Consider the following 72089-nt stretch of genomic DNA (forward strand, 5'->3'; position numbering starts at 1 on the left):
GCCAAATGCCTGAAAAAATGGACCACAATCAAATTATGCAAAGGGAGTCTCAAACAGGCGCTAAGCCCCTTATTTGCATATGTAAAGGGCATGAGCAGTGGACACTGTGGTGATTATTCTTGTTTTATAAGAAGCATTGTAATTGGTTGCCTGTTTTCCTGCCTTGAGATATATGCTGTAAACTTATTGGTTAGTTGATTCCATGTGACCTGTGGTGGCCATCTTAAATTCAGTTCTCTACAGTTTGGTTGAGACTGGGTGCTCAACATGTACTGCTGGTTTTTTAAGGTTAATAAAGCCTAGCTTTTGAAAGGCAATCTATCCTTTATTTCAGACACCTATGGAGAAGCCATTACCAATATGGTGGGCATCGCATATTCAGCACGGATTTATGGTGCGCACACTGCCCACCACATTGGATTGTTCGGCGCCTGTTTTACGCCTGTAAAAATGGACCCAGCATGATCCAATTTCTAGACCATTGTGTCCTTGTGTACATGAATACAATTATGTTCAGTGAATATGTAAATATTTTTTCATACTCAGAATATCGTTACACCTGTCTCTATGTGAACTAATTGATTGTGTCTCAATCTGCTGTGCTCAAGATGAGAGATGACTGGCTGCTTGAATGGATATTGGGAGATCATTATAATGACATTAAGTCATGATTGATAGCTTGTCAACATAATCTGCAAATCTTGCAGAGCACAGATAAAATATAAGGAGTAGCTGCATCAGTCTCCCCGGGGCGGGGCTGAACTGAAGCAGTTGGATAACACAATGCCGCTGACTGATGCCCCATCCTCTGAAACACTTAGATCTCACAGGATGGCATAATGGTTTGATTGATATGTGATATGTGGCTTTGTTTTGACACCAATTTTGTCACAACACTAACTATGGAGCCATATTTTGCCTGAGTTTTTCAAAGCCTGCCCAATCCATGGTTTGAACATGGCTGGGACCAGCCTGGATGTCATCCTGAGTGTCTGCTAATTTAACAATTTACATAGACTACAGGGTATTCTACCATGTTGGATTAGCCAGTGCAACATGTCAGAGATTGTGGAAGAGTGCACCAACAACTTGCCTGGGGTTCTGGTGCATGGGAACTACACTCTGCACTGAACCATGGAGAGTGTGGTCACCTCAATGGTCTTTGGGCCCAGTAATAGCATCTCTTAGGGATGCTCATTCTGGGGCCATGCAGACCCTGGGCTCTACCATTTCCCACGTCTTGGATAGGCTGAGAGACCGAATGGATAGGAGATTTGGTCGCATCATAGATGGCCTACAGTCTGCTCTCCCGCACATCAGTGGGAGGTGCTGAGCTGCAGCCCGATAGCAGAGGCCGTCCTGCAATAGGAATGGAACGTGTTGCTCTTTCTCAAGATGACAGCAGATCTGCATCTTTGCCACCGCCTTAACCAAAGCCCACGCTGGTGTCAGATAACCAGCTGAAGCAGACTGTCCCAGCAGCCGTGCGTGAAGTCATCGAGGTCACCAACCAGGAGCATCTAAGCCACAGCAGCCTTCCATGCAGAAGCTACTGGGGCAGCACCTCGTACGACACCCAGAGTTGGTAAGAGAGCAGTTACGACAGGCACTTAGGGCTCACATCTGTGTTGATTATTTTATAGGCATTTGTAAGAGCTAGTAAAATGATAACTCTTTTAGAAATCTTTGTGAGCAGTGTTCCTGCACTAACTGTTGACACTGCAATGTCAAGTGACATGAATATCAGTGTTGATCTTTAGGAAGATGCAGTTTATTTGAGTGTGGGAGGACTGGGAGAGATGTTGAACCTCACTGTTAATGGAGGGGAGCAAAGATTGTTCAGCTGAAACACTCTTCAATAAGCTGCTGCCAAAGACCTCTGGCTACAGGTAGGTGTTGAAGCCTTTGTCATCTTCTGTGTCATCCATGTCATCTCCCTTGTCATCCAATGGTTGCTGTTCCTTTTGCAGAGCATGGCTATGCAGCACACAGTTAACTATCAGATGGGACACTCTTCATGGGCTGTATTTCAGGAAGCCACCAGATTCGTCCAGACAGCGGAATTGTTGCTTGAGGACACCAATGGTCTGCTCGATGACTGCCATGGATTGTAGCACAATTCAGCAGCCAAGTGTGGAGTCATGAGTCAAGTGAGTAGGGAATAGCCCTTGCCTCAAAGCAGCCAGCCTCTCAATTGCAGTGTAGGGGCAAAAAGTTGGGGAGGGGGTGGGTGGAAGATTGGTACAAGGTAAAACATCATGACAGCTGCCTGGAAAGTGGGCACCCAGCTGTATGATGAGCTGCTGGTAATCTCGCCCCAGTTGCATATTAATGTAGTCAAAGCCCTTGCGATTTGTGAAGGCAGTGGAATTGTGTGAAGGAGCCGCAGGGTGACATGGGTGCTGTCAATGGTATTCTGGACTTGGAAGGAGCCTGCTATCTGGGTGAAGCCCAGATCCTGATCCTGCTGCTTACAGTTGTCCATGGGGAAAGTGATGAAAGAACATGGTGTTGATTACCTGCGAGCTTAAACTTCAGACTGGCTGATTTTACAGATATTCCCTGAGGTAGCCTGAAAGAAGCCAATGGCAAAGCAGTTGAGGGTTGCAGTGGCCTTGACTGCAATAGGCAATGATGTACTACCTGTGGCAGTGGCTTGTAAATCATACTGCAAGAGGTGACACAACTCTGAGACAGCTTACCTAGAAAAGCTCAGCCTCCTTATGGACTGATCCTCAGAGAACTGCAGGTATGTTGTCCTGGGCCTATACACTCCAGGTGATTGGTGGAACTTAAAAAAAAAATTGTCCTGTTACTTCTTCATTTACTGTTGTGAACAGGGCAGTAGTAAGATGAGAATCAGCCCCCACATGTCTCTCTAATACTTCTGTATCCTGCTTAAAGCCTTATCTGAAAGCAAAGACAAGCAGATTGGTGGCAATGTGTTATCTATGCCTTCAGTCACATTTGGATTCTAAAAGATGCAGCTGCATGTGCTCTCTCCATGATATACGGAACATCAGCAGGTAACGGGAGATGCTTTTTGAGCAACCTCCAGTGAGCCCTTTAAAGGCTGCTAGCTAGGCCACGCAATGCCTGGTACAAATGGACGCAACATGTATGGCGCAAGCTCTGCCCATTTGTACCTGAAAATGAATCGGCGTTGGACGCTGATTTGCACATTTAAGCTGCCTCCCACCAGATACAGTCGGGTGTGCTGCTCGCCCATTTACAGGCCCGCCTGAAAATTGCATCAGGCATGCCTTGGGCATCAATGGGGCGGCCGAGGTGCCTCCCCGATTTTCAACTGTTATTTTCAGCTTGTTTCAACAAGGGCAGCTGGTGGTTGAAAATCATCTGTTTAGCCAGGGTTGATTTTGGAAATTAACTGCGTGGAATTGCGGACATGAATCTCTTTCTACCGCACTGTGGAGCACTGTTTTGGACATTGATGCAATACTCCACTGCCATCCTGGTGAAGAGCCGCAACAGAATATGAGGAAATGATGTTATTTCTTACAACCTCAATTTAATGAATACATATTTTTTTGATTAATGCTTTTGTTGCAGGGAAATAAACCAAAGTCAGCAAATAACACAAACAGGTCCAAGATAAAGAAACTAAAATGGGCCCCATTCCTGATGCACATTATTCTTGGAAGATAGCTTCCCTATCTATCCGTTCTCATTCTAGTTGGAGTGTCCGTATTCCTTCACGATCAAGCCAGGTAAGTTATTGTACCAGTTTTATTCTCCACCATTTCACAGAAAATAATTGAAGCGCTGTTGCTGAACAATCTGTTAAAAACAACGCACTCGATTTTGGGAAAGGATGCTCGAATTACAAATGTATTTTACATTTGTAGTTTGCGTGTGTACGTGTTGCACACACATGCAATGTTTTCATTTACAGCTAAATGTAACTGTAGTCAGTATCTCCAGCATGTTAGATGGCTGCCAAAAACTGCTGAGGATTTTGGTTACTAATGAAGTGAGGGACTTTGTTCACTAGTGTGGAACTGCAGTGTTTGCTGGTCTAAGCCATTTTGATTTTGATGTTCTCTGTTAAAAGAATAATTTCAGAAAACAGAACTTGAACAAAAGAAGTTTTTATTTCAAGGAGAAATCTGGCAAATTAAAAATTAAGTTCTATAATTTCTCCATAAACAGATTTGTCGACCAGCCTTTTCAACAATGTGTTGCTGTATTATGGAGAAATGCAACTTCTAATAATTCTATTCTATACCACAAGAGAGGCATTTTTCATATATTAATGTATCCTTGGTAGAATAAAATCATAGTGGACAGTTTATGCCCTGTGGTTTTGTTTTAAGTGGAATTGGGAACAGAAAAGTTAAAAGTTGCAAAACATTATGGCCTAGAAATTCACTTTGGGCCCGCCAGCTGGCGTGCGCCCAAAAGTTAGCACTGAGCGCGGAGCCAGTTGCGCCCGTCAGATATTCAGTTTTTGCGCCCCAAGTCGGAACCGGGCGCTATTCCAGGGTGTGCCCGCCCCCACTTGGGGCGCTGAAACTGAATTTCAGCGCTCTAGGCGCCGCTGCGCCACCCGCTGCGGAGCGGCAGGCTGCGGTACTGCAGGCCTCCTCCTTCTCTTAAGGGGGAGGTGCCTGCAACGGGGAGATCACCGCTGGATAGTGCCGGCAAATGAGCCCGGCACTACGGAGAAGTGCCGGGTTCGCGGAAAGCAGCCGGCAATGCCGCGGGGGGTGGTGGAGGAGGCCGGGGAAGGAGGTGCGGGCAGGCGGCCGCCGAAAAAGCGGCCGGCCGCACCTCCACCTTAAAGCGCCCCACTAAGGCTACAGGACGGCCCCGTTTTCTGATCGCTGTTTGCGGCCGCTGCGGAAGAGGCGGCCGCAACTAAATATGGCAGTCGGGCCGGTAGCGGGGCGGTAGCGGGGCACTGCGCACACCGATGACGTCATCGGTGGCGGTGCAGCGCTACTGGCTAACGCCGCCATTACCGCAGCGCTGAATATCGGCGAAAGCTCAGCAAGTGGCGCAAAAGCCCTCTTTGGGCGAAAACTGGGCGCAAAGCCTACTGAATTTCTAGCCCTATGTACCTTTGAATGGGAATAATAGTGAGGAACCTAATTGCTAGCTGCTACAGCCCAATCATAACAATGAAAGTAAAATATTTTTGAAAAGGATAAACATATCCAAATTGAGTCAATTTTTGGTATTCACAGATAAACCCAGAAGGCCCAATCTGGATTGCTTTATACTTTCAGTAACATTCAGCCAGGACATCAACGTGACCCTACCTACTCATAACAACCAGGCTCATTTATCATAATTTACTTCACAAATGATATTGCTGACATCATCAGTTTTTGAAGGGCACTTACTGTCATGCCAAACTGGCACATGACCCGATTGCAGTTACTGAGAAATTCTGTAATTCAGTCTGTTCGATGATTTTGTTACTAGTCTTTAGAATCCCTACGCATTTCTTTTGACAGTGTCAATGAAAGACTTCAAGGCTTTATTGTCACATGCTGCTAACTGAAGACGATAACTGTCTTCTTAAACCCCTCGCCCCAGCTCCTCCACCCTCACCTCTGACAACAAGTGTGAGGAGCCCATGGAATTCTTTGTCTCTAAGATTGAGACCATCCCTTCAGCTGCCTCTGCCACTTCCCTTCCTTCCCCTAGCCCATTGGGCCAAACTTCCTCTAAGGTTCCCCCCTGCCCTAGCCCGGAACTCACATCTTTCTCCAGTTTCTCTCCGATCTCCCCTCATGACCTCTCCGCGCTCATCTTGTCCATGAGACCCACTTCCTGCTCCCTTGACCCTATTCCCACCAAACTGCTGACCACCCAACTTCCTTTTCTGACATTGCTAACAGTTCTCTCTCCTCAGGTAGTGGCGCCCTCTCCCTCAAATCTGCCATCATCACCCCTCTGCTCAAAAAACCAATGCTTGACCCCTCTGTGCTTGCAAACATCTCCAACCTCCCTTTTCTCTCCAAAGTCCTTCAACGTGTTGTCACCTCCCAAATCTGTGCCCATCTTTCCCACAACTTCATGTTTGAATTCCTCCAATCAGGTTTCCATCCCTGCCACAGTACTGAAACGGCTCTCATCAAAGTCACAAAAGACATCCTTTATGACTGTGACAAAGGTAAACTATCCCTCCTCGTCCTTCTTGACTTGTCTGCAGCCTTTGACACGATTGACAACTCCATCCTTTTCCATCGCCTCTCCACTGTCATCCAGCTGGGTGGGACTGCACTCGCCTGGTTCCATTCTTATCTATCTAATCGTAGCCAGAGAATAACCTGCAACGGCTTCTCTTCCTGCTCCCGCATCATTACCTCTGGTGTCCCCTAAGGATCTATCCTTGGCCCCCTCCTATTTCTGATCTACATGCTGCCCCTTGGCGACATCATCCGAAAACAGAGTCAATTTCCACATGTATGCTGATGACACCAGCTCTACCTCACTACCACTTCTCTCAACCTCTCCACGGTCTCTAAATTATCAGACTGCTTGTCCGACATTCAGTTCTGGATGAACAGAAATTTTCTCCAATGAAATATTGGGAAGACTGAAGGCATTGTTTTCGGCCCCCGCCACTAACTCCGTTCCCTAGGCACTGACTCCAACCCTCTCCCTAACATCTGTCTGAGGCTGAACCACACTGTTTGCAATCTTTGTGTCATATTTGACTCTGAAATGAGTTTCCGACCACATATCCACAGCATAACTAAGACCGCCTATTTCCACCTCTGTAACATTGCCTGTCTCTGCCCTTGCCTCAACTCATCCGCTGCTGAAACCCTCATCCATGCCTTTGTTACCTCTAGACTTGACTATTCCAACGCACTCCTGGCTGGCCTCCCACATTCTACCCTACATAAACTTGAGGTGATCCAAAACTCGCCTGCCCATGTTCTAACTCGCACCAAGTCCCGTTCACCCATCACCCCTGTGCTTGCTGACCGACATTGGCTCGTGGTTAGGCAACGCCTATATTTCAAAATTTTCATCCTTGTTTTCAAATCCCTCCATGGCCTCGCCCCTCCCTATCTCTGTAATCTCCTTCAGCCCCACAACCCCCTGAGATATCTGCGCTCCTCTAATTCTGCCCTCTTGAGCATCCCTGATTATAATCGCTCAACCATTGGTGGCCGTGCCTTCTGTTGCCTCGGCCCTAAGCTCTGGAATTCCCTGCCTAAACCTCTCTGCCTCTCTAGACACTCCTTAAAACCTACCTCTTTGACCAAGCTTTTTGTCACCTGCCCTAATTTATCCTTATGTGGCTCGGTGTCAAATTTTTTGTCTTATAATACTCCTGTGAAGCACCTTGGGACGTTTTACTACGTTAAAGGCGCTATATAAATACAAGTTGTTGTTGTTGTTGACAATGTGGATGTGAAGTGGGCAATTAACAGTGAGAAAATCAAAACAAAACAATAAAAAACAAAAACTTATTAAAATGATTCCTAACTGCAAAACAAATAACATTTATCATTGTTAATTTGAATAATTTGCCAATCATATTTGAAGTATATTAACACCATAGAAAACAACATATGCAGAATTAGAATGTGATACGTCTAGAGGACAGATGTTGCAAATATCTTCCATACATGAGAAATATTGTTTCAATGTATCAGGTGTGCAGTTCCCAATAGATGCCAGCTAAAAATAGTGCCCTCCTGCCCCCTTGGGATAGCTTTAATACATAAACAAAGACACAGAACGGGCAAAAGCCAGTAAGAAATACAAAGCCCCAGAATAACCACCTGATCCAATTGACTAAAAATGTTGAATTACTTAAAGTGGTTAAAAATGGTTTCTAAGCAACTTCATACTGAGGTGGTGAGACTTGAATAGGATAATTATAGTGGATTTTTAAAAAAAGCAAATGTCTTTCATTGTCATTTGAACTCTACGGCTTACCAAAGATATCTCTGTAGGGCAGACCATTTAGCAGTTGAGAATCCCAATAGGCTGTGCATAGACTTTGCAAAAACACTGTAAAAAGTCAAACAATTTGTGCCTGAGTAATTTCTGATGAATCGCAATTAAATGATCTTTCTGTAAGGTTGCCATTTTACAGCATTTTCATATGAATGAAAAGCAGTTTTAGGTGCACATTGACATGAAAGGAGCAGCATAAGCCAGCATTCAGATTGGAGATCTGACCCCTTTCGTGCACTAAATCACAAGTATGAGACCATCTCCAAGAAGTGGTCTTAGATAGCAGATAGCTTGGATCAATATGCCTCCAGCATTAGGACATTTCTGGGTATAGCATAAATCCAGGTTGATGTCTAAACTACATTTTAAAAGTCCGAGCATCTTATTTAGCCTTCTGGAAGCTTAGTGAACTTATTGTAGATTTTTTCTACTCTTGTTGGCTTTCTCATAACGTTAAAAATGACCTGCCCTGGTAACAGAGCTTGCCTGTGTGACCAAGAATGCGCAGGGTGGCCTGTGAACTGTGGGTCTGCCCGCAGCAGATTTTACAGATACCAATCTGTTGCCTGGTAGTTGTAGTTTTATGGCAACCAATAATCCTTCGAGACTCTTAGAAAATCCTGTCAGTGTGCTACAAGACTATGCAAAAAATTCGAATCAATTTTACTCGCTGGTAACTGCGCCGGAATGGAAGAAGCAGGTAGAACATTTGCTTCCGCAAAAAACTTACCTGTTTTCTTCTTGGCAGATGTTTGGTTGTGCAAATCATTTTGATACATCAAAAACACTGAAAGCACAGAGGAGAACTGAATAAGGAAATAAGTGGGGCAAAGAGTGTGGATGAGAATTGATTAGTGGGTAACATAAAAGTGTTTTATAAACATATAAATAGTAAAAAGGTAGTCAAAGAAAGGGTGGGGCCGATTAGGGATGAGATCTTCATATGGAGGCAGAGGACATGTCTGAGGTACTAAATGAGCGTCAACCATGGCTCAGTGGGTAGCACCCTTGCCTCTGAGTCCAAAGGTCGTGGGTTCAAGTTCCACTCCAGAGGCTTGAGCACAAAAATCTAAGCTGCCACTCCAGTGCAGTGCCGAAGGAGTGCTGCACTGTCAGAGGTGCCGTCTTTCAGATGAGACGTTAAACCATGATCCTATGACACTATTTTGAGAAGAGCAGGGGTGTTATCCCCGGTGTCCTGGCCAATATTTATCCCTCAATCAACATCACTAAAACAGATTATCTGGTCATTATCGCATTGCTGTTTGTGGGAGCTTGCTTTGCACAAATTGGATGCCACGTTTCCTCGATTACAACAGTGACTACACTTCATAATGTACTTAATTGGCTGTAAAGTGCTTTGGGATGTCTGGTGGTCATGAAAGGCGATATATAAATACAAGTCTTTCTTTTACTTTGCATCTGTCTTCACTAAAAAAGAGGATCACAGTAAAAGAGGAGGTAGTAGAGAAATTAGATAGGATAAAAATAGATAGAGGAGGGACTTAAAAGGTTGGCAGCGATCAAAGTAGAGAAAAGTCACCCGGTCCGGATGGGATGCATCCTAGGTTGCTGAGGAAAATAAGGGTGGAGGTATAGGCCATAATTTCAAGGTTTGCAGATGACACGAAACTCGGAAATGCAGAAAACAGTGAGGAGGATAGTAACAGACTTCCGGAGGACAGAGGCAGACTGGTGAAATAGGAAGACACGTAGCAGATGCAATTTAACGCAGAGAAGTGAGAAGTGATCCATTTTGTTAGGAAGAATGGGGACAAACTAAATGGTACAATTTTACAGGAATAGAGAGACCTGGGGGTGTATGTACGCAATTCTTTGAAGGTGGCAGGACAAGGTGATGAGGCTATTAAAAAGCAGAAGCATAGACATCAGAGGCAAGGAAGTTATGCTAAACTTTATAAATCACTGGGTAGACCCCAGCTGGAGTATTGTGTACAATTCTGGGTATCACACTTTAGGAAGGATGTCAAGGCCTTGGAGAGGGTGCAGAGGAGACTTACTAGAATGGTCCCAGGGATGAAGCACTTCAGTTACGTACAGAGACTGGAGAAGCTGGGGTTCTTCTTCTCAGAGCAGAGAAGGTTAAGGGGAGTTTTGATAGAGGTGTTCAAAATCATGAATGGTTTTGATAGAGTGTTTCCAGTAGCAGAAGGTTCGGTAACCAAAGGACACAGATTTAAGGTAATTGGCAAAAGATCCAGATTCTTTCTATGCAGCGAGTTGTTATGATCTGGAATACACTGCCTGAAAGGACGGTGGAAGCAGATTCAAAAATAAAGTTCAAAATGGAATTGGTTAAACACTTGAAGGGGAAAAATGTGCAGGGCTGTGGTGAAAGGGCAGGGGAGTGGGACTAATTGGATAGCTCTTTCAAAGAGCTGGCACAGGCACGATGGGCCGAATGTTCTCTTTATGTGTGGTATCATTCTATGATTCTATAACTGAAAGCTTGTACCACATGCTATTCTGTGTCCTCTTGAGTGGCAACTCTTCTCAAGTGATGTGTGACTCACTCACCACCTCCTTTTCTGTTCCTTGCCATCTAACTACACTATCTAAAAGAGACTGATTTAAGAAAAAGAAACTAAAAATTGACATTATTCCATGGAAAGATATAATACAAGCGACATTTCAAAAATAAAAGCATCACAAGTTCTTTTCCTGACATGCCCCACTGTAGCTCACCCAAGCATTGAAACAGAATGATGCTGTCAACAATAAGAGCTTACAGTCCCCAATGGCAAAATGTGATGATAGTAGAATAAATTAAGCTGAGCAGAAGGATGTACATATTATATTAAAAAAACAAGCGTCTTTAATAGGAGATTAGTAAAGATGTAATACAACTTCAGATTTCACATTATTTTATAGCTGCCATCCGAACCTCTTGAATCTATTGCAACGTTGCCAAGCCAACTCATCTAATTATAATTGGCATAAGTGGGTACAGTAACAATTAGGTATTACTTTAAAATGGCGTGATAACCTTCTCATTGTGCTCTATAATCTTTGATGTTTGGGTTACCTATATTGGCCAGTTGCACCTTTTGAGTCCAGCAGTGTGCAAAGTGATTGCCACACGCAGTACAGGAAGAGAGCTCAAGTACTGCGGCATGGAGAGGAAGAGGGAAAGTAAAGTATAGAAATGTGCTAATGGTGGATGAGTACTGAACAGAGAGTAGATAAGATTAAACTCAACTGGACTTGTCCAAAAAACACTCAGCTAACCCTGAGAACTGATAGTAGAAATAAAGTCCAGCGTGTCGATTAACAAAGAAAGACTTGCATTTCTATAGCGCCTTTCGCGAACACCGGACGTCTCAAAGCGCTTTACAGTCAATTAAGTACTTTTTGAAGTGAAGTCACTGTTGTAATGTGGGAAACGCGGCAGCCAATTTGCGCACAGCAAGGTCCCACAAACAGCAATGTGATAATGACCAGATAATCTATGTTTGTTATGTTGGTTGAGGGATAAATATTGGCCAGGACACTAGGGATAATGCCCCTGCTCTTCTTCGAAATAGTGCCATGGGATCTTTTACATCCACCTGAGAGAGCAGACGGGGCCTCGGTTTAACGTCTCATCCGAAAGACGGCACCTCCGACAGTGCAGCACTCCCTCAGCACTGCACTGGAGTGTCAGCCTAGCTTTATGTGCTCAAGTCCCTGGAGTGGGACTTGTGGGAATTGACACCACTGTGTCAGCCAATGAGTTGGAGGAGGGGTGGAACTTACGGCAGGACCTACGGCAAACAGTCTACTTTACAGCAAACAACGTCTATTTGCTCAGAAAACAGCAAAGCAGAGTCTGTTTAAAAAGAGTCTCTTGAACAGAACTCATGACCGAAACTACAGCAAAGTCTCCCGATAAAAGCAGGGTGATTTCTCCAGCAAAATGCAGTGAGTGGAGGATAGTTATAAAATACATTATGTGGGTAAAATCAATCCCAGTCACTTACAGCAGTGTGGTGTCTAGGCATGATTGACAGGGGAATTAACCAATCATCTCCAATCTGGCTGGGAATAGTGATGTCACTCGTGGCATAGTGGTTAGCACTGTTGCCTCACAGCGCCAGGGACCCGGGTTCAAATCCGGCCTCGGGTGACTGTCTGTGTGGAGTTTGCACATTCTCCCCGTGTTTGCGTGGGTTTCCTCCGGGTGCTCCGGTTTCCTCCCACAGTCCAAAGATGTGTGGGTTAGGTTGATTGGCCATGATAAAAATTGGCCCTTAGTGTTAGGGGGGATTAAATATGTGGGGTTACGGGGATAGGGCTTGGGTGGGATGGCTGTCGGTGTAGGGACCGGGTGCTAGGGTTTGGATGATCAGCCATGATCTCGTTGAATGGCGGAGCAGGCTCGAAGGGCCGAATGGCCTACTCCTGCTCCTAGTTTCTATGTTTCTATGCAGCCAATAAAGTCTGCACAAATACTTTACTGAGAAAAGCAACGAAGGGGAACATGGCTCATTTACTTAGAATCTTAATACATATCTCGATATATGTAATATTGATATATCAATGTCTCTTTTAGATATTTTTGATGGAATTTTGAATTTCCATCCACATTTTTAGACCATAATGTAATTAATATAATCTGAAAACAAAAGTTGCTAATTATGAAATATCAGATAGTTATCTATGAGAGGGGGATTCCATTTTTCAGAACTCCAAGATGTGGTATTTGTTTTAAGCAGCACAAACACATTTGCTTTAATGTGGTCGTTTCACTAAAGTAAGATGTCTTCTACGGCACTTTATCAAGCTTCTGTACAGTGGTGGGTGCCATAATAAGATTAGTGGCATAATGTTATCATTGCTTCACGGATCATGCCCAGAGATACAAATTTACAATTTCTATTTAAAATTGCCTTAAAGCAGTTCACATGACAATGGATTAAATTTTTGTCGGAGTGCAAACTCTCCTCGGTGAGACAGAGCAGATCTTTCAGTGTGTCAGGGGGAATTTTCAGAGCAGGCTGTCCCTGGCTTTTCCAGAATCTAATCCTAGCCAAGAAAGGTGCATGATGGTGGCACCGGCCATTCAAAGTTCTCCCATTATCCTGTTAAGACTACAGTCACAGTGCACTCATGGCAAACTCAAACCGATGTGAGATGACTTCCTCAAAGAGGTTGCACATCTCACTGTTTTAGTACCCTCAGTGGTCTCCTGAGTTATACTGCCACTTTTGTGTTCATACACACCCAAACTCACTTCCCATCAATGTGAAAGCAGGAGTATGAATGCAACCTAAAGGACAGATTTTCTGAGTGTGTGTTGCTGGCCATGTCTATCAGGAAGCTGGCGGGCACAGTTCTCCGCAGAAGCAACAACACAGAACATTGCCCTAGAAGTTCTAAATAAAGATCAAAATAAATACGTCAAGTAGACTTTGTGCAAATACCTGTACACTATTATCGACTCATTATCTCATTGCTGTTTCTGAAACCCCACTGTGCGCAAATTGGCTGCGTGTTTTCTACATTACAACAGCGACTACACTTCAAAAGTACTTCATTGGCTATAAAGTGCTTTGGGATGTCCTGAGGTTGTAAAAGACACTATGTAAATGCAAATTTTTCTTAGTAACATAAAATATGCACTTGTTTCATAGCGGGTACGGTAGCATAGTGGTTATGTTAATGGACTAGTAATCCAGGAGCCTGGATTACTAGTCCAGTAACTAGTCCAGAAGCCTGGATTACTAATCTGTGAGACGTGAGTTCAAATCCCACCACAGGCAGCTGGGGCATTTAAATTCAATTAAATAAATCTGGAATTAAAAAGTTAGTAACAGTAATGGTGACCATGAAACTACTGGATTATCGTAAAAACCGATTTGGTTCACTAATGTCCTTTAGGGAAGGAAATCTGCTGTCCTTACCCGGTCTGGCCTATATGTAACTCCAGACCCACAGCAATGTGGTTGACTCTTAAATGCCCTCTGCTATTCAAGAAGACGGCTCCCCACCACCTTCTCAAGGGCAATTAGGGATGGGTAATAAATGCTGGTCTTGCCAGAGATGCCCACATCCCATGAACGAATACAAAAAAATATACAAGGCAAACTATAAAAATGGTTCCAAGATTGCTCAGTAGATAAATGTACCATGTCTTCTTCTTCTTAGGCGGTCCCTTGGAACCGAGGATGACTTGCTTCCACACGAGAAATGAGTTCTCAGGTAACTGATGAGTCCAATGTGGGACCTGCAGATGGTGGTTGAAGGGGTGTGTGGGTGGGTTGATGTGCGTTGCTTCTGCTTGCTCCTGGCGAAGAGACTCGAGGTGTTCGGCACCTTCCCGGATGCTTCTCCTCCACTTTGTGCGGTCTTGGGATTCCCAGGTGTCGGTGGGGATGTTACACTTTTTCAAAGAGGCTTTGAGGGTGTCCTTGAAGTGTTTCCTCTGCCCACCTGGGGCTCTCTTGCCATGTCGGAGCTCCGAGTAGAGCGCTTGTTTTGGGAGTCTCGTATCGGGCATGCGGACGATGTGGCCAGTCCATTGCAGCTGATCGAGCGTGGTCAAAGCTTCAATGCTGGGGATGTTGGCCTGAGCAAGAACACGGACGTTGGTGCGCCTATCCTGCCAATAGTTTTGCAGGATCTTGCGGAGGCAGCGTTGGTGGTACCCCTCCAGTGCTTTGAGCTGCCTGCTGTACATGGTCCATGTCTCTGAAGCATACAGGAGGGCGGGTATCACTACTGCTCTGTAGATCATGAGCTTGGTGCTGGGTTTGAGGTCCTGGTCTTCAAACACTCTCTTCCTCAGGTTACCGAAGGCTGCACTGGCACACTGAAGGCAGTGTTGGACTTTGTCATCGATGTCTGCTCTTGTTGACAGTGGGCTCCCGAGGTATGGAAAGTGGTCCACGTTGTCCAAGGCCTCGTCATGGATTTTGATAATCGGGGAGCTGTACTATGTGGCGGGAGCAGGTTGGTAGAGGACCTTTGTCTTACGGATGTTTAGTGTAAGGCCCATGCTCTCATACGTTTCGGTGAAGGTGTTGACGATGGTTTGGAGTTTGGCCTTAGAGTGTGCGCAGACGCAAGCGTCGTCTGCATACTGTAATTTGATGACAGAGGGTGGGACGACCTTGGATCTGGACTGGAGGCGACGGAGGTTGAACAGTTTCCCATTTGTTCTGTAGATTAGCTCCACTCCAGCGGGGAGCTTACTGAGGGTGAGGTGGAGCATTGCAGCCAGGAAGATCGAGAAGAGCGTTGGTGTGATGACACAGCCTTGTTTAACACTTTGTATGTGAATTGGGTCTGTGGTGGATCCGTTGGTCAGGATTACGGCTTGCATGTCGTGAAGCAGGCGGAGGATCGTGACAAACTTTTGAGGGGAGCCAAATTTGAGGAGGACACCATATAATCCCTCACGGTTGACGGTGTCAAAGGCCTTTATGAGGTCAAAGAAGGCCATGCACAGCGGTTGGTGCTGTTCCCTGCATTTCTCTTGGAGTTGACGCACATTGTGCCTCTTAGTGGGCGGAATCTGCATTGCGACTCTGGGAGGAGCTCTTCAGCCACTGGGAGAAGGCGATTGAGGAGGATTCTGTGATGACTTTCCCTGTGGCAGACAGCAGGGAGACTCCTCCATAATTACTGCAATCGGACTTGTCACTTTTCTTGAAGATGGTCACGATTACGGCGACTCTGAGATCCCCTGGCAGGCTCTCCTCCTTCCAAATAAGAGAAATTAGTTCATGTATTCATGCCAATAGTGTTTCTCTGCCATGTTTTAGCGCCTCGGTGGGGGATTCCATCTGCTCCTGAGGCCTTGTTGTTCTTCAGTTGTCGGATGGCCTTTTCAACCTCATGCCAGGCTGGGGTTGTGCTGAGGTGGTGGCGGGTAGCAGGCTGCAGGATGGAGTTGAATTCACTCGCGTCGAAGACAGAGTCTCGATTAAGGAGATATTCGAAGTGCTCCTTCCAGCGGGCACTGACTGCCTCCCTGTCCTTGATGAGTACCTCTCCATTCCTGGCCCGCAGTGGGGTAGGACCTTGGGTGCTTGGGCCGTAGCTGGTCTTGACTGCGCTAAAGAATCCACAGAGAATTGCTCAGTAGATAAATGTACCATGTGTTGCAGCACTGAGCCACAAAAAACAGGAAAGGTACCTGGTTTCAGCAACGCTGAACAATCTGAGCTGGAATGGTGATGGTGTGGAGCATTAGGGAAGAGAAAAACTTGACTGGTGTTCCCAGCCCTGATCACAATCCAGTAACGCTTTCTGGTAGTCAACATGTGTGGGTGCTGGGTGAAGACTGAGTGAGTAAAAGAGAAAATCATTCCTCCCACATATCTGAGCTCACATATGAAGAATGGCCATTAAGGTGAGGTGGTGAACTGCTGCTAGTCTGTGGAATTTCGCCCCAGCACAAGTCATCCCCTTGGGAAAGGAGGGGGTCATGGGGAATATAAATTAGTAACTCAAAAACCCACGTGGAAAAACATGCGGCCCATCCCAGAGGCGAGCAGCACTCATAGGGAGTGCCTCGCAGGAAGTCAGGGGAATGTGTGCCCTTGTTTTCCCACAGCAGTATCCCTGGGAGCACTGAGTCCTGCTGGAAGTGTGGGATTAGCTCTTGTATCAGTCGATAATTTCAGAACCACAAGTTCTATTAAGAAATTGAAAAAGTAATTAAAGGCAACTAAAACTCATTAGTTTGTTCTACTTTAGTACAAAATGTCCACAGTGAGTAAATATAATCCTCTGCCAGGGAAATTGAAATACCTTGGTTTAGTAAAGCAATTTAACTGAATTGCTTTCTATAGATATAAATTTTAACTATTGCATTATTGTTTGGAAATATGTTTAAAATTGGTCATAAACCCCAAAAAATGAGCAATGCTTTTAATGAGCACATGAATAATTGAATGTTTAATGAATAAATCAATGAAAATTCTCTGGTGTGGAAGCAACAAAAAGATTAATATTTTCATCCATGATGACACTGCTGCAGACCTTTGATAGTATCCTATTAATATTCTAAAAATGCAGAGAACTGATGGCTGAAAAGGACCCAACCTCACTAATCCTCAAAAGAACAATGGAGAGCCGTTGTGTGGGGGTGTGGCAGTAAAGATAAGGATTTTAGCAACAAAATACGTCTGTTTAGTCTGCTGTATTAGTGCCGCTTGCTTTGATGTGTGCTGTGGCAGTGCTTGTGTGAGAAAGAAACAGTGAGGAAAGACAAAAAAGGAGGGGCGAAGAAGGAAAGAAAAGGCAGCATGAGAGATTCCTGTTTATATTACAGCTACATATTTCAGGGTGTTCTGGAGTGTTAGTGTGGAGTAAGTTGTCTATTTGGTAAGGTCCTGGTCTCAGTTAAGTGGCCACAGAAATGTGTAGCAGGTAAAGGAAACGTTCCCATAGCGAGGCACGGAGAATGAAAGGGCGAGTCAATTAAGAACACTTGAGCACCTTCTCAGCAACCAACTGCTCAGCTATGTTGGCAGAGGTCTGTGGATAATGTAAAGGAGCAAGAATAAGTCACTAAAATGGAGGGAAACTAGGTCATTTTACAGTAAATCAAGCTTAAATGCACTCAAAGATGTTGGATTTATTCTGGATGTAAAGCAGGATTAAGCCAACGTAAATGCTTTGTACTTGGGGGTTGTTGATAAAATGCAGATTGTAACCGGAGTCAAGTTTAATGTGCAAAACAATTTGGTAATTAAAATCAATTGAGTTAATTCTGATAGAGCTGGTAGAACTCCAGAATATTTCTCAAGTGTAGATGGAACTCAAGGTGTACAAAACAATGCTCTTAAAGGGTAACAGGAATATAGTTGTAAAGTCATTTCTTTTACTATGATACACCACTCACTCATTTGTCTTTATTTAATTCCTGGGAATTATTGTTTCTTGTTCCTTCAGTCAGAATACGGTGCACATACCAATTTAGATCTCCATGATTACCATCTTATATCTTTTTTAAATAAATTATGTAATTAAGAACTCGTGACCTACAAAAGTCCACTCCAATGACATGAGCTTTACAATGAGGCTTTTGGAATGGGGGCAGGGATTTGCCACCACTACTGTGAGCCTGTAGTGACAACACTTGTGGGGAAAGATGTTCTGACAATTTAGATAAGTGAAATAAGTGAGAACACAATGTTACAATCATAAGATTATAAAACAAGGCAGGAAATGAGAGAAGTCAAAGAGGAGATAGCAGAGGCTCTGATCACACTCCTTCGATGTGAACGTTGTGCCAGAAGATGGGAAGATTCCCAATTTAACACATTTGATCAAAAAAGGAGAAAGGGATAAACCGGACAACTATAGATCAGTCAACCTAACACCAGTTGTGTGTAAGATTACAGAGGCCGTAATACTGGATAAAATTAATACTCACTTGGAAATACGTGCGTTAATTATGGATTTGTAAAAGGCAATTCATGGAATCATAGAATCGTTACAGCACAGTAGGAGGCCATTCGACCTGCCGAGCCTGTGCCAGCTCTCTGCAAGAGTGCTTCAGCTAGTCCCAATTCCCCGCCCTTTCTCCGTAATCCTGCAAATTCACAAATGTAATAGAAGTCTTTCAGGAAGGAATAGAGTACAGTCTCCACTGTTTATAGCCAAGAAATGAACAATCAATTTTCTGTTATTCTTTGATAAGGCCACTGATGAGGAATGCCTTTACAGCCAGAACATATCTAGCGCACACATGAAATCTGTCCTTCACGGAGGGAATCTTCATCCTCCGTGTCTTTACTTCTCTTGCAATTATTAAAAATAGGTTTGTGTCAAACAGTTTTAGTCTCTAAATAGGATTGAGTTGAGCAGTTAGACAAACCAGAGTGGTATCGGCAGATTCTATGTTCAATATGAAGCAGCTGATGTTACACCTTGGATTATCAAACTGTCACTGAAAGCAAGTTAGCCTTTGAGATGCAAGTTCATGTTGAATCAAACAAGTGTTCAGTCCAACCATTCTTTATGAGAGTTTGTACTCACTTTAAATTGGTTACTGCACGGCTTACAAAGAATGCTGGAGACAAAGTGGTCTACAATGAACAAGCAATTAATCAATCAAAGGATTGTTTGAAATGGAAACAGAAAATTCTGGCAATACTCAGCAGGTCAGGCAGCATCTGTGGGAAGAGAAACAGAGTTAACAGGGGGAATTTTTCAGGGGGTCAGCGGGTACAATCGGTGTCGGGTCGGGTGGGATAAAATAATTTTGACAGTGGGTAGGGAACCTGCTGTCAACCCGCCTCCACGCTACTCTCCCAGATGTCGGGTCTGTCATTGCTGAACAGACCCGACACCAAACGCCGGGGAGGCAATTTAGATCATTAAGAGATTGTTAAGAGGCACTTAAATACTATTTTAAGCTTACCTTTCAATTTTACGAGATCCCCCATGGGTTATACGCTGCTTGTTGATCACATCAGCTCAGCAGGTTGTGAGTGGATTCAGCATCTGATTACTTGACAGCTGCAAAAGTGGTATTGTAGTGGCGCTTCTTAGTTTCCAAACAGGCAGCCACTGAGCTGTGGGGTTTTTAACAACGAGTAGACGCGTGTCAAAATAAAACGTTCCCAAACGTAGCTTTGTCTTTTAAACTGTTTACTATAACACTCAACAAACGGAATTACAAAGCAAACACGTATAAACGAACACGGTCAAAAACTGTACTGCTCCAAACCTCACAACTTCTGCCTCCTTCAACCACGTGCAGTTTAAACTGTAAAATGGCTGCACCCATGTGTGGCTTAGGGACTGTTCCATTGTGGCAAGAATGAAGGGGGTGTCTCGGACTATACTACTGGAGCAAGAAAATAGGGGGTTTCTTAATACAATAAGTCGGTCAGGTAAATTAACTGTATTATGCCATTTAACCACTATTTTAAAGTATTTTCTTAAGCTTTTATGGCTCTTACATTCCGGCCCCTAATTGACTAGGCACATGAAGCATATCAATTACTCAAACATTAAGAGTCATAAACTAATGAGTTCAACATATTTACAATATAAGTGTCCACTTTTTTCATTCGGGAACCTTTCACGCTGCTTCTTGTAGCAGGCAGAGCTTTGTGATCGGTCTTTCCAGGGTACTGGTCTTGGTTTGCAAACAAACGCGACGAACGACGCCTCTGGAGTCTGGCATGGTCTTAATTATTTTTCCCATCAACCAAGAATTTCTAGGGGCTGAATCATCCACAATTAAGACAATGTCTCCGACAATGAAGTTCCTCTTTATTTTGGACCATTTTTGACGCTCCTGTAGCAGAGGTAAGTATTCTCTTGTCCATCTGGTTCAGAAAAGGTCTGACATATACTGAACTTGCCTCCGCTTCCGACGGGCATACAGATCTTCCTTTTTGAAGACTCCCGGGGGCATGACTGGCTGTGTTTTCAACAACAACAGGTGGTTCGGAGTCAGGGCTTCGAGGTCATTGGGATCATCTGATGTCTTAGTTATCGGTCGGTCATTAATGATGGCTTCGACCTCGCACAGAACGGTTTGGAGTCCCTCGTCGTCAAGCGCTTGCTGCTTCAGTACAGAACTGAGTAGTTTTCTTACGGTGCGTATCTGTCTTTCCCAGACACCTCCGTGGTGGGATGCAGCCGGAGGATTGAAGATCCACTTAATTCCTGTTTGCGTCATGGCTTCCTGTATTTTAAGCTGATTCCAACCTTCAATAGCTTCCCATAGTTCTCTCTCCGCTCCGACGAAATTAGTGCCATTATCAGAACGCATAATGGACACCTGTCCTCTTCTACAGACAAAGCGCCGCAAGGCGTTAATACGGGAATCAGTGTCAAGCGTGTGTGCCACCTCAATATGAACAGCTCTGATGGTCAAACAAGTGAAAAGCACACCATATCTCTTGACAAGGCTCCGTCCTCGCTTTACCTCGAAAGGCCCGAAATAGTCCACCCCTACGTTTGTAAATGGGGGCTTGTCTGGTAACAAACGGTCTTCAGGCAGGTCTGCCATTTTCTGCTCCCCAGCTCTAGCGTGCAACCATCTGCAAACAATGCATTCAGAGAGTATTTTTCTTATTACGGAATTAGCTCCTGGAATCCAGTATCTTTGTCTTAGCTTCGCAAGCACGTGATTCCTCCCACTGTGTCCAATACTCTGGTGTATATGCTGAAGAATGAGGGTAGCAACCCGGAGGTCCTTAGAAAGGATAGCAGGATGCTTGGCCTCCTCTGGCATAGCAGATTTGTTTAGTCTCCCTCCCACCCTCAGTACTCCATCTTGCAGTGTAGGGTCCAGCTTGTAGATATGACTACCTTTCTTGATTGGAGTATTTCGCTGTAGAGCTTCGATTTCTTCTGGGTATCTTTGTCTTTGACTGAAGCGAACTATCTCCTTCTCAGCCTTGGCCAAATCCTCCACGGTCAATGAATTCTTGCCCAATGTGGTCTTGTGATGATGCGTATACTGCTGTAGAAGCATTCTCTGCTTATCAGGGTTACTTTCAGACTGACTGATAGTGGCTCGGTACTCTTTTCTCTTACCGCTCAGGTGTAGCAGCAACTCTTTCAACCTTAGAAACCATGCAACTGCTTTCCTCAACTGGTGCCATCCTGAGAAATGGTTAACAAGCTTGTTCACTGTGTCAAAGTTCTCTTTCGTATTTATGAGATTTACTGTGACTGATCTCTTGACTTCGACGTCGTCTTCAGCAATCTGACTTGGCATATCTGGTCTTTCTGGCCATGATCTCTCTGTTTCCAGCAGATAACTTGGGCCTTGTATCCAAGTTTCACTCCTCATGAAGTTTTCAGCCTTCAATCCTCGTGAGGCTTGATCTGCTGGGTTTAATGAGGTGTTTACATACCTCCATTGAGATGGTTGTGTAGCTTCTCTAATGGATGAGATTCTGTTTGCTACGAAGGTCTTGAAGCGTATCTTCTCATTCTCTATATACTTCAGCACCGTCGTGCTATCCGTCCAGAAGACAGATTCTAGCTGTAACTCTTTCCGCATCACCTGGTCAACTTTAACTGCAATAACCGCTGCCGTCAATTCCAGTCTCGGGATGGTGACCTGCTTCAGCGGAGCCACCCTGGATTTCCCCATGAGGAAGGCACAATGTTTCTGGCCCTGTTGATTTGTCAGTAAGAGGTAAGTAGCCGTGCCATAGCCGTCCTCACTGACGTCCGAGAAATGATGTAGTTGAGCCGTCTTTGTAACTCCAAAACTCGCGGGCTTGATGCATCTACTGACGTTGAAGCTAGAAAGTTGTTGCAAATCTGTCAACCATCTGTGCCATCTCTGAGCTTGACCTTCTGGGGTATCTTCATCCCATCCTCTCTTGTCTCTACACAGCTCTCGTAGCATCAGCTTCACCGGCAGAATGAGTGGTGCCAGGAATCCAAGAGGGTCGTAGATGGAACTGACCACGGAGAGAATCCCTCGTCTTGTGGATGGTCTTTCGTTCACCATTATCCTGAAGTTGAACGTTTCTGACTCGATGCACCATTGTACACCAAGAGCTCTCTCGATAGGAAGGACATCGTGGCTCAGGTCCAGATCTTTGACTTCAGTGGCGCTTTCCTTTTCTGGGATAGAAGCTAGAACTGCTCTGCTGTTGCTTATCCACTTAGTCAGATGGAATCCTCCATTCGAACACAGAGTTCTAAGGTCTCTTGACAGTGCGATGGCATCGTCTTCTGTTGACACGGACTTCAGACAGTCGTCGACATAAAAGTTTCTGAAGATTGTCTCCACAGCCTCTGATGGTGCTTTGCTTTTGCCATCTTCTGCAGTTTTTCTGAGAGCGTAGCTTGCACAGCTGGGAGATGATGTGGCTCCGAACAAGTGTACGGCCATTCTACATTCCACCATCGCTTGACTAACGTCGCCATCTGGCCACCAAAGGAAGCGCAGAAGATCAGCATCTTCATCAGGGATTCTAACTTGGTAGAACATTGATTCTATGTCTGCCATCATGGCAACGAGCTCTTGTCTAAACCTAGTCAAGACGCCAATGAGGGTATTAGTAAGATCAGGACCTTGAAGCAGCTGGTCATTCAGTGAAGTTCCTCTGAATGAGGCGGCGCAGTCAAACACTACACGGATCTTTTTCTTCTTTGGGTGATACACCCCGTGATGAGGAATGTACCAGACCCTTCCATCGTCTCTGTTCAACTGTTCCTCGGGCACCTTTACAGCATAGCCTTTCGCTATGATGTTTCTCATGAAGTCTTTGTAGTCTTTGTGAAAGTCGGGGTTCTTGTTCAGCTTTCTCTTTAGACTGATGGCGCGTTGCTCTGCTATGCAGCGATTGTTCGGCATCTTCGCGGTCTGTCTTCTCAGTGGCAAACCAATGTGATAGTGGCCATCAATGAACTGTGTAGACTTTGTCATCAAACCCATGAACTGATGGTCTTCTTGTGACATCTCTGTCTTTTCCTCACAGCTGCGTTCTGAGAAGTCTGCGTTGAACTGCTGTATCAACAGCTCTTCAATGCTTGCGATAGAGATGCGATTAACTGTGACGTTTTGTCGTTCCTCCTTGTTCGACTTGTGGCCATCATCTCTCCTTACCGGTCCATTGACTACCCATCCAAGGGCTGTCCTGACGGCGTAGGGTCCGTCATCCTTGCTATTTATCACCTGCCATGGCTCCATAGTTTTGTAGGCATTGGTTCCAATTAATAGGCCAATTTCTGCTTCAATGTATGGGAGACGCACCTTTTCTAGGTAAGGCCATCTATCCACATCCTTCTGCAGGGCTAGGTTCCCTATTCTAACAGGAATCTCCCTCTGTGTGAAAACATTAGGCAGGTCTATGAAGTCCTTCTCTTCAAGTCCACACACTTCTAGGTCTGACAGGATATAACTTTGCATTGACTTCTCATGACCCATGGTGCGTAATAGGATTTCTGTTCTTCTGCCTCTAACGTTCAGCTGTCGCATGAGTGATTCTGCGCAGAACGTTGCTGAGCTACCTGGATCCATGAAGGCGTAAGTCTCCACAAGCTTCTCGCTCCTCTTAGACTTGATCTTTACTGGTACGATGGCAAGAATACAGTCACTGTCACCAGCCCCAGTGAGTCCACAAGTCTCTGGTTCTAGCGACACCAGAGCACTTGAAACAACCTTCTCGTCGGTATTGTTTTCTTCACTCTTCTTAGAGACTTGTTCTTCTTTATGGATATGCAGCAGACTGGGATGTTTCCGAGTGCACTCTCTGCATGTTGTTCTTTGCTTACAGTTTCTATTCAGGTGCCCCTGAGAGAGACATCCAAAGCATAGGCTGTTGCACTTCAGGAATTCGATTCTGTCCTTATGTGGCTGTGCTTTGATGTCGCTGCAGAAATCCAATGTATGATTCTTCTGGCAGAATAAGCATGGCTTCTGAAAGGCATTAGCAGACGTCACTGTGCTGCTCTTTTTGGGAGATGAGTTCTGGGGCCTTTCTTCCTCGGCCTGGGTGACGATAGTTGCAAAGCTGCTTCCCCTGGAACCACCTTTCCTGAGAGTCTTTGATTCAACGGGCTTGGCTTTCACTCTTCCATCGGTGGTCGGGCTGACGTCTTGGATGTTTCCAAACAATGGGTCCCTAGCAATTTTAGCCTGTTTGTCTATGAAGTTCACTAAGTCTGCAAACCTGGCTCTACTTTTCCGTCTCTCCATTATCTCAAAGACTGTTCTTCTCCATTGTTCTCTCATCCTGTAAGGAAGCTTAGAGATGATGATTCTCATAGTCGTAGGATTGTCCATCTCTTCCATGAATTCAACATCCTCCATGGTGTTGCGACATCCTATGAGGAAAAGAACATATGCGTTCAATGCCTCTCCGTCCTCCGATCTGATCTGTGGCCACTTGGTAGCCTTTTCGATATATGCAGTGGCTATCTTCAGCTCGTTACCATAGTGCTCCTGCAGCAACTTCCTGGCTTCTATGTATCCCCGGTCCGGTCTCATGTGTTCACAGCTTCTGACCAGGTCTTGTGGCTTACCACTGGTGTACTGTCCCAGGTAGTACAACTTATCACTGCTGCTCTCTGTTTGGAGTCAATGGCTTGTTCAAAGGATCTGATGAAGGGCTTATACTTGAGTGGGTCGCCTTGGAACACTGGTATGTCTCTTTGAGGGAGTCGAAACAGATTCTGTTGTTTTACAAGCATCTCTGTAATTTCGTTCTGACGTTGCATCACTCGGTATAGGCTTCTCCCTGTGTCTTCAGGCCTCTGGTGGTCATCAGCAGGGTCTAGTCTAGACCGTCTGACGTCTGGGGTAGCATCACGTGCTCCTGTTAGTGGAGAGGCCACTCTTCCACGCTGTAATGCCAGGGGATTGCCTTCGGGCTCTGTTGTAACTCTTGAAGGTGCCCTGGATCCAACTCTATGTGACGACGTTGACTGGCAGTGGCTCCCGCCGTCCTGTGAGCCTTCATAATCTTCGTACGCACTCAACCTGGCGTCTGAGGCCTCGATAGCTGTTTTTATCTCCAGCTGTTCTTTCTTTGCCTGCACCTGGGCCCGTTGGGCCTGCAGTTCGGCCTCGTGGACCTGCAGTTGGGCCTCTTCCCGTTCAAGAGCTTGCTTCTCCACTAAAGATGCTGCGCGCGCCATCAACGCCGCCCGTTCGGCCTCCGCTCTCATGCGTCGCGACGAGCTTGTGGTAGAAGCGACTGACCTGCGTCCAGAAACAGAGCTACCTTCTTTTCGATTTTTGCTCGGTCTGGCGGAAGTCTCTGAAATGCTATCGTCTGGTCCGACTGCATCGTCAACTTTATCTTTCTCTGCTGTATCAGCGTCTTGACGAATCTTTAACATCCACTGTTCCGTGGCCTTGATATAGTCCTTAATGCTGGTTGATTTAAGATCAAACCAGTTGTGCTGATCAGCGTTTCCCTCTTCTTCAGGCAGAAGTGCTAATACATCTTCATTGAGTACATTAAATTCTTCATGCAGCTTGGAGAAATCGTAATACATCATGTCTTCAGCTTTCTTAATATTAGCATTATCTTCCATGAGACGATCGATTATCTTCATTTTTCCAGTTATCTGAGCTAATTTAGCCTTCCTTGCACCTATGCTTCTATGTAACTTCTCTTCCATTGCCTTTGGGGTGAGCTTTATTTCCCTCTTTTGGCCAGCAATCTTTCTGGCTGATGGAAGCTCCTGGCTCCGTAAGGCCTCGGCCATTTTACCCGCAGCTCTTATTTAGCTTCTCAATAGAATGAACAAAGCAAGTAGCAGTCACTGTACCTTCGCTTTCTTATATTGTCGTCTGGCTCCGTGACCATTCGGGTATACGTTCGCCGACGATTCCGTCCCTTCCTTCTTAGGGAGCAAGTTTTTGAGTAATGTAGTGGCGCTTCTTAGTTTCCAAACAGGCAGCCACTGAGCTGTGGGGTTTTTAACAACGAGTAGACGCGTGTCGAAATAAAACGTTCCCAAACGTAGCTTTGTCTTTTAAACTGTTTACTATAACACTTAACAAACGGAATTACAAAGCAAACACGTATAAACGAACACGGTCAAAAACTGTACTGCTCCAAACCTCACAACTTCTGCCTCCTTCAACCATGTGCAGTTTAAACGGTAAAATGGCTGCACCCATGTGTGGCTTAGGGACTGTTCCATTGTGGCAAGAATGAAGGGGGTGTCTCGGACTATACTACTGGAGCAAGAAAATAGGGGGTTTCTTAATACAATAAGTCGGTCAGGTAAATTAACTGTATTATGCCATTTAACCACTATTTTAAAGTATTTTCTTAAGCTTTTATGGCTCTTACAGGTATAAAAGCTCCCATCTCACAGCTGTTTACTTTCCAAGTTCAGAAACTGTTGCTTACGGCATTTGGAAAACAGATTGAGCTTTATGCAGCGTGCAAGTGTTTGGAGTAAACCCTCTATCCAGTGTCACCTCATTGGAACAACCTCTCTCACCATTGACAGATCGCTTCTGTCATCTCAACCTCACCTGCCATCTATTCCATTAGCATCGGTGACCTTGAAACTATCTCACATTGGTCGTCACAATCCCACCACGATCAGCCCCAACACCAGCAGCAGCAGCAGCAGGCACACCAGCAGCACCAACAACAACACCAACCTTCTCTGCAATCAACCGATTCTGCACAGGACACAGGGCATCAGTACACAACCACATTGCTGCCCGGGACACCAGAGATGGCCTCACCGTGGCCAGATTTATTTCACTTGACACTGTACACCCTGGCTGCCACATGATGCACCAGGTTGGCATCACCCCACACCAACATCATAAAGCATCCCTACAATGCCCAAGCCATTCCTTTCACACACATCGCCATTCGGGGGGTACCGTTATGTCTCACCATTCACTGCAACTCACTAAGCCACTTCCAAAGTTGCACACAAATCTGTCCAAGAACGCAAAGTGTTGAAAATAAAGATTTCAATATTTGACACCACACTAACAGAAACTTCACATGAACAATGACTAAAACACCCAAGTGCCTACCCTTGTGTGTTGTTAGTTGTTGTAATTGGACAAGGATGAGGGTGAGTGTGTGGGGTGGCTAGTGAGAGGGAGAAGTGATAATGTAGATAGAGAGGGATGGGTGGAGGTGCAAGGTATGTTGGTGTGAGTAAGGATGTGCAGGAGTAGGGTAGGGAAGGCAGAGTGATGGGGATGTGATGAGTGGCACAGCAGGATGAGGTTGCGTGTGGCTTTGCAGTAACGTTTCGTGATCAACTGGGACCATAGAAAGGTTTGTGCCACTGCAGCCTGGTCCTCTGAGCGACATCCCTGCTTGTGTCCTCCTGTGCAATGTGCAACTAGGCTGCGTTGATACCCTGGGGTGGTCTCTTTCGCCCATTGGAAGGGAAGAGGACCTCCCTGTGTGCTGTGACTCACTCCATAAGCATATAGAGGGAGTCATGGGAGAGCCTAGGCACAGCCGTGCATCTTTGTGCAGTGCTTGTCAGTGTTTGCAGCACCTCAATGCCGTAGAACACTGACAGCATAACTGTCAAAATCAATTTGCGCTTGGTCCCTTTAAGGCTGATGACGCGTTATCAAATGATGTCATCAGACCCCACACAAGAGGTTATTAAACAAAATTAGGGCTCACGGGATTCGGGGTAATATACTAGCATGGATTGTGGATTGGTTAACGGACAGAAAACAGAGTGTCGGAATAAACGGGTCATTTTCGGGTTGGCAGGCTGTAACTAGTGGGGTACCACAAGGATCAGTGCTTGGGCCTCAGCTATTCACAATCTACATCAATGATTTGGATGAGGGGACCAAATGCAATATATCCAAATTTGCTGATGATACAAAGCTGGGTGGGAATGTAAGTTGTGAGGAGGATGCAAGGAGGCTTCAAGGGGATATAGACAGGCTAAGTGAGTGTGCAAGAACATGGCAAATGGAATATAATGTGGAGAAATGTGAAGTTATTCACTTTGGTAGGAAAAATAGAAAAGCAGAGTATTTAAATGGTGAGTGACTGGGAAATGTTGGTGTTCAGAGGGACCTGGTGTCCTTGTACACGAATCAGTGAAAGTTAATATGCAGGTACAGCAACCAATTAGGAAAACAAATGGTATGTTGGTCTTTATTACAAGAGGATTTGAGTATAAGAGTAAAGGGCCTAGAAATTCAGTTGGGCGCGCCAGCCGTTAGCGCCTTAGGAGGAGTAGATCTCGAGCGATAGGCGCTTAGCGCCCGGGCGCAGCGCGATCTGCGCCTCACCCCAACTTCAGTACACATTTAGTGCTGGCGCAAAGTCTTAGCGCGCGCCCTGCTGCGCGCGCAGATCATGACGTCATTTACTAGTGCAACGCCCTTTGTGCGCCCCGAACCGGAACTTCACTCACGCCGGCCCATTGTGCGCTGGGCGGCCCTAACGACTGTGAAGTGGAACGGTACACAGCCGAGGCGGGCCGCGGGGAGCGCTAATTAAAGGGCACTTACCCTGCACTATAAAGGCCAGCCATTTTGCAGCATTCACTCTTGTGCAACGGTTTTTTGGAGAGAGACCAAGGAGGAGAGCTTACTGGTTTGGACCAACACTAGGACAGGTATTTTTGGCTCAGGCCAGAGCTTAGCAATTATCTTTGCCTTCATTGAGAGCTCAGTGTTTGCCAGCATATAATGGGGGCTGCATTGGGTGCCAATGCTGACTTTCAGCCTTATGCCAGAAGGGCTTACAGACGCCGTGAGAGAGTGGCAGCCCTGGCTAGACGCAGAGGGGGCAACAGGCGTCGCCAACTGAGGCCTTACCCACCCAGGGTATACCGCCAGCAGTCCTCCTATCTGACCATGTCTGCCGCGATGTGTGTTAGGAGGCTGCGATTCAGAAGGGAGGTGGTTGCAGACATCTGCCAGCTGCTTCACAGAGATCTGCAGCCACAGCTGATGCGCAGGACGTCTCTGTCGGTGGCAGTGAAGGTGACTGTGGCTCTCAACTTCTATGCCACCGGCTCCTTCCAATCCGCTGCTGGGGACATCGCTAACATCTCCCAGTTCGCCGTGCATTGCTGCATCCGCCAGGTGACCGAAGCCCTTTTCAGAAGGAGACATCAATTCATCTCCTTCCCCATGACCCTGGACAAGCAGCAGCAGCGTGCAGTGGGATTTGCAAGAATAGTGGGCTTCCCCATGGTGCAGGGCGCCATTGACCGCACGCATGTGGCTTTGCGGGCACCTCTGGAGCATGCCGAGGATTACCGCAACCGGAAGGGTTACCATTCCCTCAACGTACAGCTGGTGTGTGACCACAGGCAGCGCATCCTAGCTGTCAACGCCCGCTTTCCAGGCAGCAGCCACGATGCCTTTATCCTGCGATAGACAACTGTGGCTGACATGTTCCAGGCACAGCCTCACCCAAGAGGATGGCTTATCGGAGACAAAGGCTATCCTTTGTGTACCTGGCTCATGACCCCGCTCCGCGCGCCCACGACCCCTGCTGAAGAGGCATACAACGAGAGCCATCAAACGACTAGGAACATCATAGAACAAACAATCGGCGTCCTCAAGCAATGGTTCCGCTGTCTCGATCGCTCCGGGGGAGCCCTCCAGTATTCGCAGGACCGAGTCTCCCAATTCGTCGTCGTTTGCTGCATGCTGCACAACCTGGCTATCCGCAGGACTCAGGCACTGCCACCTCACATTGGACCCCCACCTCAGGAGGAGGAGCAGGAGGAGCACGAGGAGGAGGAGGACGAGGAGTACCAGCCCAGGAGGGAGGCAGAAGGTCCAAGGGCCGCCCGTCGGCGGCTTATTGAACGTCACTTCTAGGCCCCCTGTCAGGGAATGGCTTGTGCCAATGAAAGAACATGATTGCAGCCGCTCCGCAAGCCCTCAGCCGGTTAAGGCAACAAACACTTCAAAGATCAAACATGGACAATGTTAATAAATAAAATGCTTTATTGTACAAACTCAGGGCCCTTCCCACATGAAAACCAAAAACAGACGAAACCCCCAAAAAACACTCAAACACATTACTCGCTCCCACAACCTGGAGAGGATTAACAAAACAGTGCAACTAAAATGGCCGTCATCCTCGGCCTTCGTAAAAAACAAACATCACATCCTCGGCCTTCAAAAAACAAACATCCAATTCTCGGCCTTCAAAAAACAAACATCCAATTCTCGGCCTCAAAAAACAAACATCCAATTCTCGGCCTCAAAAAAACAAACACAACTGGCCACACATTCGACTTTTTGGCCCGCTAGGGCGATGCCTTGGCCATCTTTGTGTGGCCCCTGCCCGCCCTGCTGCTCCTTCTCAAAGTAAGGCCATTGGCTGCTGCAAGGCTGGGGGCAGGCTCCAGAGGGGCACATGTCGTGACGGCAGATGCCCTTGGGGGTCGGCCTAGTCGAGGTCTGGCCGTCGAGCGGGCGGCTGTTGAATACTGCAGCTGTGGCTGGCCAGCATCAGTCGCTGCAGCAGCTCCTGGCAGCTCCACTGGGGGAGTGGCAGTGGCGGCTGGAGGAATGGGGGCAAGCTGGCGGATGGCAGGCGCTCGCTGGTCGCCTGAGACACTGGCACTCGCCCGGGCCAGCACTGCAGCATGCGCACCAATCTGCCGAGGGACAGACCACTGTGCTGCTGCAGCGCGCCGGGTGCCCTGGCGATGCCTGGCTGACACAGCGAGTGTGGCAGCAGTGAGTGCCCGTGTTAACCTGTTCAGTGACCTCATCAGAGCACCCAGTGACTGCACGGCACCACTGATCAGCTGCCCACTCGCTGCCTGAGCTGCCCCGAATGCCGCCCGACTTGCTGCCTGCTCTGCCCCGAATTCCGCCAAACTGATGGCCTGTGAGGTCCCGACGTCGGTGACACTCCGAGAGAGGGACTCGATGGCCTCAGGCAACCGTGCCACTACCCCCATGAGCTCCGTGTGCCGGCGCTCCGAGTCCGCGGACAAGTCCTCGAGGCGTTCCATCTCCTCGGCGAAGACCATCTCCGGACTGGAGGCCGGACTCTCCCTCTGGGGAGAAGGCCGCCGAGCTGGCCGACCCTTCCTGCGTTGCTGGACGCCACTGGGCCCAGCAATTGGACTCCCCTCCGACCCTTCCCCCCTCTGGGGAGAAGGCCGCTGAGCTTCCACCCCCCTCCCGCATTTCTGCAGGCCGCAGGTCCCATGAGCTCCCCTCCCCTCCGACACTTCCGCCACGCTCCCCTCCAGGGAAGACGTGTCCCCTACATTCACATGGGTTGCCGCGGATGAGGGTTCCCCTGATGGGCCGCCTTCCTCTTGCTCCTCCTCCTCCTCCTCTTCTGAGGGGCTGTCACTGGCAAGTTCAGGGACCTCCTCCTCACCATCTGAAAGCAGGAAGGCACAAGAGTAGCTTTAGAGTGAGGAGAGGGCGTCAGCGAGGGATGCATGAGTGGTGGCATTCAGCGCATTGGTCGGACAGTGGCAAAGGATGTAGATCTGATGCGCAAGTGGGACGAGAGAGGTCCAAACGTTGATGTCCTTACCATTGGTGCCCAGAACAGGGTCGGCATCTCCACATGCAACGGGGCCAATCACCCAGCCACCCATGATGCGCTCCACGCGATGTTGCAGCTCGGTGAGCGGCTGGATCTGGGGTTGGCCTCCCCCGGTCGCAGTCCGGCTCTTCCTATTATTGGCCAGCTTGGCCTGCAAGAGAAAGGACAGCCTCTAAGTACAGTGTGTAGCCCTGATCTTGTGTGCACTGCCTCCCATGGTGGAATAGCCTGGCCAGTGTGTCGCCCTGATCTTGTGTGCACTGCCTCCCATGGTGGAATAGCCTGGCCAGTGTGTCGCCCTGATCTTGTGTGCACTGCCTCCCATGGTGGAATAGCTTGGCCAGTGTGTTAAGTGCAGAATGTGCAATTGATGTTCATGCCTGTCCCATTGCTGCTGGATGAGGGCTGGCCATTAGGGCTTTCAGGTCCCTTTGCCCATAATGTGAGGTGCACATGCAAGGATGAGGAGGACACTGGAAAGGGTACTCACCCTGACAATCCGAGTGAGGTCATTAAACTTTTTGCGGCATTGGACACCGGTCCTGGGGACCTCGCTGTTGGCTGACACCTTGCTAGCGACATGCCTCCAGGCTCTCCGGTAGACGCGGACCGGCGCCTTCCTGCCATTGTCCGGGTACAAAAGATGGTGCCTCTTCTCCACACCACCAACCAGCACACTCAGATCACGCTCTGAGAAGCGCTGCGCTCGTTCACGGGCCTTCTGCATGGCTTCAGGCGCTATTTGGGTCCAGCAGCAGTGTTCAGGCCTAGCTGGAGGGCTCCACTATCCAGGGCGTGGCAGCAGACTAAGTCGACCCTTCCCCCTTAAGAGCTGGCCGGCGCCAGGGTGTCTGCTGTCAATCACGAGATGGCCGCACCTGCGCTGCGCCCGGCCTCGGCGCTCTCGCTCAGCACCTCCGGCTTAGCGCCTAAAGAGAGGCGTCCAGCGCCAGTTTTAGCGCTCGAGCAATCTCTTAGGGCGAAGCTAATGAATATCGGAGAAGTGGCCTCGATTTGGCGGCGGGCGCAAACTTTAGCGGCCGCCCGACTTTACCGCCCCAAAAGTGGCTACAATGAATTTCTAGGCCAAGATGTCTTACTGCAATTATATAGGGTCTTGGTGAGACCACACCTGGTGCATTATGTACAGTTTTGGTCTCCTTACCTAAGGAAGGATATACTTGCCATAGAGGGAGTGCAACAAAGGTTCACCAGACTGGTTCCTGGGATGGGGGGATTGTCCTATGAGGAGAGATTGAGTAGGCTAGGCCTATATTCTCCGGAGTTTAGAAGAATGAGAGGTGATCTCATTGAAACATACAAAATTCTTACAGGACTTGACAGGGGAGATGCAGGGAGGATGTTTCCCCTGGCTGGGGAGTCTAGAACCGGGGTTCACAGTCTCAGAATAAGGGGTCGGCCATTTAGGACTGAGATGAGGAGAAATGTCTTCACTCAGAGGGTGGTGAATCTTTGGAATTCTCTACCCCAGAGGGCTGTGGAGGCTCAGTCGTTGAGTATATTCAAGACAGAGATCAATAGATTTTTGGATATTAAGGGAATCAAGGGATATGGGGATAATGCAGGAAAGTGGAGTTGAGGTAAAAGATAAGCCATGATCTTATTGAATGGCGGAGCAGGCTCCAGGAGCAAAATCACCTACTCCTGCTCCTAATTCTTATGTTCTTATGACCCGCTTCCTTCAATTAGCTGGGAAACATGCTGGGTGGGCTTGACAAGCCCAATCAACATAAGATCACTCTACAGACTGGGCTGGAGCCAGCAGCGGGGTCGCACCTCGTCACCAGCCCCAGCCGCACCAGACCCGCCTCGGTAGGCGAAATTGCGGCCATGGTTTCAGGTCGACGACCTTTTGTCAGGGATTGTTTGATCTGGCTGATTGGAGCTGAAGTACGTGCCGATCTGTTCAGTTTCACCTCTGGCCGAAATAGTTGGCGTGGTTAATATGGTATAAGCGGCACTTTCGTAATTAACGCCTATGACAATGGCAAATGCTCAGCACCATTTGCTCGATATAGGTGACTGTCCAGGATAAGTGGGGACGGTGTAAGTGGTAGGAACTGTATATTGATGAAGAAAATGCAGTAGATTTTCAAATGTTATCTGTTAAGGTCCCACATAGAAGGCTTGTTGATAAAATTAAGATGCACAGTATTAAAGGGAACGTGGCAGTATGGAGAGAAAGTCAGCGAAAGTACAGAAGGCAGAAAGCACTGGTTAAGGGATTTTTTTTGGACTGGAGGAATATAAACAGTGGTGTCCCCCAGGGTTAATGTTAGGACCATTACTCTTCTCAACAACAACTTGTATTTATATAGCGCCTTTAATGTAGTAAAAAGTCCCAAGGCGCTCTCCATATATAAAATGATCTGGACTTGGGTATAGGAGACACAACATCAAAATTTGCAGAGGACACAAAAATGGGCAGCACGGTTAATTGTCAAGAGGACTGTAAGTGATATAAAGGGGACGTAGACTGGATAGTAGATAAATGTCCAAGGAAATTTCACAAAGGGTAAAGTGAGGTGATATATTTCGGAAGGAACAGTGTGAATTGGAGATAGAAAAGCTGATTCCCAGATTGGGTGTTGGCACATGTCAGGAAATCACAAGCTCACCATTTAAATTAATGGATGGAGAATTATGTGCTGTCGGTGGTGGTGCCTAATCGAGAAATATGCCCTATGTAGTACCTGTAAATGGAAAATCTTCAAATGGAGTAGAAGTGGAGAGAGAATGGGGGAGTCAGATACACAAATCTATAAAAGTGGGATGACAAGTTGATAAAATTGTAAAAAAGAAAGCATATAGGATCATGGGTTTCTTAAATAGGGGGCTAGATGACAAAAACAAGAGTTAATACTAAAACTATGCAAATCATTGGTAAAGCATCAAAATATCACATTCCTGGATATAAGTTAGCAGCAAGCCAACACCACCCTAAACATGGGTTGTCAACGTTTGTGAGACAAGAACTCTGGAACAACAGTTCTATGGATGTGAACTGCTCAACACCATCACATCATCTTTGGTTAGGCTGCAGTTTAAATATTGTGACAGTTCTGGGCACATGGAGAGGATACAGGAGAGATTTACAAATATGAAACAAGGGATGAAAGGCTTTAGTTACAAAGAAACTAGCAAAATCGGGGCTCTTTTCACTAGCGCAGATGGTTAACGCGAGATATGGTTAAGATGTTCAAAATTATGAGAGAGTTTGATACGGTAAATAGGATAAATATGAAAAATATTTCCTCTGGTCAGTGATTTGGTAACTAGAGGGCCTCAATTTAAGATCATCACCAACAGAACAAACTGAGAGATTAGGAGGATTTTATTTTAAACAGGGGGTTGTTACGATTTTGAATACCCATTAGAAACAGTGATGGGAACAGAATACATAATAGCTTTTAAATAAATATTTGAAAAAGAAACATTTTAAAGGGTACGGGGAAAGGGCAAGAGAATAAGATTAGATGGATAGCTCTTAGAGAGCAGGCACAATGTACTGATTGGCCTTCCTTTGTGCTGTATAGTTCTAGGACTCTACAAATGGAGATAAGTATAAGTAATAAAATGAATTTACAGTTGAAATTTGCCGGTTTACAGTTGTAGGTTTGTCTGTTTTTCTCTGTAGGCCTCTATTGTAATTTATTGCAAAATTAAAGGACTTCATCACCTTTTTCAATTGATGTGAATATTTAATTCTGGTCTTTCTAAATTAATAATACTGCAATGGGTATGCGGTTTGATTTGTATTTTATGTATTTCCACCTGTTTTAATGTGATTATAACAAAATAGGGAAAATAATTGTTAACACATCACTCAAATATACAATGCACAATATTATAGAAATATGATGCAAAAATATGTACCTACACATTGGATTAATAAAAAAACTGTGATTAAAGACAGAGGGGGTGATTTTGTCAATGGGGGCGTGTTGGAGGTGGGATTGCTGCTTGTCGGGTCGATGTCCCGCCTCCATCGATTTGTGGCCAACCCATGCTATTTTCCCTTGTTTGACCTTGTTAAGCCCGCCCAGTGGGCTTAGCAGGCCAATTAAGGGAAAGCCAGTTATAGAGAATGTCAGTGTATGATGTTTCAGTTATAGAGAATGTCAGTGTATGATGTCAAAAGTTTTTGACAGATGAATTGTCATCATTTGACAGCACTGTGAAGCTGTCAAACACTGACATTCTCTGTAGTTTGATGAGTTCTTGAATTCAAGGCTCATCAAACCTCTTTCTTTAGCAGAAATTAGATGGTTGCTGCATTGGAGAATGCAACGGCCATCTGTCATCTCTGCCCACAGAGGTGCGAGACTCTCCGGATCCCCAACTCTTGAAGCCTACAGGAAGAAACAAAGGTAAGTAAACTTTTTCTAACACTTTCCACTTACCTCACATACTCACTTCTCCACACTTGCACCCATCACTTACCTTCACAGCGCACTTTTGCACCCCTCTGACCCCCACAGACCCACTACTCGCCTCGGTGACCCTGGCGGGGTTCGCAGCCTTCGGGAAGTCCGCACTTGTGTGGGCAAAATGGGGATAATCCTCTTATCTGCCTGTTAACTACCTGTTAACAGGCAGATAAGTGGCACGAATCCCCTTCCTGCCTCCAAGGAGATGGGACCCGGCAAGATGGCACGAAGGCAGGTTGGGGGCGGGTTGGGCACCCGCCCCCAAATTCTGCCATTTTCCCGGCAATACCGCCTCCATACCCGCCTCCCCAGGGCTGGCAAGATTGCGCCCAGAGTGTCATTGTTTTACTGAGAACACAGACTTAAACCTGATCACATTGATTAATGACTGACTGTTTATTATCCAGCAAAGTCCTTAACTTGAACCCCAAAATAAAACCATTTCAAGCTAAGAAAAACCAGAGTGAATCCAATGTTTCTTGTTGCAACCTACCCTAACTAGAAGGGCTGTGTATGTACTTCCCTAACCTCTGTCTTTTTGCTCAGCGTTTCTATTTACCTTTTGCAAGTACTCACGTGGTAATCAGGGGATTCTCGTGGTTGTAACTGATATTTTGTTGATGATTTGACGTGTTTTGGAAATATCTTTGTTTCGCATCATCATTGTTTACAGGGAAACATTGTTGCTATAGCAAATCTTCTTCCTTAATGCGGTCTGAACCACCTCCTCACATAACCATGAGTTGCCCTGTGTATGTTAGTAATATCTTGGGTGTAGCCTCTTTACTTCAATCTTCTTGTCATTTACTAATTTTTTCTCTGGTCTCAGCTGAACAGTATCATAGAATCATACAGCACAGAAAGCAGCCATTTGGCCCATCGTGCCTATGCCAGCTCTCTGAAAGAGCTATCAATTAGTCCCACTCCCCTACTCTTTCCCCATAGCCCTGTAAACTTTTCCCCTTCAAGTATTCATCCAATTCCCTTTTGAAAGTTACTATTGAATCTGCTTCCACCACCCTTTCAGGTAGTGCATTGCAGATCATAGCAACTCGCAGAGCAAAAAAAATTCTCCTCATCTCTCCCCTGTCTTTTTTGACAATAATCCTAAATCTGTCTCCTTTGGTTACCGTCCCTCCTGCCACTGGAAACAGTTTCTCCCTATCTGCTCTACTCTATTATAGTTAGTAAAGCAGCTTAAACCTCTATTAAATAACTTCTGTGTGCTCATGAGTTCATAATAACGAGGTTTAACTGTATTTTTTGTCACTCTTAAATATAGGCTTTCATGTTTTCTTTTTCATTTAATTTTCCAATGTCCCCTTTTTCTCCCCTCCTTTCCTGAAGGAGTTGGCATTTTTTGGAATATGATTCTACAGCAGCAGCCCTCCAGTGTATTGCCAAGTGCCCATTCTTCACGAGAGAGCCTAGACAGTGAGTAACCGCAGACTATTTGATTATGGAGGCATACGTAGCTGAGCTAAACCTCCTCTGAACCATGCATCTTTATCGCCCACCATATGTAGAGACCAGAACTGAACACTAGACGGGGTCTAACCGAGGTCTTGTACAAGGACACTATGGTGCTCCTTGTTTTATATTGGAAGTATTGCTGAAGAATGTAACGGCCTGGATTTTGTGGTAGGAATAATGGTGAGGCTATTAGCACTCACCATTATTAAGGAGTAAATCAGATAGCAACGTCCAGCATCTGCACATGTACAGTTAAACACGGAAATTAGGAAGTTGCTGTCCGATTTGCCCTGCTCCTCCAGAAGCTTCGCTCTAACAGTATCTCGCCGAGAGACTCGTCGTTCAAATAGATGGAAGAGCGTGAAGTTCTTTTACTTACCCACTAGATACCCACTAAACCCGCCAGAAAAAGTTAGGGCTTGTTCATTCAAGTGTAAGTGAATTTTTAACAACATGATAAGTCTTAATTACTGCCAAACAACCTCTCTGGCACTGAAAATCAACTTTTACAAGCGTAGAATCTCATTTCTTCAGATTTTAATTATTGTTGGAGATTTTAAAAAAAATTAAGATTAAAACATTTTTTTTACTTTTTCTTTCTGTATCTTTTATCTCTCTCTTAATCCCATCTTTCTTTCCCTCTCTTTATTTCGCGTTCTGTACATGATTTTGCATTGAATTAAATATTCTAACTTACACTTCCTAGTTTAGACACTGCACGTCGTAGTAAAGATTCTTCAGTCTGATTGGTTAAAGAGCCACGCTGTTGCTTGTCCTGTTCACCACAGGTCCCAGATCCCCTGTAGCAGGTGCCACGCTGTTTCAGACTCCTGATGAATGAAAGTTACTGCGCAAAAGCCTACGAAAAGTCTGTGGGCAGCTGTAAGTGTAATGAACGGCAAGTGCAGTTCGTTCACCACTGACCGCAAAATCCAGGCCAACATCTTCTTTGGGAGTAGAGAAGTTTTTTTAAATTCTATTTGCTTTTCCACCGATTGCAGCTCTGCTGTAAACAGCAAAGTAAACAAACTGAGCTCATGTCACAGAGACAGAGGCAGTGCCACCGTCAAAGAGCTGGGATTAGCCCATGTTTCCAACGGCAACATAAGCACATTCTGTCAAAGGTTGACTACGTATGATCACAACTGCCTGAGCTTCAAAATGCTCATACTGGTGCTATAAAAGTGCACGAGGATGTGCTCCTGCTGGTCTGTACAGCACCTTCCCCAGCCCTTAAGAGGGCAAGCAGCCCCAGTGGAAAAGAACCCATTTACACTGCTCTTGTGTCAGTTCCTGATGCAAAGGTCTCACACAGCCAGCAGCAAACACAAACTAACCCTTGATGGATTTTATTAAGACTGACAGCCAGGAAGGCCTGTCTTGATTGAACATGTCTTCTTGACCAGTGATGATCTTCCTGGCCCCAGTACATGCACTGTTCTGGTGACGGTAGGATTCCTCTAGTGATGTCCTGGTCTAGTCATGATATCTGCGTCCGACTGTAAGCGGCAATTTATTGCGGCAGCATCATGTCATCAGCGCTTCACGAACGTGCATTGGCCAAACTGTCACAGCCAGTCTGTGCCTTTGCAAACCTATCTGGATCTCACTTTGCAGCCAGTTCAGAGATCGGCTGCAGTAGTCGAGCATAAATGTGGGGGGAAGCACTGACCACTCTCCCCAAAACCTGGCCCGCTGCATCAAAACAACTGCACATATGCAAGCTTGGCCTGTTGTACATGTTGATATAGAGATCTGGCGCTGTGGAGACCAGGCTGCAACATTAAACGAGGCAGGTGCAGGAGCTGCAGCCTGTATTGAAGTGGTTTTGTAGTGAAAATACTGTTCGAATCAGTGAGTACGCACAGATTTCACATCGAGTCGATGGCTTACTGCAGCTGAAAACAAATTTGCCGCTTTCTCTTTCTCTCACTGAAATGTCTAACTCTGCAGCAGCCAGTGTCTGACTCACTGTTGGGCAAACAGAATTTCCCTCAAGGTTTACCCATCAGGTATATTTGAAACCCAGTAGATCATGTGCCAGTGATGTGATCCAAGAGGTAACAGACCCAGAATAGCCTCCTAAAATTACGAGCAGGTTGTTGACTTCTTCTAAAAAGTTACAATGGAGAAGTTAACCGTTCTCTCTCAGATGTGATTGACCTGCTGAGCATTTCCAGCACTTTGTTTTATTTTAGATTTAAACATTCATGGGTTTTCTTTTTATCTCTGACAGTTTGCTTTTTGTTCTTTCAGTATTTCCCAGCGAGATGTCCAAACAATAGGCTTCATGACACTATTTTTTTTACTTCTTAAAGCCTTTTGTTATTCTATGAAATTAGCGATGCCTTCGCTGGTGTCAGCTGATATAATTTAAGTCCTTAAGGTAAAAATAGCTCATTCTTAAAATGTATAGAAAATGTCAGAACAGACAAAGCAATGGAAGTGTACCCTATCTTTTCCATTTCAGATGTATTTTCGGCACTTTTTTCAGATTTGCACTTTTTCTTTTGATCTATGCAAGTTAATATTGCTGTTTGCTTCACTGCACCAACTGCTCCACTTAAGATTAGTTACAGGAGCCAACAAAGGATGGCTGAATGGATCACCATCTCAACAGTCCTGTGTTATCTTCCTGATGCCTCTCTCTTTACTTGCTGGCACTTACAAAAGTTTAGCACTATTTATGTAGCAATGAATCTTCAGCACAACTTTCAGCTCCAGTAACTGTAGGAAACTTAAGGAAATACGGTGCAGGCAACTAGCAGGTTTAATTAGTTCCAAAATAACTGGGAATAAATCAATTTTGTATCACATATCGCAAATCAATTTACATAGGATTGCTTACCTTGAAGTACAGTGATTGTTGTTATGTAGGCAAATGCTGCAGCCATTCTACACACAGCAAGATGTCTACAAACAACAAGATGAATGACCTGTTCACCTGTTTTTGGTAGTATTGGTAAAGGGAGGTGTTAAGTCTGTGTGTTATAATGAGAATTATTACACAGACCACAAGAGTAAATTTTAACAGGTCTTTACTAGTTGAAGATCAGGGCGGAACTGCCCAATAAATCATTACACAGCACTTATATACCGGTGTGGTCACCGCCGGTATTACAGTATACAGCAGCCAAGATAAAGTAGTGCAACTCTTAAAATAGTTCTCTTAAAGGTGGAACGGTTCTCTTAAAGGTGGAACGGTTACATACACTACAATCCTCCCTTTTTAGCTTAACCGTATATATTCCCCATTAAACATAACATCATAACATATATACACAACTTCATGTAAAAACCGTTCACAGGTTCAGTCTCTGAGGCGGCGCCTCCTGCGCCTCCTGACTCGGTCCGGATAGCGCCTCGGTGGTGTAGTAGTTTTCGGTGGTGTAGTAGGTTTTCGTTGCTGGGGTGACTTATCTAATAGTCCTTCACTGGACTTAACAGCTTGAATTTTCGTAACTTCAGAACCAGCATTGTTGACTTCTAAAGGCTCGAGTACCTTGGGAAGTTTTTCTGCTTCCAGACTGATTTGGCTCAGTTCGGAGGGACCACGTGCGTGACCTGGTAGGGATGATAATGGTTCAGATGAGTCATCATCTTCATCATCATGGGACAACTCACATGAATATACTAGATTGCTGTCCTCCTCAGTATCTACGTCCTCCAAATGTTTTATTGTTTCTATTTTTGGAGCTTCAACTGTGAGTGTGGCTGTGGTCTGTGCATTACTTGATTTGCAGCTATATTCACCAGAGTCTTTGGGTGTGAGATTTGTAATGGTAAGTTCTATCACATTCTTATTTTGTTTAAATTTGTATCGGTCAGAAGATTCGATTAAGCTCTGGTCTTTGTACCATCTGACCATCTTGGAAGTAGGTGTAAACTCACAGCTCAAAGTAGCAGAATGCTTCTCTTCCACTGTAATGTTCTGTAGTTCTTTGACTACCTTTGACGGAGGCTCTGTAATAGTCAGCCTCGCCTCAGATTTTGATTTCCCTGCGATAAACTGCAGCAAGCCGGTCATCTTACAAGTTGTTTTTTTCAGAGTGAGACGATGAATAGTGCCACGATGCTCAATGTCCACATCTTCAGAAGCATGAAGAATTTCACCATTTAGTATCCATTTTGGAGGCTTCACGTCAGCAACTGAAAGCTCACACTCAAGAATGGCGTCACTTGGCTCTGTCACTTCCACATCACATATGGGTTTAATGATGACAATTGATTGCTCTTCTACATATAACTTTGCTGAGCTTTGGTCATCTATGGCATCGCACATGTAGTTGCCTTCATCTTCAAAAGTGACATTATTAATAATGAGCTTCCTGTACACATCTTCACTCACAATCTCATATTTATTACTGGGATGAATCTCTTTGTCTTTGTAATACCACTTGACAGCAGCATTTGGCCTGGAAACCTTGCATTCGAAAATGACACGATGTTTCTCTATGCCAATCTTCTCTCTTAAGGGTTTCACAATTTTAACGGGCAATTCTTTAATTCGAAGCAAAGCTCTGGAAGTAGCGCTTTCAGCAACAAACTTGATCTCTGCAGCATCTTCAGTTTTTGCCTCTGCCACTAATTCCCTGAGTGGCTTATTACTGCTGACACTGCTCACCAAAGGGTGCTCTTTCTTCTTAGCTTTCAACTGATCGATGAATTTGACATATTCCCTTTCTTGCTCAGCTTTGATTCGTTTGGCCTCATCGCGCAGACGGTTTGTGTGTTCCTGTTCCATTTTCTCAATCAGCTGCTTCTGCTGTCTTTCCAGATTCTCCCACTCTGTGTCAAAGAACTTTTTCTTTGCATTCATCTCTTGCTCAAAACGGCGAATCATTTGTTCTAATTGCTGTTGTAGTTTGAAATTGAGTTGAGTTCGAGCCCGGTGTTCCTCGGAAATGTGCATGTCTGTAGACTGGACAGACTCAGAATTCTCTGTCAAACTATGTTGTTGTTGTTCAGTGAAATTCTGTTCTGATACTTTGTTCTCTTCTGAAGCATTTATGCACTCCTTCGTTTTTTCATCATTAGTCTGCAAGTCCATTTTAGACTTGTCTTTTGCACATGGGCTGGTCTTACCATCATCAGTTCCAGAGTCTGAGCTGATTATCTTCACCGAGTTCTCACTCTCTGCTTTGTCACTGTCACTGCTGCATATGCCCTCATCCAATATTCTGGACAATCGTGCAGGTTTGACATCTTTGTTTTTTCCGGAAACTACCGTTATTGCTTTTAGGGAGTGCCAGTCCATATGTATTTTTCTGATCTACTCCCATCCCAGAAGTGGTGGACCTCCCTCAGGTAGTACATATATGTCCATTCCTTGGTGTTCTTTACCCTGGTGTACCACCTTGACTTTTATCTTTCCGATGGGGTATACTCTTTGCCCCGTGTATGTCTGCAATACTATCTTCGTATCCCGTAGGGGAATATGTTTGAATAACCTTTTGTAATCTTGCTTATTCATGACCGTCAACGCCGATCCGGTGTCCAATTCCATCTTCACGTGGACTCCTGCTATCTGCAGTGTGGCCCAGATAGTTTGTCGGTCAGCTTCCTTACTCACATTGTGAATTCTCAGACTACCCAGTTCCTTGCTGTTGGAGTCTGAGTCCGAATTCTGTTCATCCGAACTCTTCTCAGCCACCTTATGTACCTTTCTGCACTTTTCCTGCGGTGACTTTTTGTTGCTGGTCTTCTTTCCTGACCGGCATACTTTAGCTATGTGACCAAGCTTGCCACATTTTCTACATTCCTGGTTTTTAAACCAGCATTGGTTCTGATCATGTGTTGTCTTTCCACAACGATAACATTTCATTGTACCCAAAGCCATTTGATCTACGCTGAGTACCGCTGCCTTCAGCTGCATTTCTGCAGTGCCTCTCGCTGCGGCTTCATGCGATGCTGCAATAGTGACAGCCTTATCAAGTGTAAGATCATTCTCTTCAAGTAGCCACTTTTGTGTTCCTTCTTTCGCCAACCCACACACCAATTTGTCTCTCAGTGCCTCCGTCAGGCTTTCCCCAAACTGGCAGTATTTCGCTAGCTTACGTAGTTCAATTAAATACTCCGCGTTGTTTTCCTCTTTCAGTTGCGTTCTCGCATAAAATTTAAATCGTTCCGCTAACATCAGCGGTGTGGGGTTCAAATGATTCTTCAGGACAGCAACAATTTTAGCGAAAGTCTGATCCGCCGGTTTAGCTGGTGATAGAAGATGCTTCAATAGCCCGTATGTCTTCGCACCCATTGAGTTTAGTAAGGTTAGTGCTTTATCTTCATCTGATATTTTATTTGCCTTACAATATATCTCTATGCGTTCTACATACGTGGCCCAATCTTCAACATCGGGATCGAAATCGTTGATGTTACCACGCTTAGGCATCCTCGCGATCTTCTTGAGAAACAAAAGAACTATTATTTTTTTTTTTTTTACAAAATGGCGGTTTCCCGCGCTTGTCTTCTTCCCCCGCCTCCGAAAATGGCGGCTTCCCACGTTTGCCTTTCTCCCCCGCTGGCTGTAATGGCGATTGCCGTATTGCTGCGTTCGCCCTCCCCCAGCGGTTTTCAAATCGTGCCTCCCAGCCCCTCTTGCAGTCCGGTCCTTTCCCCCCGGCTGCGGCTGAGTTCTCCGCGTTTTTTTAAAAATTTTCTCCCGCGCCTTACGCTGACCCGGTCGCTGCGCCTCGCGGCCTCGGTAGCTGCCCGGCCTTTTTCACCGGTCGCGGTCGAGCTCTCTCTCGACGCTGTTGCGTCTCCCAGCCCGCTTGCAGCCCGGTCTTTCGCACCGGCTGCGTTTGCATTCACCGCGGCTTCCGTGTCTTACGCTGCCCCAGTCTCAGCGCCTCTGGCCCCGACTTCTGCCCGGCTCTTTTCCCCGGCCGTGGTCGAGTTCTCCGCCCTTATATCCTCCGTTTTTTTGTTATTTTCTCCCCTACTCACAGTCAACGTGGCCGACTTGCTACTCGTCGCTGATCGGCTTACCCACCATCGTGATAGAAGGGATGATCACTGCCTGTTGCTGATGGAAGGCTTCGTGTCAGAATTCTTCCTTTGCTCTGCAGACCCGAGTCTTTTCTCAGCAGAATGATGAGGGCGGATGCCTCCTCTCGACGCCCGTTAAACTGCCTTGGATGTATCTCTGCCGCAGGGTAAGATCATACTCGTCGCCACTGTTAAGCCTGTGTGTTATAATGAGAATTACTACACAGACCACAAGAGTAAATTTTAACAGGTCTTTACTAGTTGAAGGTCAGGGCGGAACTGCCCAATAAATCATTACACAGCACTTATATACCGGTGTGGTCACCGCCGGTATTACAGTATACAGCAGCCAAGATAAAGTAGTGCAACTCTTAAAATAGTTCTCTTAAAGGTGGAACGGTTCTCTTAAAGGTGGAACGGTTACATACACTACAGGAGGAATATTGGCCTCCTCTTCTTTGAATATTGCCACACACAGTACCATTCAGCGTAGGTACTGGAACAGGCAGATATAGTGTATCATCTGCAAGACAGCACCTTTGACACTTCAGCACTCATTCACTTAGATTATGTGCTCAAGTCCTGGAATGGGGCTTGAATCCAGAGTCGTGAATTTTTCGAATTCTCTACCCCAGAGAGCTGTGGAGGCGAAGTCATTGAATATATTCAAGGCGGAGATTGACAGACATTTGAACTACAGGGGAGTCAAAGGGTACGGGGAGAGAGCAGGAAAGTGGTGTTGAGGCCAAGATTGGATCAGCCATGATCTTATTGAATGGCGGAGCAGGCTCGAGGGGTTGATTGGCCGACTCCTGCTCCAGTTTCTTATGCTCTTATATTCTTCTAACTTAAACGAGAAGAGTGTAACCAACTGAGCCAAGCTGACAGTGTGCAGTCAGATAGGAGTTAAACTTGGTTCTGGCTATCATAATGCTTGTTGACCACCGATTGGTGGAAATTAAAAAGTTAAGAAGCAAATATTTGTTCTTGTATTTTTCCTGATAAATAAATGCTTAACTGTTTAGGCTTTAGGTTTAAATAAAGGAGGTGAGCATAAACAACGGAGTTGCAACTCTAATGATTTTTCTTTTCGCAGTGAGTCAGTAGGGCGCTTCTAAAATAAATATTCCTATAATTCCTCATTCAATATTGCCAGTCAATCCCACATCATATTCATCAATGTGTGAGTAAACTTAACTGCCAATTTAAACATTTTAAATCTTTCTAAGTTCTAAAGGCTGAGCTAAATGTTTTTCAAACTGGACTTTAAACTTGAATGACAGCAGTGAGCAGAACCTTTAGAAGGAATCATAGAATCATACAGCACAAAGGGAGGCCATTCAGCCCATCCTGTCTGTGCCAACCCGTTGAAAGAGCTATCCAATTAGTTCCACTTCCCTGCTCTTTCCTCATAGTCCTGCAAATTTCTCCTTTTCAAGTATTTATCCAATTCCCTTTTGAAAGTTACTATTTAATCTGCTTCCACCAACTTTTCAGGCAGTGCATTCCAGATCACAACAACTCGCTGCATAAAAAAAATTCTCTTAATTTCCCCCCTGGAGTTTTTGCCAGTTATCTTAAATTTGTGTCTTCTGGTTACTGACCCTCCTGCCAGTGGAAACACTTTCTCCCTATCTACTCTTTCACAGCCCCTCAGAATTTTGAACACCTCTATTAAATCTCCCCTTATATTCTCTGCTCTAAGAAAAACAATCCCAGCTTCTCTAATCTATTTACGTAACTGAAGTCCCTCAGCCCTGGTACCATTCTGGTAAATCTCCTCTGCAACCTCGCTAAGGCCTTAACATCCTTGACAGGAAGATACAATTAATGTGCTAAAACCAACATCCTGAGGGATTTTACAACACTGATGGCTAATCATATCTCTCCTGTTAGATCTATAGTGATCTAATGGGTACCTTACCATTGGGTAATGATTTCACAACACTGCATGGCTATATGTGACAGTTAGCTTCATTAAATAGCTCCCAGCCTAAGCAGCGCACGTTTCTCAGACCAAACAGGTCTTTAATTAAATAGTTTCTGTACGAGCATTAAGCAGCTAGCTGGTTACAAGATCAAAGCCTGGAGTATTTAAGAAAGCTAAGTACAAGTTAATGAACTGAAACCAGCCACTTTTAACTCTTTCACTGGCTAGCTGTGATTTTTCAAAAGTTCTTCAGCTATTTCACTGATGAATCATTTCAAAACTTTATCAAATATTCCATTGCATCAGTTTCACGTTGATTTCAATCATAGATTGTTTGGGGTAGGGCAGGAATTTACTCCACCTTTTATTCTCAGCAGCTGATGGCAGGTTTCCAACCTTTGAAATATGATGTGACTTGAACAGAAGTTTATTGTAGTACGTGATTCGAACTGCAGTAATATTAAGTTTATTTCATAAGGGGGGAAGGGGATTTCTCTCAAGTAATTTAACTGAACAAATCGGTATGAGTACAAAACAGAAAATCACATTTGGTACTCAAGCTGCACTTCTTTTGCTTTAATTAGCAACAGGGGGAATTGCAAAAAGTGTATATACAGGAGAACAGTCCCTCAGGATGTAAAATCCTTCAGGATGTCGGTTTTTAGCACATTAATTGTATCTTCCTGTCAAGGATGTCAAGGATGTCAAGGCCTTAGAGAGGGTGCAGAGGAGATTTACCAGAATGGTACCAGGGAGGAGGGACTTCAGTTACGTGAAGAGGTTAGAGAAGCTGGGATTGTTCTTCTTTGAGCAAAGAATATAAGGGGAGATTTAATAGAGGTGTTCAGAATTCTGAGGCTTTGCTGGCGTCACCCACATCCCAAGGACAGATAGGGAGAAACGGTTTCCACTGGCGGGAGGGTCAGTAACCAGAGGACACAAATTTAAGATAATTGGCAAAAAGTCCAGGGAGGAAATGAAGAGATTTATTTTATGCAGCGATCCTATATAGTGGCAGACTTGGCTCAGTGATAGCACACTCGCCTCTGAGTCAGAAGGATGTGATCTTCAGAAGTGGCTCAAATTCTACTGCGGAGACTTGAGCTCAGAATCTAGGCTGACACTTCCTTGCAGTACTGAGGGAGTTCTGTACTGTCGGAGGTGCTGTCTTCCAGATCAGACGTCTGCCCTCTCTGGTGGACATAAAAGATCCCATGGCACTACTCTAAGAACAGCAGGAGAGTTCTTTCAGTGTCCTGGCTAATTTTTATCCCTCACTGGCACCTTGTTGTGCATAAGTTGGCTGCCAGGTTTCTCTATGTTACAACAGTGACTACACTTCAAAAGTACTTAATGGCTGTAAAGTGCTTTTGGGACATCCTGAAGTTCAAGTTTTTTTCTTTATATAATGGTGCTAGATAAATAAGAGGATCTTAGAAAGTACAAGCAAATTGGAATAGTTCACGAATGTCTCCGTGCACCGCACTCTTACCCACGTGCAGCTTAAAATTTTCTTACCATTTCTAGGTTGGGTTTGGCTCTATGACTTGTCCTATAATGCAAGCTACAAGAAGAAAATGCCTAGTGAGGAGGATGTGCTTTCTTGGTATTTAACAAGAGCTTCAAACTGAACATGGAACAGGAATCGGCTATTTTGTTTGTTGAGTCTCTCCCTTCCACAAACCACGTACAATCCTAAGTATCACACACACATTAGTGGATTGCACATAGTTATGGAAGAGACTGGTTTGACAACACAAACTCAAACATCTGATAAGATGCACTTGATAATTCATTTTTGTGGCCTGCATTCACAAGAGCTGGTAGCAGTACAAAGATGAGAGAAATACAGCATTCTCATTAAATACCTTTGGGCTTGATTGGCAGGCTCATCAATGCATATGGTAGCCGAGAGGTGATGGTACTGAACTAGTAACCTAGCAGTTGTGAAAGTGAATTCAATAATTCTGGTAATTTGCGGGCTAGCTGCTGGATTGTTGTAAAATCCCAATTGGTTCACCAATGTCCTTCAGGGAAAGGAACCTGCCACCCCTACCTGGCCTGACGTACAGGTGACTCCAGTCTCACACCACGTGGTTAATTCTTAACGCTTTGCTGGCGTCACCCACATCCCAAGGACAGAAAAAGATACGTCCTTCGTTGCTAGTTGTGAGACCTTACTAGGAGGAAAATGGCTGCTGCATTTGCTTACATAACAGCCACTGTAATTCATTGTACGTGAAATGCTTTGGCACACTTTTGAGAGACACGCTAAGGGACTATATAAATGCAAATTCTTTCTTACCCTGAATATCAAAAAAGTGAAAAAGAGGACGTAACTCAACAACAATAAGAACTTGTATTTATATAGCACCTTTACCATAGTAAAGCATCCCAAGGCGTTTCACAGGAGTATTATAAGACAAAACATTTGACACCGAGCCACATAGGGAGAAATTAGGGCAGGTGACCAAAAGCTTGGTCAAAGAGGTAATTTTTAAGGAGTATCATAAAGGAGGAAAGAGAGGTAGCAAGGTGGAGAGCTTTAGGCAGGGAATTCCAGAGCTCAGGGCCTAGGCCACCAATGGTTGAGCGATTATAATCAGGGATGCTTAAAAGGGCAGAATTAGAGGAGCACAGATATCTTGGGGGGTTGTGGGGCTGAAGGAGATTACAGAGATAGGGAGTGGTGAGGCCATGGAGGGATTTGAAAACAAGGATGAGAATTTTGAAATCGAGGCGCTGCTTAGCCGGGAGCCAATGTAGATCAGCGAGCACAGGGGTGATGGGCGAACGGGACTTGGTGCGAGTTAGGACACGGGCAGCTGAGTTTTGGATCACCTCAAGTTTACGTAGGCTACAATGTGGGAGGCCAGCCAGGAGTGCATTGGAATAGTCAAGTGTAGAGGTAACAAAGGCATGGATGTGGGTTTCAGCAGCGGATGAGCTGAGGCAAGGGTGGAGATGAGCGATGTTATGGAGGTGCGGATATGTGGTCGGAAGCTCATTTCAGGGTCAAATCATAGAATAAAACCATAGAATCATAGAAAGTTACAGCACAGAAGGAGGCCATTTCGGACCATTGTGTCCACGCCAGCCAACAAAGAGCTATCCAGCCTAATCCCACTTCCCAGCTCTTGGTCTGTATCCCTGCAGGTTAGAGCATCCCAAGTGCACATCCAAGTACTTTTTAAATGTGGTTAGGGTTCCTGCCTCTACCACCCTTTCAGGCAGTGAGTTCCAGACCCCCACAACCCTCTGGGTGAAGACATTTCCCCTGAAATCCCCTCTAAACCTTCCCCCAATTACTTTAAATCTGTGCCCCCTGGTTTTTGACCCCTCTGCTAAGGGAAATAGGTCCTTTCTATCCACTTTATCTATGCCCCTCATAATTGTATACACCTCAATAAGGTCTCCCCTCAGCCTCCTCTGTTCCAAGGAAAACAGACCCAGCCTATCCAGTCTTTCCTCATAGCTAAGATTCTCTACTGCCGGCAACATCCTTGTAAATCTCCTCTGTACCCTCTCTAGTGCAATCACATCTTTCCTGTAATGGTGTGACCAGAACTGCATGCAGTATTCTAGCTGAGTTCCAACTAGTGTTTTATACAGTTGAAGCATAATCCCCCTGCTCTTGTATTCTATGCCACAGCTAATAAATATAATAATAATAATAACAATCAACTTTATTGTCATTGTTAGTGCACAAGTGCAGTACAACGAAATGTAGGCTTGCGGCTCCCGAGAGTGTACATTTAGATTAAGACATTTAAACATTCAACATACATTTGGCTTGTAATACATTAACATAAACATAACCATAATAAAGTGCATTGGCAGATGTGCAGGCTTTAGAGTTTATTTGTGGAGTTCAGTAGGATGACAGCCCTGGGAAAGAAGCTGTTCCTAAATCTGGTCGTACGGGTGCGAATGCATCTGTAGCATCTCCCAGATGGCAGGAGGGCGAACAGACTGTGGCTGGGGTGGGTAGGGTCTTTGATGATGGACCGTGACCTCCATAAACAGCGTTTCTGGTATATGTGCTCTATGGTCGGTAGCCGGTAGCAAGCATTCCGTATGCCTTCTTAACCACCTTATCTACTTGGCCTGCTACCTTCAGGGATCTGTGGACATGCACTCCAAGGTCCCTTTGTTCCTCTACACTACTCAATGTCCTACCATTTAATGTGTATTCCCTTTCCTTGTTAGCCCTCCCCAAAGGCATTACCTCACACTTCTCTGGATTGAATTCCATTTGCCACTGTTTTCTGCCCACCTGACCAATTTATTGATATCTTCCTGCAGTCTACAGCTTCCTTCTTCAGTATCAACCACACAGCCGATTTTAGTATCATCTGCAAACTTTTTAATCATACCTCCTATATTCAAGTCAAGATCATTGATAAATATGACACCAAGTTTGTGAACAGAATGGTTCAGCTTCAGACAGATGTTAGGGAGAGGTATGGAGTCAATGGCTAGGGAACGGAGTTTGTGGCGGGGACCGAAAACAATGGCTTCGGCCTTCCCAATATTTAATTGGAGAACATTTCTGCTCATCCAGAACTGGATGTCGGACAAGCAGTCTGACAATTTAGAGACAGTGGAGGGGTCGAGAGAAGAGGTAGTGAGGTAGAGTTGGGTGTCATCAACGTACATGTGGAAACTAACGCGGTGTTTTCGGATGATGGCACCAAGAGGCAACATGTAGATGAGAAATAGGAGGGGCCAAGGATAGATCCTTGGGGGACTCCAGAGGTAATGGTGCGGGAGTGGGAAGAGAAGCCATTACAGGTGATTCTCTGGCTACGATTAGATAGATAAGAATGGAACCAGGCGAGTACAGTCCCACCCAGCTGGATGACGGTGGAGAGGCGTTGGAAAAGGATGGAGTGGTCAACCATGTCAAAGGCTGCAGACAAGTCAAGAAGGATGAGGAGGGATAGTTTACCTTTGTCACAGTCACAAAGGATATCATTTGTGACTTTGATGAGAGCCGTTTTATCTTATGGTCATTTTATGTTTGACCCATGTCTTATCTATCTGAGACAACTGTTACGCCAGATGTCTGTAGATTACTACTGGTGAGGTGACAATATTTTCTTCATTAGGCTATTTTTTACTCATTTAATCTAATGTTGTAAAGCATGACTTTCTCCATTATTATACAAGAATATTTTACTGTGGCAAGGGCGTAAACCTGATTGGAAGGATTCAAACATGGAATTGAGGGAAAGATGGGCACGGATTTGGGAGGCAACAACACATCCAAGGACTTTGGAGAGGAAAGGGAGGTTGGAGATGGGGCAGTAGTTTGCAAGGACAGAGGGGTCAAGGGTTTTTTTTGAGGAGAGGGGTGATGACGGCAGATTTGAGGGAGAGGGGGACAGTACCTGAGGAGGGAGAGCCGTTAACAATGTCAGCTAACATGGGAGCCAGAAAAGGAAGTTGGGTGGTCAGCAGTTTGGTGGGAATAGGGTCGCGGGAGCATGAAGTGGGTCTCATGGACAAGATGAGCGTGGAGAGGTCATGAGGGGAGATCGGAGAGAAACTGGAGAAAGATGTGAGTTCAGGGCAAGGGCAGGGTAACTTGTCAATTATTTATAGCAGCCGCTAACAGACAGATTGCACTTTACTGTCAAAATACTCTGTGTAACTCATTAAAATTTAAAATACAGTATGTGGGTCCAGCATTATGTTTTATTGTTAATCAAAATTTTAACAGACATTAAAAACAATTGAAAGAGGTGCACAAAATGAAAGGTTAACATTTCCAATGAATGAACTCCAGAATTTGTTTTATATCTCAGTATGGGAGACAATGATGAGACTTGCTCTTATTTTTAAAGAAGGAGTATTATCTTATGGTCATCTTATGTTTGACCCATGTCTTATCTAACTGAGACAACTGTTATGTCAGACATCTGTAGATTACTACTGGTGAGATGACAATATTTTTTTCATTAGGTGATTTTTTTACTCAATTTAATCTAATGTTGTAAAGCATGACTTTCTCCATTATTATACAAGGATATTTTAACGACTACCAATTAAATGGCTTATGTGTTATTTCTTCATTGCTCAAAGTCACAAGAACCCAAAATCTAAATGAACTGTAGTTTAAGTGCCATTACTCTGTTGCTATTGATCATTAATATTCATGTACTAAATGAGATTAGTGTACACATGCGTGACTAGTCAACTATCACAGTACATTAAATCTGTCACACTTCCTTTTTAATCTGCTGAAGATATTTTTTATCCTCTCTCATTTTACTCATGAATAGCTTTTGGGGCACTTTGTAACTTTTTCTGAGAGGAACAACAAAGGTTATTCAAATAGGAATAATGCCACAGTGGCATAATCAAGAAATGGAAACTGGGCCAAAAAAGATTTCTTTAAATGGATCTGAGACTACTTGGCATTTAAGAGCCATTCCTATACTTAAAGACTTATAATAAAGTTGGGACAGGGGTTTGGGGAGAGACAGTATGTGCTTTCCATTCTGGAAAGAATATCAGTATTTAAATAAGCATTGTGAACTGGATGTCAACATGTCCTAACTTAGAGTTAGTGGGGTGTGGGGGAGGGTTGAATTCAAAACTGTACAGTAAGCCATTGCATATTACTGAGGATGTGATGGAAAATTATAACTGGATGTTCTGCCAATTGCTGCTATACAATACCATAATGGTTTCAATACTTGGTCAACTATCACACCCTGATCCATTTAGTCATCAATATACCCATCACTTTGCAATAGCATTGGCTGTCTTCAGTGTGTCACACCCTACTTTTCTTCATTTTTAAATGCTGGTGACCTTACAAGCACATGATTCTATGATGCAAAGTGCTTTTGAATTGTGTCGCTTATGTATAATATCATCACATGAGACATAGCTACTCTGTTTTTTCCTCCCATACCAATCAAGCTTAAAAGTTTGCTAAAAAAAAGTATGAAGAGTGTCCCTTTAAAGCTGCATGGATGTGCATAAGTTTCATATACTGTGGTTCAAAATGTTCAGAAATGACTGAAAACAATTACTGGAAGGACAAGGGCAGGAGGTTCTTATTAATGAGAGGGTCTGGTAGCTATCAAAAGAGTTGGTTTACATTTGACGATGTGGAAGATCACATTAATTCTGATGGAAATCTATAATGCCAAGGAAATGGGAGGAATTGTTGAGAATTATAGCAGAGCATTGAGCAAATAAGCTGTCATTAAAGAAAAGGAGGGTAAAATTAAAACAAGCCACTGTTATTATAAATTCAACTGGAATGAGGGTGAGGATCTTTCAAAAAGAGGCGGAAATTTCATGGAACTAATGCAGGACTTCTTTTTTCCAATCTTCTCCCAAAGCCACGGACTCAAAGTGGATGTCAACTGGACCGGGTACAGGCGGACAACCATGGACTGTGCTTAGATAAGCAATTGACATCCAGTTCACAGTGCTTAGTTAAACACAGTCAGTGGTTGCCCAAGTGACATTTCCTTGCTTGACCCTGGGCAATAACTGTTGGTAGGCTTTATAATTCTACAAACAGACAAAATTGATGGGCAGGAAAAGGCCAGCTGGCCCAGCAAGCCTGTTCCACACTATGGTGGCCAGAGCATCATGACTAAACATTTTTGCCCAGTCTCCTCCCCTCCCTCTTCCCACCCACCACCAGCCCCCCCGCCACCGCCCCCACCCCCCCCCCCCCCACGTCCCCAAATCCCTCTTCCCCTCCCCGCACCCTGGGAGAGGCAAAAAAAGAGAAAAAAAACAGGGCCAATAAAGGAAAAAATACTCTGTAAAACTCCGCTCCGACCCCCTCAGGTAATCAAAACCAGTCCAGGAGATCACGTGGACCAAGTGTTTTCTATAAAGGCACTTACCTTCTATATGATGTGATCTCTGCCCCAGTCAAAAATCAGTCAAGCTCCCTCTTGAAGGCCTACAGAGAGCCAGCACCCACCACACCAGCTGGCAATGTATTCCAAAGGGTCACTACTCTCTAGGAAAAGAAGAACCGCCTAACATCCAGTCTCTTCCTACTCTTACATACTTTAAACACATGTCCCTTGGTCCTCCCCAATCTGTTAGACTGGAATAATCTATCAGTAGGGATGCTATCCAGTCCTTTAATTATTTTATAGACCTCTATCAGGTCACCTCTAAGTCTACACTGGTCTAAAGTAAATATACCAAGGTCCTCGAGCCTATCCGAGGTACTTTAAGCGAGGAATCATTCTTGTAGCTCTCCTCTGGCCTTTTCCAAGCCGTTATATCACACACCAAGTGGAGGGACCAAAACTGCGCACATTACTACAGATGAGGTCTGACCAGTGACGTCTATAGTGTCACAATGATGTCCTTTCATTTGTACTGAATGGTTCTATTGATACAACCCAATACACTGTTAGCTTTAGCTGCAGTTTCTCTACATTGGTCATGAGCCTTTAGTGATCTGTGCACAATAACCCCGAGATCTTTTCCTCTCTCAACCTCTTTCAGTATTGTTGTTTGCAAATTGTACGTGCATTCTGTGCTGGCCCTACCAACATGATTGACACTACATTTATCGAAATGAAATGCCATTTGCCATTGTATGGCCCATTCCCCTAGTGTAGGACATCACAGCCAAAACATAACATAGGAACAGGAGTAGGTCATTCAGCCCCTCGAGCCTGCTCTGCCATTCAATTAAATCATGGCTGATCTGTACTACACCTCCAATTACCCAATTTAGCTCCATATCAATATTCCCACTGATTATTTTTTGCACAGCGTGGCCCCTGTGAGGGGCCAGCCCATTCAAAAATCCATGCATGCACGTTTTTTGCATTTAAAAGCCAGTGAGCCGGTGAGCCGGCTGCGCGGGAGCTCCAGACAGTTGTGCGGCCGCACAACTTAAGGGGAACATTGCTCCACATCCCTTGATATTGTGGAGCAGAGAACAAAGAGCAACCTGGCATCTGAGCAATGGAGGGTGTGTGAATGGAGAGAGAGTATCCTCCGGACTCAAAGGAAAACCGTAAACAATGCATGCAGGGCAGAACTAGGCCAATATCCATTAATAATCACTATCCAAAAAAGAGCCACCAAATTTTGGAAACACCTAGAAATGAGCAACCCCCAATGCTATCATTACGAAGCCCTGAAATGCCAAGAGAGGACCATAAAGAAGAATACCCTCAGTCAACTAGTCCTGGGACTCAGTGAAGTAACTACTAACACTACTAACAATAACCAGCCCCAGGACAGTGACAGCGTAACACAAAGAATTCGACCCAACACAATCGTCGCTAAGCAAAAGGAAAAATATCTGTCACATTGGGCAGAAACAACAAAAGCCCAAAGCAAACTCAATTGCTACTTGGCCCTAAACAGACAATACAACATGGCTGATTACCTGACCATGGTAAAGGATAGCAAACTGAGAAAAACTTTGACAATGTACAGACTTAGTGAACATAACCTGGCGATCGAAAAAGGTAGACACAGACAGACCCGGCTACCAAGAGAGGACAGGATATGCTCTCACTGCAGTCAGGGAGTGGTGGAGACAGAGATGCACTTCCTCACAGCTTGTAGAAAATATCAGGGCATAAGGGAGAATTTCTACCCAAAATTCACAAAAATATGCCCGGAATTCAGAAATTTGAATGACGACCAAAAACTCCCATACCTACTAGGGGAAGAGAGAAATTGCATAACGCTAGCGGCACACTATGTTACAGCTTGCCATAAACAGAGGGACAACCAGTAAATATAAGAAAAGAGTATATATAAATTATATGAAAGTATATATTTATACACTCAGGGATATATCTGTTTATACACTGTATGGATAGATCTGTATTTTTGTGAACAAACATGAATGTTTTCCGATGCTTTGGCAACATAAGATGTAACTTGTCATGCCAATAAAGCGATTTGAATTGAATTGAATTGAATTGAGTGTATGCCTGGAGGAAATAGCTAAGGTAGGTGAGGGTTTGACCATGGAGGCTGCAGATTCCTCCGAGGAGTCGTCCGGCTCTTCCTCCTGGACAGTGGGGAGGGGATGGTCCTGTGGGGGAGTAAAGGCATGAGGTAGACACGTGATATTAACATAGCAGATGCATCCCATTGTGCAGATGATCAGAACTCAATGGCCCAGTAATTCGGGTCCCAACGCGTGAGTAAGCACCGTGTACTCACGCGTGGGACCGATGGAATTGTCGGTTTTCTGCATGCACAGCGCATGCGCGGGAAACTGGCATTTCCGATCCTCTGAACCAAGGGGTTCAGAGGTCGAATGCATGCGCGCAGGAGTCTGCGCGTGCGCGCTGAAATTCCTTTTTTTTTACAGGGTTGCCCGTGCGATAAGGCCTCCAGTTTTTACGCGAGAAAAAAGCAGACGTAAGTACTTAGTTTTAAAAAGTAAGTGGTCTATTAATTAAAGTTAGAATTTTTTTTCCACAGGTTTATTTTTTTAAAGACTTTACAGTAAGGCAAGTGTATTTTTAGACCTGATTTGTTAAAAAATTATTTTTTTCAAAAATTTGAATAATTGTTTAAATTAGTTTTTTACAGTTATTAATAGTTCATTTAATTAGTGGGATTTTTTTAAACTTTTATTTGAAGTTTAAGTACTGTTTTGGGCACCCGGAGTTTTCATGAGTTTGACAGTTCTTACTATCAAACTCATGAATGAACTTTTGCAACCTCCGATTGGTTGCCCAGTGCTCACGTGATCCCAGCCGGCTCATCGAACTAACTACGCCGCTGGATCACGCAAACACAGCGCGCCGGGAGCTGAACCGGGCCACTGACAGGAAATCCACGCAGGGCCAGGCTTCAACTGTCGGCGCACTATGTAAGTGTAGGTCGGGGGCTTGCACCCGCGGGAAGCCCCCGACACTGATTTCTGGGCCAATCTGTATGAACATTTGTTGCCATATCAGTCATCATGCCATCTAAATGAGAGGACTGCAAATCTATTCTGTCACCAGCTTGCTGTACTGCACCCGTCTCTCGCTCAGCACCTCCAACGATCTCGATAGCAGCCTCCTCAGCATTGATTAAATGCACCATGGAAGGTGGCCCTCCTCCTGTCCTCCCCCTCTCCCTCTTATTGTGAGCTCTCTTTTCCTGCAATGAGGGACACAAGTGGAGGTTGAGCGAGAATGTTGGAGTGAGTGTAGAGAATCCATAGCATAGATGCTTAGAGGGAGACAAAGATGGAGTGAGGTGCCAATACCAAGGTCCCTCCCTGTGCGTTGTTAGTTGTTGCCGTTGCATAACAGTGATAGCGAGTGTGAGGGGTGCATAGTAGAATGGTGGAGTCATTCTGTACATAGAGAGAGGGATGGTTAAGGGTGCAAGGGATGTAAGGGTAAAGTGGGATGTGCAGGAGTAGGTTGACAATGCAGAGTGCTGGTGATGAGAGGAGATGGGGAGCAGATTGAAGGTAAGTGTGATGTTATACTCACTTTTGCTGTGCGTAGCAGGTCATTGAACCTTTTGCGGCACTGAGCCCAGGTGCGTGAACACAAGGACCTGGCGCTCACCTCCTCAGCAATTTGCAGCCAGGCTGCCTTGATTTACCGAGGAGGCTTCCTCCGTCCATTGGAGGGGAACAGAACCTCCTTGTGCCCTCTTACTCCCTCCACAAGAGCATAGAGGGAGTCATCATCAAATCGGGGAGAAGCCTTGGCTCTTGCAGCAGTCATCTCGCTAACAGTAAAACTGAGAAGCATCAGAAAGTGAATAAAACCCAAAGGCTGCACGGGCCCCTTAAATGCAGCTGAATCTGATGTAATCTGTCACCCCTGATCCTCTCTAACTTCTACCGCTGCACTATAGAGAGCATCCTGACAAACTGTATCACGGTATGGTACGGCAGCTGTAGCTCCCATGACCGGAAAGCCCTGCAGCGGGTAGTCAAAACTGCCCAACGCATTACCGGCACCCGGCTACCGACCATAGAACATATATATCAGAAACGCTGCCTACGGAGGGCACGGTCCATCATCAAAGACCCTACCCACCCCAGCCACAATCTGTTCGCCCTCCTGCCATCTGGAAGACGCTACAGATGCATTCGCACCCGTACGACCAGATTTAGGAACAGCTTCTTTCCCAGGGCTGTCATCCTACTGAACTCCACAAATAAACACTAAAGCCTGCACATCTGCCGATGCACTTTATTATGGTCATATTTATGCTAATATATATGTACAAATGTATGTTGAAATGTTTAAGTGTCCTAATCCAAATTGTACACTCTCGGGAGCCGCAAGCCTACATTTCGTTGTACTGCACTTGTGCACTAACAATGACAATAAAAGTTGATTTGATTTGATTTGATTTGATTTGACATCAGCAGAGGCGAGCAGCAGGCCCGAACCCACTGATTGGGCCGGTTAACGCACACGGTGTCTTTAATAAGCCCTGTTAAGTCAAAATCCTTAGCGCAGTGCGGCTGAAACCGGCAGTGGGACCGGAACCCACCGAGCAGTGAACCCGATGTGAACCCGCCTCTGATGGCAAAATCGCGGCCATAGTGTGGGATAGGATGTGGGCAGTAGAATTTTGCATGGGCTGGAATTTACTTAGGATGGAACTTGGGAGGCCAGTGAGAAGAGGTGATAAAGGCACAGACAGTAGCTTCAGTGGCAGGTCTAGGTGAGATATGGGTAGATGCGGGCGATATTGCAAAGATGGAAATAACTGTTCTTGGTGATGGATTGAATATGTGGATTATAACTCAGTTGAGAATCAAATGGGATACTGAGTATGTGCACTATCATGAACAATCTGATCGAGCAACCAGGAAGGGAGATCGGATTGGGAAAGGTGCGGGAGTTTGGAGCCAAACAGAATAGCTTTGGTCTTGCCAATACTGAGTTGGAGAAAATTCGGACTGATCCGTAACTTGATTTCAGACAAGCAACTAGACAGTACAGTGCTGGTTATGGCATCAAGCATAGTGGCAGAGAGATAGAACTGGGTTCCGGTCCCACTGCCGGTTTCAGCCGCACTGTGCTAAGGATTTGCATGCCTATGCATAGTGAGGCATACAGACAAAAAATAGGAGAAGGCCAAGGATGGAAGCTTGGAGGTCGTCCAAGGTAACCACGTGGGGCAGAAGGTAAAGCCATTGCTGGAGATGTGCTCACCACAATGTGACAGGTAGAAATGGAACCAAGCAAGAGCAATGCCACTGAGGTGGACATGGAGGAGGATGGAGTAACTGACAGTGTCATATGCCACAGAGTAAATAAGGAAAGACAAGGCACTCATGGTCACAGTCAGATAGGATGTTGCTGGTGACTTTCACCATGGTGATCTCAGTGTTGTGGGCAGAGGAGGAAACCTACTGAAGGGATTCAAACAGGGAGCAGTCAGAAACATAGAAACATAGAAGATAGGAGCAGAAGTAGGCCATTCGGCCCCTCGAGCCTGCTCCGCCATTAAATGAAATCATGGCTGATCATCCAAATTCAGTACCCTGTCCCTGCTTTCTCCCCATACCCCTTGATCCATTTAGCCCTAAGAAAGATATCTAACTGCTTCTTGAATATACTTAATGAATTGGCCTCTACTGCCTTCTGTGGTAGAGAATTCCACAGGTTCACCACTCTTTGGGTGAAGAAATTCCTCCTCATCTCTGTCCTAAATGGCGTACCCCTTATCCTTAGACTGTGACCCCTGGTTCTGGACTCCCCGGCCATCGGGAACATCCTTCCTGCATCAAGTCTGTCTAGTCCTGTTAGAATTTTATAAGTTTCAATGAGATCCCCTCTCATTCTTCTAAACTCCAGCGAGTATAAGCCCAATCGACACAATCTCTCCTCATACGTCATTCCTGCTATCAGTCTGGTGAATCTTTGCTGCACTCCCTCCATGGCAAGAAAGGTATGTGCAGAGCTAGGTAGCGATGATGCAGAAGTTAATGGTTGGAAAGGACAGAAAGATCGAGTGTGGGCTTTCTAAGCAGGGAGATGATGATGGAATTTTGGAATGGTAAGGAAAGAGTGCCTGATGAAATGGAGCTGTTGATGATATTAGCAGGCATTGAGTCAAAGTTTTGGGTAAGGGGAGGAGGAGTGGGGCGGAGAAGCAGAAGCTGAGGTAGTTGAATAGATAGTCTCAGTCGTGGAGACAAAAAAAATCACAAGCTCCTCACACTTGGCACTGGAGGTGAAGAGTGGACTTCAGCTCAAATTGTTCGAAAACATGTTTAATTCTTTTACACAAAAATAGATCAAATTCAAATTATACACTTCACTTCCAGTGTTTATTGTGTAAAATACGTTTAGTGGCTGGTTCTACCATGCCGAGTGTACACCAGAGTTTCGATACTCTACTGAATGCTGTTGTTGTCTCCTAATTTCTGTTCTTGGGAGAACAAGAAGTGCTGATGTTGGTGCTGAGAAACTCTAGAAGCACTGACAGTTTTATAATGATATGCACTCGGTTGTGCAAAGTACCTCCAACTGGGGCTGTTTTGATAGTTATACTGACTGCCCTATGGGTGAAGTGCAAAATATGACGAGAAAACTGTAGATTATAAATGTTCTTTTATAATCTCTTAGTACAGCTTTTGCAGCTTTTAGAAAAAGCCTATTTACGCGCATATGTAGCCATAATCTAATTTACACAAAAACATAGAAAATCAGTAATCAAAATCGTAAACTGCCTTCACAGATAATAACCAAATTATTCATTTTGTTGTGTTTATGTATGTATTTATTATTACCAGACAGCTTTTAGAAAGCTTGGCAGTTTTGTTATTAGGTTACAACAATCACCCTAAGGTGGCTATTGCATTTTTCCTTGGAATTGGTAACAGCAGAACCATCAAGGAGATTTGTTTCATATTAAGAATAAGGCAAATTACGCTCTGTAAGTCTCAGAAATGTTTCTTGAATCTCAGGCAAGTCAGATAGTAAGCAATGCAGTAACCCTGACAGAAAGAAAGGCACTTCAAAATCATTCAACAACAATAACCTGTATTTATATAGCGCCTATAAGCTAAAACATGTCCTAGGTGCCTCACAGAAGCATAATCAAAACTAAATGGTCTAAATGGAGCCAAAGAAGAAGATATTAGGTGGGGTGACCAAAAGCTTGGTCAAAGAGGTGGGTTCTAGGAGTGGGAGCTAGAGAGGCCGAGGGTTAGGGAGCGAATCCCAGAGTGCGGGCCTTAGGCAGCTGAGGCACGGCCACTAATGGTGGGGCATGGAAATTAAAGTAGATAGACTTTGTGCTCGAGAGGGTATGGGATCGAAAGCCCAACACTGGATTGAATAGGATGCTGAGGTTGCTAACAGTCTAGTTCAACCTATGGTAGTGAGGGAGAGGGAGATAGAATTAGTGGCAAGGGTATGGAATTTTTGACAGAGGCCGAACACAATGGGGGTGATTTTCAATCAGAAGTCGGGAAGGAGGCGGGACTACAACTTTCGGGGTTGTAGTCCCGCCTCCATCGAGATGCGGCCAATCCACGCGATTTTAACTTGATTGACCTTGTTGAGCCCGCCCAGTGGACTCAGCAGGCCAGTTAAGGGCCACCCGGCAACAGGTGACATCACAGACTGAAATTTCATCTGTCAAGACGTTTTGACAGATGAAATATCAGCGTTTCACAGCTGTTTGAAGCTGTCAAACACTGACAGTCTTACTTCTAACCTGAGTCCTTCTACACAGACTCAGTTAGAAATCTCACCGGCACTGAAAGCTGCAGGCTGTCACTTTTGACAGATCGCAGCCATTCTGCTTTCTGTGCCGGTTAGATGATGGACTCCCGAAACCTAGAGGAAGGAAGGCTGAAAAGGTAAGTACAGGTAATTTAAACTTCTTTACACACTTTAGACACACCAAACACACTTACCTTTGCACTCATGCACCCATCACTCACCTGAACACCGACATCTCGACCCCTCCAAGTCCTTCAACCCGACGGCCTGACTCCTCTAACTTGGCGTGGTTTGGAGCTGTCGGGAATCCCACACTTCAAGCTTTAAAATAGGGATTAGGCTATCAACTGCCTGTTAACTCCCTGTTAACAGGCAGTTAATTAGCTCTAATCCCTTCCCGCCTCAAGTAGGCGGGTCCCAGTGTGGGTCGGGTACCCGCCTCCTTTGAAACTTACATGGAGGCGGGTTGGGGGCGGGATGGTGTCGGGACCCCGAATTCGGGACTTTAACCCCCCGCACGCCTCCAATCCCGACTCCACGGGTCAATGAAAATCGACCCCAATGGCTTCAGTCTTCCTAATGTTTAATAGAGGAAATTGAGGCTCATCCAAGATTGGATGTCGGACAAACATTCTAGCAACACAATTCTATGGATAAACACATTTTTCTGTTATTCCATAAGTTAACAGGAAAATCACCTGTGGTGTTTTATATGTCTTTCCCAGCATGCACTTCAAAATAAAGTCACACAAATCATGGCCCAAAATTTGCGATCGGAGGCTTCCTGCGGGTGGATGCCTCCGACCAGCAAAAAATCTACACATTTACCTGGTGGCCCGGGAGGTACGGAGGCTCGTGATCCTGGGACTTTTCGGGTCCACGCGGGCAGAGGCCCATGTATCCCAGGGGCACAGGCGGTTCGCAAGCACCCCTGGGATCATGTGGGCCAGCCCAGCCAATGAAAGAAGGGAATCCCCATTCATACTTATGGGAGTTGCGTACACACCTCATACGCACCCGTAGAGGTCGCAAAATATGGCCCCATATACTGAAAATCTTAAACAAGTTATGATGAAGGTGTTTATGATTTTGGTACAAGCAGCAAACAAAAATATTTGTTTTGCCACCGTTACATGGAGAACCTGTAAACGAATGCAAGGAAATTGCTCCCAATCTGAAACTGCAGTGACAGCGTCATTTGTTTTTTCCTCCAACTCCTGTCCCAATAATAATTTCAGTACCACAGCAGCTTACATTTTTATGGTGCTCCTCACATCCACAAGGCAGATGTCAAGCAGGTGGGGAAAGGGGAAAGGGGAAGAGTGAGGGTGGACACTAAAGCCTCTGTTTTTAAACACAGAATGGAGGGGGGCAAATATCTTGGAAGGGAGCTCCAGGAGTTGCAGTGCCAAATAAAGCAGATACTGAAAGTGGACCCGAGAACAAAGAGCAACCTGGTATCGGAGGAGTGGAGGGTGTGTGTAGGAGAGAGAGTGAGTGTATGGCTGGAGGAAATAGCTAAGATAGGTTTGGCCGTGGAGAGGTTTGAAAGCAAGGATGAGAATTTTTGAAGTCAATCTGCTGGGGCATGGTGAGCTCGTGCTGCTTAAAAAAGATGGGGGTAAGTGGGAATATGGGACTTTTTATGGGTATCAACACAGCATGGGGTATTCAGAACATGCTGTAATTTGTGGAAGATATTAAACAGCTGGAGGATTAAAGAAATAGAACCTCAAAGTGATATAGGCATGAGCTGGGGTTTCAGCAGCAGTGAGTGAGAAGTAATTTTGAAGTGGTACGAGAAAGTGAACTTAGTAATGAATGGATGTGAGGAAGGAAACTAAACTCAGTCAAGTTTAGTATGCCAAGTTTCCATATCTCCTTATTTAACTTAAGATGGCAATCAGGGAGGCAAATGCAGTTAAGGCCAGTGTCTGTAGGAAGCCAAAGGAAATGGCTTCAGTTTTGTCTATATTAATCTGGAGGACATTTTGGCTCCTCCAGGTCTTAATGTTGGATAGGCAGATACTTTACAAAACATATTGTTGATTACAGCAGCCTGGAACGGGCTGAGAATTCATTTTTTATGTTTCATTCATTTATGAGATCTGGGTGTCGCTGGCAAGGCCAGCATTTATTGCCCATCATGAATTGCCCTTGAGAAGGTGGTGGTGAGCTGCCTTCTTGAACCGGTGCAGTCTGTGTGGTGAAGGTACTCCAACAGTACTGTTAGGTAGGGAGTTCCAGGATTTTGACCCAGCGACGATGAAGGATCGGCGATACACTTCTAAGTCAGGATGATGTGTGATTTGGAGGGGAACTTGGAGGTGGTGGTGTTCCCATGCGTCTGCTGCCCTTGTCCTTCTAGGTGGAAGAGATCGCGGGTTTGGATGGTGCTGCCGAAGGAGCCTTGGCGAGTTGCTGCAGTGCATCTTGTAGAAGGTACACACTGCAGCCATGGTACGCTGGTGATGGAGGGAGTGAATGTTTAAGCTGGTGGATGGGGTGCCAATCAAGCGGGCTGCTTTGTCCTGGATGTTGTCGAGCTTCTTGAGTGTTGTTGGAGCTGCACTCATCCAGGCAAGTGGAGAGTATTCCCTCACACTCCTTACTTGTGCCTTGTAGATGGTGGAAAGGCTTTGGGGAGTCAGGAGGTGAGACACTTGCCACTGAATACCTAGCCTCTGACTTGCTCTTGCTACCACAGTATTTATGTGGCTGGTCCAGTTAAGTTTCCGGTCAATGCTGACCCCCAGGATGTTGATGCTGGGGGATTCGGCGATGGTAACATGTCAAGGGGAGGTGGTTAGACTCTCACTTGTTGGAGATAGTTATTGACTGGCACTTCGGTGGCGTGAATGTTACCTGCCACTTATCAGCCCAAGCCTGAACATCGTCCAGCTCTTGTTGCATACCGGCATGGACTGCTTCATTATCTGAGGAGTATTTAACAACTCATAATCAACTTGGTGTTGGCCATTTCTGACTGCAAGTATATTTGTTTTCTTCAGGATCTAGAGTAATCGATTGTTTCTTGCCCTTCTCTATCCCATCTTAGTCGAATAGTTCAGGTATAGTGCTCAGCTTGGTTTCAAATGTCAACATATTCCAGGTTTATGACCAGAGAAGTGAACAATACCAACAGTTACCGTTAATCTTAATTTCTAACTTGCATAAGCTTGCTTGACTATAGAATCTTGCTTTTAGCATTCGAGAGGGCATTGAAATGGAAAGATGGACAGAAGTGCTGATAACTTGGAGAAAAACACCATAAGAAAAACTGCAGAAGCAGCAACTAGATTAATGTAACTGGGAGAAGTCACCATTACGAAGACATCAGCTAAGGTGTATGTTGTGCATAAACCAAGCTTTACTCATAGATTCTCTTCTGTGGCTTTAAAAAATTCTCCAATTCTGATATATGACAAGCTTTTGTTTTTCCAGCTGTGACTCAGTGGGCAGTACAGTTGCCTCTAAGTCATAAAGATTGTGGGTTCAACTCCCACTCCAGGGACTCAAGCACAACAATCTAGGCTGACACTCCAGTGCAGTGCTGAGGGAGTGCTGCACTGTCGGAGATGCCGTCTTTCAGATGAGATGTTAAACCAAGGCCCTGTCTGCTCTCTCAGGTGGATGTAAAAGATCCCATGGCACTATTTTGAAGAAGAGCCGGGGAGTTATCCCCGGTGTCCTGGCCAATATTTATCCCTCAACCGATATAACAAGAACAGTTTATTTGGTCATTATCACATTGCTGTTTGTGGGAGCTTGCTGTGTGCAAATTGGCTGCCGTGTTTCCCACATTACAACAGTGACTACACTCCAAAAGTATTTCATTGGCTGTAAACACTTTGAGACGTCCGGTGGCCGTGAAAGACACAAAATAAATGCAAGTCTTTCTTTCTTTTTCCGTTGACCTCGAGGAAACAATCGTGTCTAATGATTCGGCTCCAGGTTCAATTGTGCAGTTTGTTTTAGATTAAAACAAATTTCTGGTGAGTCAACATCAAAAAGACAAAAAAGATCAAGAAAATGAAAAGAAATTTGGGGTCACAGCTACAAGACACATCTGTGAATGAGAGATAAACTGCATCGGAATGTATTTCACAGAATGATATGGCAAGTTCTAAAAATAAGTAGTACACATTCTGGTAAATATTTGTATAATCCTGTGCTTTCCAGTTACAGGTCATTGCCAGTACTAAGAAGACTGGTTCTGCAGAAATTACATCACAAAGCTTATATTTAAATATATTTTTTACATGATGACCTTTCATATTTATATTGTTAGAGCAACCATTGTAGAAATGCGTCACTTTTTACAGAACCTTCGGTAAACAGAAATTAAAATACAGATTATGTAGAGCAATACATTTTAAAGAGATATTGGACTAGAAATTCGGTGGCGGCCCAAACGGGGCGCCAGGCTCGCCTGGGCGCCGGAATTACCGCTGCGAACGGAGCAGTTGCGCCCTCCGGAAATTCAGTTTGAGCGCCCCAAGAGGGACGTGGGGCACCGTCCCTCTTGGGGCACTGAAACTGAATATCGCAGCGCGACGTTCCGCACTGCCACACGCTGCGGAACGGCGCGCTGCGGTACTGCAGGCCTTCCTCCACTTCTTAAGGGGGAGGGGCCTGCACCAGCGCGATGACCGATCACGAGTGCCGGCAAAAGAGCCCGGCACTGAGGAGAAGTGCCGGGCTCTCGGGACACAGCCGGCACTGCCCGGGGGGGGGGGATCAGGAGGCCGGGGACGGAGGTGCTGGCGGGCGGCCACCGAAAAAAATGGCCGCCCTGCAACTCCACCTTAATTTGCGCCACTACCACCACAGGTAGGCCCCGTGAACCGGACGCAATTTGCGACCAGCGTTACAGAGGCGGGCGCGACCAAATATCGCGATCGGGGCGGTAGCGGGGCGTTGCGCACACCAATGATGTCATCGGTGGCGGCGCAGCGCTACAGGCTAACGCCGCCATTAGCATCCCGCTAAATATCGCGGGAGGCGTGACCAGTGGCGCTAAAGCCACTGAGTGCCCTCTTTAGGCGCTAACTGGTGGCGCAGCCCACCGAATTTCTAGGCCATTATCTATTGTTCTGATCTGCAGAGGGTGAATGGTAGGTTTAAGTGTTACGAGATTTATTGCTGTAATACAGTTTTTTAGATAACTTCTTACTAATGCACTTCCAAACGTTTAGGATGAAGGTTATTAAAAAAGTAAAGCAATGGGCCAGAATTGGTGGTGGGTAATAACGGTGAACTAACAGCACTGTTATTACCTTCAGGATGTAGCGCATGCGCAGCTAAAGGCAGAGGGCTAGAAATTGGGCTCCTTTGCGCCTCCCGTTAGTGCCTCCAGGGGGTTTGTGACCGGGTGCGGCGATATCAATGCCTCCCGCTAAATTCGCTGGGAGTTTTGCGGCGGCGGTAAGATGTTGCACCCCGATCTCCTGCGCCCGGATATCGTGACGTAATTGCCGTGCGCAGCATCCCAGTTGTACCCTGGATGAAAATTTCCTCTCGCCCCCTGCTTGTGCACCTGCCGTTAACAATGATAGGTAGAAACATAGAAGATAGGAGCAGGAGTAGGCCATTCGGCCCCTCGAGCCTGTTCCGCCATTTAATGAGATCATGGCTGATCATCCAAATTCAGTACCCTGTCCCTGCTTTCTCCCCACATCCTTTGATCCCTTTAGCCTTAAGAAATATATCTAACTCCTTCTTGAATATATTTAATGAATTGGCCTCAACTGCCTTCTGTGGTAGAGAATTCCACAGGTTCACTACTCTCTGGGTGAAGAAATTCCTCCTCCTCTCAGTCCTAAATGGCTTACCCCTTATCCTTAGACTGTGACCCCTAGTTCTGGACTCCCCGGCCATCGGGAACAGCCTTCCTGCATCTAGCCTGTCTAGTCCTGTTAGAATTTTATAAGTTTCAATGAGATCCCCTCTCATTCTTCTAAACTCTAGCAAATATATGCCTAATTGACCCAATCTCTCCTCATATGTCATTCCTGCCATCCCAGGTATCAGTCTGGTGAATCTTCGCTGCACTCCCTCCATGGCAAGAACATCCTTCCTCAGATAAGGCGACCAAAATTGCACACAATACTCAAGGTGTGGTCTCACCAAGGCCCTGTACAACTGCAGCAAGACGTCCTTGCTCCTGTACTCGAATCCTCTCACTACGAAGGCCAACATACCATTTGCCTTCTTAACCGCTTGCTGCACCTGCATGCTTACTTTCAGCGACTGGTGCACAAGGACACCCAGGTCTCGTTGTACTTCCTCTTTTTCCAATCTATTGCCATTCAGATAATAAGAGGAGGCGGCTTTCAGTCAGATGTCCCCTGGAGGAGCGCTATTTAAATGCGTCCACTTCTGGGTTAGTGTTCGTCGGCCAACAATGCTGCGTTGTTAGTTTCAGATAGGCAAAGAGGCCTTTTTTCCAATTTCAGCATTTTGCATTTTAACGAGTGCTCTGGCACATAAAGATTCTCCAGTTTCATTGAGGGGAGATTTGAAAGTGCAATATTTGTATCCTTTCACGGAGGCTGTACTGGCACTGGACCTAGCCCTCCAGCGCCAACATCGGAGGCAACTAAGGCACAGAAAAAGAGTGCAAAATGTGGCCAGAGGTGGAGGGCCGACAGGGCTCTCAACAGGAGGCCTTACCCACCCAGGGTATTCCGGCAGCAGTTCTCCTACATGAATTTCATTGAGGACCAGTGTGTTAGAAGGCTCCACTTCAGCAAGGACGTGGTCACAGAGCTCTGCCACCTCCTGCAGCCAAACCTCGAGCCTCAGGTCAGGATCACCACGGCTCTCTCAGTGGCAGTCAAGGTCACCACCTGCTGCCCAATGAGTCGCAGCACTCACTCCTCCAGGTCTGAGAGCTGCTGGAGCTGCGCATCACCCCCGCCTGTTCTCTGCTGCTCCCTCCTATTGTGAGCCATCTTAGCCTGCAAGAGAAACGATTGTGTGTGAGTCAGATTCCAGTTTTGTGTTTGGGAGATATGCCTACCGTCGTTGAATAGCTGTGACTGTAGGCAAGGCGTGAGATGTGGATGTGAGTTAGAGTAGGTCAAATCAGGCCCTGTCGAATTTAACGTTCTCCCGGGTTTCCTGGCTGCTTCCGAGCCCCCCAACCCTGGCTCCCATCCCGTCTCCTGAATAAAATTCCGGCCAAAGTGTGGTACCAGAGACATTAATACAATTCTAGCCCAAAAATTACTAAATTCAAATTTGCCATTAGGGGATTTGAACTCATAAACCTCTAAACTACTACTCTAGTACCATAACCACGATGCTATAGTACACTTCCAGCAACTCACCCACCCCTGTGATCTATCTGACTGTGATTACCAATTTACTAAAAAATTGTGGGCAGTTTTCAGGTATTGACTCATGCTTATCAGCTTTAACCCCATTTAATTTCTAGCCATTGCTATTGTCAGGGAGAGGAGAGTTTCATTTAACGAGTATGAGGTGGATATAAAATCTGGGCTCAGAAGGGTTCCAATGTTTAACTCACTGGCCCACATAACCCTCCACTGATCACACTTTTCTTCTTGGAATGACTCGCTTGCTTTTTGTATTAATGTAATTAGAGATGACTGCATAAGCACCTTCTAAGCAACACATTATTCCAGTGATAAAGGCACTGCATTCTGCACTGTTTGCGGCCACATCTTTTCTTTTTAGCAACAGTATAAATACAAGGTCAAAAATGAAAAAATCGCAGTAATGTATAAGCTATTGTTTGTGTACTACTGAAAAAGTGAACTATGCAGTGGACCATCTCTGCTTCATGGTATTTGAAATATACAAAAAGTATCGTATAGCAAGGGGCATGTTTATTTTCAAGAAAAGAAAGGCTTGTATTTATATAGTGCATTATTGTAGGAATGGTCAAATTCCTATCTAGAGATTGAGTTTGACACAGGCAATCAATCAAAAAGGTTTTTAATGTCAAACTAACGAGTTTAAACAGATTGATGCAAGAGAGCTATGAATACAGGTCTTAACAGGTCGGAGGCTCCACGAGGACTGCCTGGGCGGTCCCGTGGATGGCATCATGATGTCATCACGTTTTTCCCGCGTTTGGGTGATCACGTGATTAACGGCATGACATCATCGCATTTGCCCACGCTCTTAAAGGGGCCGTGCACTGTACATGCAAACAGTATATACAATGGTACAGATTTAGTCTGTAGCTAACAAATCATTAAAGGGAATTATGTACAGTTGTTCAGAGTCCCTCAGTGGCTCTGCCACATTATCACATTTCGCAAAATTCTCTCAATGCACTTCACAGGCAATTGATTACTTTGTAGTGTGCAACAGTTGTCATGCATGCAGATACATCAGACGTTTTACACACAGCACAATCCTACAAACAGCAGTGAGATGAATGACAAGTTCATCTGTTTTTGCTTGTGATGGTAGCAATACAGGCCCAGGACTCCAAGAGAACATAAGAAATAGGAGATAGGAGCAGGAGTAGGCCATTCGGCCCTTCGAGCCTGCCCTGCTCTTCCCTGAATACTTTGAATAGTGCCACGGGATCTTGAAATGTCCATCTGAGCCATTGGCCTCAGTTTAATGTCTCATCTGAAGGTGGGTATCTCAGACAATGTAGCACTCCCTCTATACTGCGTTGGAATGGGATTTGAACCCAAAAACTTCTGACTCGGGAGGTGAGAACGTTACCATCTGAGTCCAGTTAACACTTGTACATTGTATTAGAGCATCATAAAGTGTCTGTACTATTAAAGGTTATGATATATTCTTACAGTGATGGAAGAGTTGCCCGCATAGTCCACTTAATAATTGGACGTATTGCATTTTCTATTTAGAAACATAGGGCTGGATTTTGCCAGCACTGGGGAGTTGGGTTTGGAGGTGGGACTGCTGGAAAAATGGCAGAATCTGGGGGCGGGTACCCATCCCGCTCCCAACCTGCCTCCGTGCCATCTTCCCAGGATGCGGGTAGCCGACCCACGCCAGGTCCCGTCGCCTGGAGGCGGGAAGAGGATTACAGCCACAGGTAGTTAACAGGCAGTTAAGAGGATTATCTCCATTTTTCCACCAGAGACGTCGGGAAACCCCGCCAGGGTCACCGAGATGAGTCTGCGGGGGTCGGGGTGGTGCAAAAGTGCACTGTGGAGGTAAGTGATGGGTGCAAGTGTGGAGAGGTGAGTATATGAGGTGAGTGGAAAGTGATAGAAAATGTTTACTTACCTTTGTTTCTTCCTGCAGGCTTCAACAGTTGGGGATGCGAAGAGTCTCGCATCTCACCGGCAGAGATGACAGAATGGCCGCTGCATTCTCCGATGCAACATCCATCTGATTTCTGCTCACAAAACAGGGTTGATGAGTCTTGAGTACAAGAACTCACCAAACTACAGAGAATGTCAGTGTTTGACAGCTTCACAGAGCTGTCAAACAATGACACTCCATCTGTCAAAAATATTTGACAGATGAAATGTCATACGCTGACGTTCTGTGTAACTGGCTTCCGCTTAATTGGCCTGCTAAGCCTGCAGGGCGGGCTTAACAAGGTCAATCAAGGGAAAATAGCTTGGGCTGGCCAGAAGTCGATGGAGGCGGGACTGAAACCCGACAAGCAGCAGTCCCGCCCCCATTGACAAAATCACCCCCATAGAAAAATAGCAGA

Source organism: Somniosus microcephalus, chromosome 18 (genome assembly GCF_052327205.1).
Source record: "Somniosus microcephalus isolate GS21.2 chromosome 18, FLI_Smic_1.0, whole genome shotgun sequence".
NCBI lineage: Eukaryota > Metazoa > Chordata > Chondrichthyes > Squaliformes > Somniosidae > Somniosus > Somniosus microcephalus.